The sequence below is a fragment of the Miscanthus floridulus genome, chromosome 1 (assembly GCF_019320115.1).
Source record: "Miscanthus floridulus cultivar M001 chromosome 1, ASM1932011v1, whole genome shotgun sequence".
In the NCBI taxonomy this organism is placed as follows: Eukaryota; Viridiplantae; Streptophyta; class Magnoliopsida; order Poales; family Poaceae; genus Miscanthus; species Miscanthus floridulus.
In genome coordinates this window covers 7,378,260-7,448,333 of record NC_089580.1, presented here as the reverse complement: position 1 = coordinate 7,448,333, position 70,074 = coordinate 7,378,260, and the positions used below count along the sequence as shown (strand labels likewise).

The 70,074-nt window shown below is 47.5% G+C and overlaps 5 protein-coding genes across 5 annotated transcripts in view; 3 read left to right on the top strand and 2 right to left on the bottom strand.

Moving 5' to 3' along the window:
- LOC136451650 (uncharacterized) overlaps nt 1–644 on the top strand; it is a 1,915-nt gene extending 1,271 nt beyond the window's left edge. The window contains exons 3-4 of the mRNA XM_066452341.1: nt 1–452; nt 570–644. The exon at nt 1–452 is cut by the window's left edge and continues 343 nt beyond it. Of these exons, the coding sequence (XP_066308438.1) occupies nt 1–452; nt 570–644 (527 nt within the window). The remainder of the gene's footprint in view (nt 453–569) is intronic.
- Nucleotides 645–5,569: 4,925 nt separating this feature from the next.
- On the bottom strand, nt 5,570–5,872 carry LOC136451639 (uncharacterized). The gene has a single exon (XM_066452331.1). It carries the CDS (start codon nt 5,870–5,872, stop codon nt 5,570–5,572), a length of 303 nt encoding a protein of 100 aa, XP_066308428.1.
- Nucleotides 5,873–11,691: 5,819 nt separating this feature from the next.
- LOC136472011 (inositol-phosphate phosphatase-like) lies at nt 11,692–14,826 on the top strand. The gene is made up of 10 exons (XM_066469760.1): nt 11,692–11,913; nt 11,993–12,043; nt 12,199–12,386; nt 12,489–12,573; nt 13,147–13,201; nt 13,306–13,349; nt 14,066–14,134; nt 14,222–14,322; nt 14,406–14,462; nt 14,563–14,826. The coding sequence occupies exons 1-10, from the start codon at nt 11,779–11,781 to the stop codon at nt 14,657–14,659; spliced, it is 882 nt and encodes a 293-aa protein (XP_066325857.1). The 5' UTR covers nt 11,692–11,778; the 3' UTR covers nt 14,660–14,826.
- A 15,662-nt stretch (nt 14,827–30,488) lies between these two features.
- On the top strand, nt 30,489–32,214 carry LOC136536982 (uncharacterized). Its single transcript, XM_066529116.1, has 4 exons — nt 30,489–30,814; nt 30,915–31,043; nt 31,293–31,477; nt 31,575–32,214. The coding sequence occupies exons 1-4, from the start codon at nt 30,530–30,532 to the stop codon at nt 31,975–31,977; spliced, it is 1,002 nt and encodes a 333-aa protein (XP_066385213.1). The 5' UTR covers nt 30,489–30,529; the 3' UTR covers nt 31,978–32,214.
- A 125-nt stretch (nt 32,215–32,339) lies between these two features.
- On the bottom strand, nt 32,340–38,484 carry LOC136536894 (kinesin-like protein KIN-12C). The gene is made up of 15 exons (XM_066529058.1): nt 37,851–38,484; nt 37,603–37,746; nt 37,425–37,508; nt 37,212–37,337; nt 37,064–37,123; nt 36,907–36,960; nt 36,727–36,819; nt 35,914–36,009; nt 35,593–35,738; nt 35,186–35,332; nt 34,980–35,109; nt 33,964–34,893; nt 33,789–33,887; nt 32,953–33,711; nt 32,340–32,858 (listed from the first exon to the last, which is right to left on the bottom strand). The coding sequence occupies exons 1-15, from the start codon at nt 38,100–38,102 to the stop codon at nt 32,610–32,612; spliced, it is 3,369 nt and encodes a 1,122-aa protein (XP_066385155.1). The 5' UTR covers nt 38,103–38,484; the 3' UTR covers nt 32,340–32,609.
- Between the last annotated feature and the right edge of the window lie 31,590 nt (nt 38,485–70,074).

Here is a 70,074-nt window from a genome sequence, read left to right as displayed (position 1 = left end):
TGGCGGAGGCCGGAGCCCCCGGGACCACCGAGGCCGAGGCGGTGGAGGCCAGCGTGAGCGCGGCAAAGCTAGTGGCCCAGGAAGCGGAGACGGAGGTGGGGCAAGCTTCAATACCGCCCTTAGTTCAAGGCCCGCCGCCGTTGCAGGAGAGCGCCCGGGAAGTGGAGGTCCATTCGATCTCCTCCGACGATGCTTCCCAGGGGAAGGAGGTGGCGGATGCCGAGGCGGCTAGCACCGTGGAGCAGCCAGCTTTAACCTCTGGTGAGGGAAGCTCGGCCCTCGTGTGGGTACAACCCGAGCCCTGTGGGTGGGATCACCCGCGTGTCTTATGGCGGAGCCAGGACGACCCTGAGGCGGAGCCTCTGTTCGCCCTCAAGGACGTGGCCATGGGGGGCGTTGGACACCTTCGAGCAATACCGCCATCTAGCGGAGCGGTCGCTACGGACAATGCTGTCCGTCGTGGCTGACGATCTGCCCGGGGTCGCCCAGGTATGCACCTTCTTTTCTCATGCGGTGTCGTCTTTTTCCCGAGTTTTCTCGCAGCGCTTGACATCTGTTCTACCTATCAGGAGCTCAAGTCCCGGTCCCTCGGGAAGTTGTTGTTCCTCCGGCAGGAGAGGGACGTCTGGGACCAGCTTCGGTAGCAGAAGGACTTGCTCACCAATGCCAACAAGCTTCTGTCGGCATGGAGCGTGGAGGTGGAAGACCTCCGCCTTCGATGTGCCGATATGAAGGCCAAGGCGGCCACGGCTCGGGAGCAGGCCGCCCCTTTGGCGGCACGGATCAAGGAGTTGGAGGAGGAGCTGACTCGGGTGGCCGACGATCGGGACACCTTTAGGTCTCGGGCTGAAGAAGCGACGGCCTCTGCTAAGGCCCTCGCTGGGCAGCTGGGGGCAGAGCAGGGCGCGCACCTGCTGACGAAAGGCGTCCTGGCAGAGGCCCTCAAGGTGGCCGAGGCCTCCCGGACCGAGGCTCTGATCTAGAAGGGAAAGGCCAAGGGTGAGTCCTGTTCCCCTTATTTTATTTGCTTTTCTTGTGTTTGACCCCTAACTCCCTGGTGTGATGCAGAGCTAGAGAAAGAGGCTTCCAGGGCGGCCGAGGCTTCTCAGGTTGAGGTCCAGTGCTAGAAAGAGAAAGCCAAGGCCTCTCGGGTCGAGGTCCAGCATGGGAAAGAGAAAGCTGAGGGTGAGTCCCATAGGGCTTCGCCCCTGTTTGGCTTATTTTCTTTTGTGCTTAACCCCATCCTGCTTGTTTTGGCGCAGGTTTGGAGACAGAGGTCACCTGGGCAGCTGAGGCCTCTGTCACAGTGTAGGCGGTGCTCAAGGCCAAGATTAGGGAGCACAACGCGCTGCAGAGCGCTGCCTGTACCGTCTGTGAGGCCCTGGAGGTTGAGGGGGTTGAGTCGGGCAGCTCCCTTAGGAGCCGCTTGACCGCGTTGAGCGGCCAAGTGCACGAGCGACTCTAGGGAGCGCTGCACACGGGCATCAAGCGTGCCCTGGCCGTCGTCTCCTTGCACTATGCTAGCATCGACCTCGAGGCCATTAGTGATGGCTATATCTTGGCTAAGGATGACGAGGAGGCCGATGAGGAGGTCACGAAGCTAATGGAGACGGCTGAGGGCCCCGGCACGACGCTGGCCAAGCTGTTCTAAGAGGAGGTGGTGCCTCCCACGCCATCCGCCGACGCTGGCGACCCTGAGCCTTGACCTGGGCCAAAGGGGCCATGTAAATAAATTAGGATTGTACCATAACGCTTGTGGCCATCGAGGCCTTTTCTAAAGTACTTATGCATCTACGCTTCTTAATCGTTTTTTATTGTATTTCCGAGCCTCTGCCCTCTGTCTCGTCTCTGAACATATCTCTTGCAAAAAACTTCCTCAGAGCCTAAGCTGTCCCTCGGGCAAAAGGTGGTGAGGGAGTGCCGTAGCTCGGAGGCGTAGGCCATCTCACGACTCGGCCAGCCTTTTGGCCTTGAGACAGTCTTTTGGTCCTTAGGTTTTTTACAATCGATTTGTTAGAGCACGCTAGAGAGTTTGGCGTAGAATTTTTTTTCGAAAAACGACTAAAAAATAGTGTGTGGGACTTAGGGGGGGAGTCCCCCCTTGTAGCCCCCGAGGGAGGCTCGGTTCTACAGAGGCAGAGCCATGTCTCGTTCGAGCCCCGCAGGGGGCACCTCTGTAGAGGCATAGCCAAGTCTCCCTTATGGTGTTATCGTAACGCTAAGGCCCACGATGGGCTCGTGGGGTTTCTCAAAAAATTAGAACAACTAAAGAACGCTTCTTTATTGTATTTCGAGAAACAATGTATACAATGCTTAGAATTTTAAGGGTAAAAGCGACGTAGCTATTCTATGTTCCAAGCGTTGGTGAGGATTTCACCCTTCTTGTTGGCTAGCTTGTAGGTCTCAGGCTTCAGCACTTGGGCGACGATGTACGGCCCTTCCCATGGCGGGGTCAGCTTGTGGCGGCCCATGTTGTTCTGCCTCAGTCTCAGCACCAGGTCGCCCACCTTCAGGTCTCGACTTCGAATGCGCCGGGCTTGATAGCGTCGTTGGGCTTGCTGGTACTTGGCCGAATGCAGTAGCGCAACGTCTCGGGCTTCCTCCAGTTGGTCGAGGGCATCTTCACGGGCAGTGCGGTTGCTTTGCTCGTTGTAGGCCTGTCGTCTCGGGGAGCCATACTCTAGGTTAGTGGGGAGGATGGCCTCAGCTCCATAGACCAGGAAGAACGGTGTGAACCCCGTGGCTCGGCTCGAGGTGTTCCTCAGGCTCCAGATGATCGACGGGAGTTTGGCAAGCCATTTCTTGCCAAATTTCTTCAACCGGTTGTATATTCTTGGCTTGAGGCCCTGTAGGATCATGCTGTTGGCACAATCTACTTGGCCGTTCATCCTAGGGTGTCCTATGGCTGACCAGGCCACATGGATGTGGTGGTCATCGCAGAACGTCAGGAACTTTGTGGCCGGTAAACTACATCCCATTGTTGGTGATGATGGTGTTCGGAACCCTGAACCTGTGGATGATATCAGTGAAGAACAGCACCGCTTGCTTGGACTTGATTCGATTGATCGGACGAGCCTCGATCCACTTGGAGAACTTATCGATTGCTACCAGCAGATGGGTGTAGCCCCCAGGGGCCTTCTGTAGAGGCCCAACCATGTCGAGCACCCACACGGCGAACGGCCATGTGATGGGGATGGTTTGAAGGGCTTGGGCCGGGAGATGCGTCTATCATGCATAGTACTGGCATCCCTCGCAGCAGTGTACGAGCTTGGTGGCGTCAGCAACTGCCGTTGGCCAGTAGAACCCTTGGCGGAAGGCGTTTCCGACGAGCGTCCGAGGCGCTGCATGGTGCCCGTAGGCTCCTGCATGCAAGTCCCAAAGTAGGGCTTGACCTACCTCGGTGGTGATGCATCGTTGGAGGACACTAGATGGGCTTCGCCTGTACAACTCGTCGTTGCTGAGGATGTAAGTCTTGGCTCGCCGAGCAAGCCGTTGGGCTTCGGTCCTGTCTGCGGGAAGCTCTCCTCGAATGAGGCAATCGAGGAGTGGGACCTGCCAGTCCATGCCCTGGTTGGCCTTAGGAGGCTCCGCGTTGACTTCCATGACCTCGGGCTCGGCCGAAGGGGTCTCGGTGATAGAGGGGGCCTCGGGCCCTACGGTGGGCTCGATCGGTGGGCCCTCTTCCGTCGCCGAGGCATAGTCGATGGAAGGCTTGTGGAGGTCTCTGGCGAAGATGTTCAGGGGGACCAGGGCCCGTGCTGATGCCATCTTTGCCAGTTCATCCGCGGCCTCGTTGAATTTATGCGCGATGTGGTTGAGTTTGAGACTGTCGAACTTGTCTTCAAGGCGACGTACCAGCTTACAATACGCCTTCATTTTGGGGTCATGGCAGTTCGACTCCTTCATCAGTTGATCAACAACGAGCTATGAATCACCCCGCACGTCGAGGCGCCATACTCCAAGTTCGATGGCGATCTATAAGCCACTGACGAGGGCTTCATATTCGGCTACATTGTTGGAGGCATGAAGTTGAGCCAAATCATGTAGCGCATGTGCACTCCGAGGGGTGAGATGAAGAGCAGACCCATGCCTGCCCCGGTCTTCATCAGGGACCCATCGAAGTACATGGTCCAGCATTCTGCCTGGACTTGAGCAGGTGGTAGTTGGGTGTCGATCCACTCAGCCACAAAGTCAGCCAAGACCTAGGATTTAATTGCTTTCCGAGGCGCAAAAGACAGGGCTTCCCCTATGAGTTTGATGGCCCACTTGGCTATCCTACCCGAGGCCTCTCGGTTATGGATTATCTCTCCCAGGGGGAAAGATGACACCACGGTCATCGGGTGGGACTCGAAGTAGTGACGCAGCTTGCGTCGAGCCAAGACTATGGCGTAGATTAGTTTCTGGATGTGGGGGTAGCGTGTCTTAGTCTCAGAGAGCACTTCGCTGATGAAGTAAATAGGTCGTTGGATGGGTAGGGCATGCCCTTCTTCCTGCCTCTCAACCACCACGGCCACGCTGACCACCTGGGTCATTGCGGCGATGTAGAGTAAGAGGGCCTCATCCTTGGTTAGCGGTACCAGGATGGGAGGATTGGTGAGTAATGCCTTGAGCTTAGCGAGGGCTTCCTCGGCCTCGGGGGGTCCAAGAAAAGCGTTCGGATTTTCTCAAGAGGCGGTACAGAGGCAAGCCTTTTTCGCTAAGGCACGAGATGAAGTGGCTCAGGGCCACAAGGCATCCCATAACCCTTTGTACTCCCTTGAGGTCTTGGATTGGTCCTATGTTGGTCATGGCCGAGACCTTCTCCGGGTTGGCCTCGATGCCGCGCTCCTAGACTATGAATCCCAAGAGGATGCCTCGGGGGACCCCGAAAACACACTTCTCGGGGTTGAGCTTGATGCCCTTTTCTCTAAGGCATCTGAAGGATATTTCCAAGTCACCGACGAGGTCACTAGCCTTCCTGGACTTGACCACGATGTCGTCCATGTAGGCCTTGATGGTTCGACCGATGTGCTCACCAAAGACATGGGTCATGCACCGCTGGTATGTGGCCCCTGCGTTTCTAAGGCCGGACGGCATAGTCAGATAGCAGTACATGCCAAATGGTGTGATGAAAGAAGTCACGAGCTGGTCGGATTCTTTCATCTTGATTTGATGGTAACCGGAATACGCATCAAGGAAGGACAGGGTTTCGCATCCCGCAGTGGAGTCAATGATTTGATCGATTCGAGGTAATGGGAAAGGGACTTTTGGGCATGCTTTATTCAAACCAGTGTAGTCCACACACATTCTCCACTTCCCATTTTTCTTCTTAACTAATACAGGATTAGCTAACCACTCTAGATGGGACACTTCCTTGATGAACCTGGCCACCAAAAGTTTCTGCACCTCCTCGCCGATGGCCCTGCGCTTTTCCTCGTCGAATCGGCGCAGGCGCTGCTTCACCAGTCTGGAGCCAGCCCGGATGTCCAAGGCGTGCTTGCGCGACCTCCCTCGGTATGCCCAGCATGTCCGAGGGACTCTACGTGAATACATCGACATTCGCGCGAAGAAAGTCGACGAGCACGACCTCCTATTTGATGTCGAGGGTGGCGCTGATCCTCAGCGCCCGATCGTCGGGGCCGTTGGGGTCAACCGGGACAAGCTTGACGGCTTCCATGGGCTCGAAAGTCCCGGCACGACGCTTGGAATCAGGTGCCTCGCTGCCAAGTCGGTCGAGGTTGACGATGAGGGTCTCAGCCTCCATGAGAGCCTTGGCGTACTCGATGCATTCGACGTCGCAGTCATATGCATGCTCGTACGTGGACTCAACAATGATGACGCCGTTGTGGCCCGGCATCTTGAGCTTGAGGTAGGTGTAGTTGGGGACCGCCATGAACTTGGCGTAGCACGACCGCCCTAGGATGGCGTGGTAGGTTCCTTTGAACCCAACCACCTCGAAGGTGAGGACCTCCTTGCGGTAGTTGGAGGGAGTGCCGAAGCAGATGGGCAGGTCGATGCGCCCAAGGGGTCGCGTGCGTTTCCCTAGCACAATGCCATGGAAAGGCGCGGCGTCACCCCGGAGCTGTGACTGGTCGAGCTCTAGGAGCTCTAGGGTGTTGACGTAGAGGATGTTGAGGCCACTGCCCCCGTCCATCAACACCTTGGTAAGCCAGGTGTTGCCGATGATTGGGTCGACGACAAGTGGGTACTGCCTGGGGTTCGAAACATAATCGGGGTGGTCATCCTGATCAAAGGTGATCGCCTCCCGAGACCTGTTGAGGTACCGAGGAGTGGCCGCCTTAACCGAGAAGACCTCCCGGCGTTTCCTTTTTCGCTGGTGCACCGTGAAGCACGCTGAAGGCCCGCCGAAGATCATGAAGGCGTTGTGCACCTTGGGGAACCCGTCGTCCTTGTCGTTGTCCCTATCGCCAGCGTCCCTCATCTTGGCATCATCGCTGGGGAGCCCGAGCTTGGCGTAGTAACGCCGGAGCATGGTACACTCTTCGAGGGTGTGCTTCACTGGGCCCTGGTGGTAAGGGTAGGGTTTCTTAAGCATATCGTCGAAGAGCCCGGGGCCTCTAGGACCTCAGGGATTCTTGTGCCCTACGGCCGTGACTAGGCCGGCCTCGAGGACCTCTTGCTTCCCTGGGCGACCCTTTTTCTTTTTCTTGGGGAGGTGGGGAGCCGAGGCCCCGGGGGCCTCGTCCCTCCTCTTTTCCTTGGCGTCGTTGTCGAGGAAGATGGCTCCGATAGCCTCTTCACCCGAGGCGAAGTTGGTAGTGATGTCGAGGAGCGCGGCAGCCGAGGTCGGCACGTTCCGGCCTAACTCCCGGACCAGGTCCCGGTAGGTGGTGCCGGAGAGGAAAGCCTGGACAATTTCCGAGTCGCTGACGCTTGGCAACTCGGTGCATTGCTTGGAGAAGCGCCGGATGAAGTCTCGGAGAGACTCGTCTGGCCTGTGGCGACAACTCTTGAGGTCCCAGGAGTTCCCAGGGCGCACGTATGTGCCCTGAAAATTCCCGACAAAGACCCTTACCAAGTCACGCCAGTTGTGAATCTGCGAGGGAGGGAGGTGTTCGAGCCAGGCTCGCGCCAAGTCTGATAGGAACAACTGGAGGTTGCGGATGATGAGCAGGTCATCGTCCGCGCCGCCTAGCTGACAAGCCAGGTGGTAATCGGCCAGCCAAAGTTCGGGATTGGTCTCGCCGCTGTACTTTGTGAGGTTGGCCGATTGCCGAAACCAGGCCGGAAAATGAGCAATGTGGATAGCTCTGCTAAAGACTCGAGGGCCAGGCGGCTCAGGAGAAGGACTGCGGTCCTCCCCACTATCATAGCGGCCACCTCGGTGCGGATGGTAGCCTCAGGTGGGCCCCTCGTTGTCGTGGCGCCGTCGCCTGCTAACCACATCGTGGTCACCTTGTGCCTCGCGTCGGTCGCCGAGGCAGTCATGCACCGAGGGGACCCTGTTGGCCGTTGGTGCCCGAGCGGGCTCGGAACGAACTGAGGCCTCCCTAACCTACCGAGGCGGTGCCATGGGAAGTTCCGAGGCGCCCCCACGCCGTCGAGAGGCGGAACTTTTGGCCTGCTGCACCGCGGCGGTCTCGAGGAGGTCCCGGAGCTTGCCGCGGGCCCATCGCCCCTCCGAGGTAGAGTGCTCGGGCATCATTCGGAGCAGCATCGCCGCTGCCGCGACATTCTGGCTAGCACGATGGAAGATAGGGGGTTGATTGTCCCCTTCGTCGTTGTTGATGCGACGGTGGACGTCGCAGGCCCTCCGCCGGGCCGCTCCGCCATCACCACGACCCCGCTGCTCTTGCTTGAGAGTGTCTCGGAGCTACTGCAGAAGGAGTCGGTCTTGTTCGACCTTGGCCTGAAGCTCATGGAGCTACTCCAGGTCCAGACGTCGAAGTTCCTCGGGGGCAAGGTCTTTGTTCTACGCTACTCGAGGCTCGACGCGTGGAAGTGCGGCGCCACCCACCCCCTCGGGGGGCGGGGGTGAGAACCTACCCCTTCGTCCTCGTCGCCCGTGCTTGGCATCCCGAGCTCGACGTGGAAGCACTCACGAGAGGGGTCGTAAGTACCTTTGTCATCAGAGTCAGAGTAGCCAAAGCAGTAGTCGCTCACGGCCAGGAAGCGGTGCATGGCTTTAGGGTCGCGAAGCCCGGAGAAGTCCGCTCCGGCCCACGCCTCGTCCTCCTCCGAGGAGTCAGCGTGGGTGTGGGTCAAGGTCATGGTGTCGAGGTCAAGTGCGAAGCGTTGGTGGCGTCCTGAGGGCTCCGCGTGAGTGGAAGCGTAGGCGGAAGCATAGGTGGCGGCGACATTTCTCAACCCGAAGGGGTACAGGGATGGTGCCATTGCCGGGCTTCGCTCCACCAAAGTCAACCCCTCAGGAGGTGGCAGGGCAGAGCTTGATGATAGGGCATCGCTGCGCGCCACCGGTGCCTTTCCCTTGTCTAGGCTCAGGCTAGACAGGTCCCCAACCAGGGACCTTGTGCCAACAGCTGGGCATGGGATACCGACGGAGCGTGGCGCGTCACCCTAAGCTTGCGCGGGGTCGGGGTGGTCCTGCCCGTGCCGCGCCTAGCGAGCATGATGAGAGCGGCGGCCTAGGCACCGCCTGCGCCTAGGCTGCTGGGGCGTGACATCGTCGACGGTCGGTGGGACTCTGGGTGAGAGGAGTACCATATCGTACTCATGTCCTAGAGACATGAACTCTAGGCTCCCGAACCAGATTATCATGCCAAGACACAGTTGTCGCACGGGGTCTACCATCTAAAACTTGGCGGGATGACGAAGATGACACGCAGTAGAGCCCCTACCTGGCGTGCCAACTATCGGTGTTTTGGACCGGCAGGCCCTCAACCAACTAGTGAAAATGTACTGCGTGCCCCTAATCCTGGATGGTGATGCAAAGAGACACGAGGTTTATACTGGTTCAGGCAATAGGTGCCCTACGTCCAGTCTGAGAGATCGATCTTGTATTCCTTGCACCGAGGTGCTTGTAGTAGGGGGTTACAAGCAGGGCGAGAGAGGGAGCTGGCCCTAGGTCTCTGCGTGGAGCGGTGTGGATTGCTTGAGATGTTGATCTCAGGCAGCAGGGAAGCGTGCGTGTTACAGAGTGTAGATCGTGTGTTCGTCTGAGCGTCTAAGTCTACCTTCTGTCTGCCTATGCCTCTATGTGTCTCGTGAGTGTTGTCTGTGTTTTTTCCCGTCTGTCTGTGCCTGTCCTAGAAACGGCCCCGTCTCTCCCTTTTATAGTTGAAGGGGGGACAGGGGTGATACATGTGTTTGCTACGCGGCGTCCTGTGAGCGGAGGTGTCGTTTCCGAGCCCTGTAGCTTGTCACTGTGGCAGCATGGTCGACAGAGCGATCTTTTGTCCTTGATGCACTGGAGCGACGCGCCGGTCACACCTGATCCTGTGCGACGTGGGAGCTCCAGTGATAGCTTGACGCAGGGCATGGCGGACGACGTGCCGGTCACTGTGTGTCGGTAGCGTAAAGAGCCGAGGCTCGGTTGGTGCCGAAGCCGAGCCATCGTGGGGGGCTCAGCGGGCACGAATCCCGAGGCTGCCGAGACCCTAAAGTGGATTGCCGAGGCTCGGAAGGAGCGGTAGGTCCTGTACACTGATTCTAAGGCTACAGTGACCCGAACTTGACTCCCCACGCCGCGTTGTTCCTGGAGCAGGGGTTAGGTAGCACAGTGTAGTGCGGGCGTCAGTCGTGGGCACAGTACCGAGTACAGCGGCCGGTAACCCCTGCCCCGTCCCGTCCCGGACGGCATGGTGTTGATGCGACTCCTATTTCGTTGGTCACTCCGCTGTGTCGAGCCATCGTTCGGCTGACATCGCGGGAGTGGTTGGTCGCATTAGTTGGACGTGACGTTCTGTCAGGGAAGTCGGTCGAGGCGGAGGCGACGGGGTTGTTGCCGAGCCGGCCTCGAGCGAGGCAGAGAATTGGCACCTCGTCCGAGGCTTTACGTGCGGGGCCTCGAGCGAGACGGAGAATCGGTTCCCCGTCCGAGGCCTTACGTGCGGGGCCTCGAGCGAGACGGAGAATCAGTTCCCCGTCCGAGGCCTTACGCGCGAGGCCTCGAGCGAGGCGGAGAATCGGTAGCCTCAGACAAGGTGGGGGTTAGCCAGTAGTTGTCTCTTGGCTTTGATTTTGACAGGGTCTAAGCGATTTTTTCGGTTTTTGCTTAGGGGACCCCTTTTTATGGTACCCGACACATAGTTAATAGTTAACTAGGTGAGAGGATATGTTTAGATCCTTAGTAATAAGTATGCTAACGTCTTAGCTTTACCTACTATCCGGTTAACAATTAGTTATTACCCCCCTTCATTTCAAATTATAAGACGTTTTGGTTTTTTTAGATATATAACTTTTGCTAATGCGGTAAGGCAATGTATCCAGAAAAATCAATACATCTAGTTTAATACAGAGGAAGTAGTTGAGTCTTTTTTTTTCAAATAACATGGCTAATAGTTAATTAGATGGATCCTCCTAAGACTATGGGCCTGTTTGGAAACTAAGTTTAGTCCATATTTTGGGTGCCACATTGAAGACCTAAATATTACTAATTATGGTCTAACAAAAATTAATAGAGGCTAAACTCTTTTTTTAGCCCGGTGATACAAGCAGCCCTGTACCGGGTATAGGCTTGTGAAGGAATTGTCTTGTGATACGTCAAGATGGCAATGGGTACAAACCCGCTGGGTTTTGCTAGCCCAAACCCATGCCTATGAACATAAAATCTATCCGCTAAAAAACCCCTGACCCATCACGGGTTTAATTTTGTGCCCAAACCCATGCCCATCGGGTCACGGGTACCCATCGGGTCGCCCATGGGCACATCCACGTAGCAACAAAAAAAAAAGAACATGAAAATCATGTCTCGACCGTTACCGTAATTACCAACCGTGTAACAAAAGTATTCAAAAAAATCCATCGAACCGAAAAAAGGAAAATAATTTTGAATATTTCTGGACCCTATTGTCAATCCCATATTTATATTTTTATGTGAATTCCCACCAATAGTACCATTTTTAGCTACTGCATTGTTGAACTAGCAACCAGTGCCTTCCCTATCTATACTATAGTATAAAGAGCATGCAACCTCATATCTCCGATCTCTCTCACAAACCACTGTTACCGGCACAGTCAACTGTCATATGAACAGTAACGGTTTTTTTATAAACAGTACAGGGTCCGCAGATTAACAGTAACGGGTTTTTAATAAACAGTAGTGGGTTTATGAACACTGCTTTACCGGATTTTATGAACAGTGCCGGGTTACTATGAACAGTATTTCACCCATTAACGAAGAACAACAGCCTATTTTCTTTTTTTTTTACGCCTCAATACAAATCTTTTTTCTCCACTATTGCCCGCGCATAGCGCGGGGTTCCCTGCTAGTTTTATAAGTGTTGCAACTTCTGTCACCCACATGGACATATCATCTTATATATGTATCTGAATGTAGTAGTTTAGTTGAAAATTTTAGGATATACGGTGGATTGATATGAGTTGCTTTACTACGATGGTTCGGGTTTTAAAAACCCATGGGTTGACGGCTTTGGGCACTCCATCTCCAGACCCGTGCCCACAATCCCGCTGAGTCTGAATTTTTTACCATTAACAAATCCATAGATAGAGAAATTGACCCATATTCTCACTCAAATAGAGTAAAAACCCGTAGGGTTTTGTTTTTTGGGTACCGTTGCCATGATACGGCCCAACCGAAGTCCTCACGTCTAGCACAGCACGCCTGCTTTCCACTATACCCAGGAAGGCTGAAGCGAGATGCCAGAATTGCTGCTGGGTGCTGGCCGTAGCGGGCGAACTCACCAAAATCACGGGCGCGAGAGATCGGAGCACGGCATGTCGGAGGAGCAGTTCCTCGCCGTGGCGGTGGAAGCCGCCAAGAGCGCCGGCGAGGTTCTCCTCCTGCAATCCCTGCCTTTTCTTACCCTTCTTCTGGACCCGTCTCCTCACTGGTTGCTGATTTCCTGAGCAGGTCATTCGCAAGGGATTTTACCAGACCAAGAACGTCGAGCACAAAGGCCAGGTATTCTCTCCGTTCCCTTGGTACTCATCCATCTGGTGATTTTGGTTCCCCATGTCGGTGTTGATGCATGCACCACACCATTGCGCTGCGTCCCATCGATTGGATTGGATTGGGATTTGGTACTCACGGTGCTGCGCATTGTTCGCCGGTGGCAGGTGGATTTGGTGACGGAGACGGATAAGGCCTGCGAGGACCTAGTCTTCAACCACCTACGAAAGCACTTCCTGGACCACAAGTTCATCGGGGAGGAGACGTCCGCGGCGCTCGGGGCCACCGCCGACCTCACCGACGACCCCACCTGGATCGTCGACCCCCTGGACGGGACCACTAATTTCGTCCATGGGTACAATGGCATCCTACCCTGCACTGCACTTTTGTGTTCAAATCTGCCTTCTAATTATGTTTGCTCTTCTCATCCCAAGATTGTGCGGATCTCTTTTTGCAGTTTCCCATTTGTATGCGTCTCGATTGGCCTCACCATCGGGAAAATTCCCACTGTCGGTGTCGTCTTCAACCCCATCATGAACGAGGTATTATAACTGATTCAGCATCCAGCATAATGTTCACATATGTAGTGTTGCAATGAGTGGGAGTAAGCTATATAATCTGTCCCCTAATTCTAACTGTCTGATATATTTTGCCACTGAATTTTGTAAAGATGTTAGTCTAATCTCAAGCTGCTTGTTCCATTTAGCCCATCATGAACGAGGTATTAAATGATTCAGCATCCAGCATAATGTTCACATATGTGGTGTTGCATTGAGTGGAAGAACACCATATAATCTGTCCCCTAATTCTAACTGTCTGATATATTTTGCCACTGAATTTTGTAAGATGCAAACCAACCAACCTGTGCAAACTTGGAAACTATCAATCAGGACCACTAGATGCTGATCCAATGGATGGGGTGAGGGGGCTTAAGCGCAAAAAAAGGCCGGCGGGTGGGGGCTTAAGCGCAAAAAAATCCCACCTCTCACCTCATCCATTGGATCAGCATCTAGTGGTCCTGATTGGTAGTTTCCAAGTTTGCACAGGTTGGTTGGTTTGCACCTGATACGTTGCCATTTTGTAAAGATTAATCTCAAGCTGTTTGTTCCGTTTAGCTTTTTACGGCGGTTCGTGGAAAAGGGGCTTTCCTGAATGGCTCTCCAATTAAAGGTATACCCTGATTTAGCGACAATCAATTGAACATGTTGCTCCCTGCACACTTTTCTCCTCAAGCTGCTAATGCTAGTTTGAATATGTGCATCTTTCTTATGCAGCATCATCTCAAGATGAGTTAGTGAAGGCTCTTCTGGTAACAGAGGTAACTGGTGCTCTCAAGAATTAAGTTAAACCATGCAGTTTACACATTGGACAACATATTTCTTGAGTCAAGTTTGTTTCACTAGAGGATGATAGCATACGCAGGAACCCTATTGCTGCTTCTTCCTCGTAAAATTTCAATAATCTCATAACAATCTAGTTTGAAAAGAACTGATACCAAATCAGTAGGAACTATCATCTAAATAATTGGGCATGCAACCTGCATTTTGTTTCCTGATTCTTAGTCAAACATCCTTCTAAAAGGTTGAATTAGAGGACTAACTAGCTGGGTGCAAACATGTTACATGGATAAGAAATGCATCATTGAAGAAACTTAATTATTGTATGCTCTTTTATTTCATCACCTGGCATACTTTTTTTTTTCCATATCTTCACCTGTCATGCTTTATTTTGATACCTGTGACTTGATTTTGGTTTGGAGGGCACTGCTCCCATGTAACTGCATGTAATGCATCTTCTAAACTGTGGATGACAATGTACATCCTAGGACCTCTTGTGTGATCCTTTTATTTCGTCTCGTGCCATTCTTGAATACTTTGATAGCTGTGACTTGATTTTTGGCTTGAATGGCAAATGCTCCTGTGTAACTGCATGTAGTACATCTTCTTGACTGTGGATGGCAATTTACATCTTAGAACCTCTTACTCAAAAGAACCTACTGGAAATACTGAACTGATAATTATACTGATTGATCAGGTTGGAACCAAAAGAGACAAGGCCACTTTGGATGATACAACCAACAGAATCAACAAGCTACTATACAAGGTAAATTCTGTAAAGTAACATCAGTTGCCTCGAATATAAATACAGTTTAACGTATCAACATTCTTAACCGCAGTTCCTTTTTTCCAGATTCGATCCATACGGATGTGTGGCTCATTGGCTTTAAACATGTGTGGAGTTGCCTGTGGTAGACTTGATTTGTGTTACGAGATGGGATTTGGTGGCCCCTGGTACGGTTTAACCAAATTAATAACAGTGGTATGAAATAATACCAAGTCCATGTGCTCATCTCAAATTGCTAATTTTCCTCCAGGGATGTTGCTGCTGGAGCTGTGATTCTTCAGGAAGCTGGGGGGCTTGTTTTTGACCCGTAAGTCAGCGAGTTTGTCCAAGCAGCTTTTGCGACCGTAATTTGATTGAGTGTCTCTGACGGCCTGTTCCTCTATTTCTTCTGATTGACTGATTCGCAGAAGCGGTGGAGAGTTTGATTTGATGTCGCGAAGAATGGCGGGATCAAACAGCTTGCTGAAGGATAAGTTCGTCGAGGAACTGGGGGACACCAATTGAAACAAATGCTACCATTATTCCTGGAGCAGAACAAGACAATAAGATTGCCTTGCCGCATGGTGATTAACATATTGTTTCGGCAAATTTTTTCCATGTAATTCTACACAAGGAACACTGTCTTGCACAACTATGTTGGACGCAAAACATTTTATTGAGTTCTGTGATTACATGGGAATGCATAGATTGAAGCAACGGTTCCAACTTTATGGCAATATATCATATGTTTGGATGGAAGTGGTTTAGCCCAATTTCATGTGATGGAAGGGGGGAAAAACTAATTCTGTAGGACAATGTGTCAAATTGCTGTCTATATATGAATTTGTTGATAATACCACTCTCCTTTTATTTAACAATATATGCGTTGCGGTGGCATATTTTAGGCAGTGGAGGATTTTTTTTAAGCAATACCACTCTCCTTTTATTTAACGATAATGCTACAAACAGGACGTTCGATGCCAGCGACTCCCTTCGGACAGACACGTGGCGTGACGACGACGACAACAACAACAACAACAAAGCCTTTAAGTCCCAAACAAGTTGGGGTAGACTAGAGTTGAAACCCAACAGAAGCAATCAAGGTTCAGGCACGTGAATAGCTGTCTTCCAAGCACTCCTATCTAAGGCTAAGTCTTTGGGTATATTCCATCCTTTCAAGTCTCCTTTTATTGCCTCTACCCAAGTCAACTTCGGTCTTCCTCTGCCTCTCTTCACGTTACTATCCTGACTTAGGATTCCACTACGCACCGGTGCATCTGGAGGTCTCCGTTGCACATGTCCAAACCATCTCAACCGGTGTTGGACAAGCTTTTCTTCAATTGGCGCTACCCCTAATCTCTCACGTATATCATCGTTCCGAACTCGATCCCTTCTTGTATGACCGCAAATCCAACGCAACATACGCATTTCCGCGACACTTAGCTGTTGAATATGTCGTCTTTTCGTAGGCCAACATTCTGCACCATACAACATAGCAGGTCTAATCGCCGTCCTATAAAACTTGCCTTTTAGCTTCTGTGGTACCCTTTTGTCACATAGGACACCAGACGCTTGCCGCCACTTCATCCACCCTGCTTTGATTCTATGGCTAACATCTTCATCAATATCCCCGTCCCTTTGTAGCATTGATCCTAAATATCGAAAGGTATCCTTCCTAGGCACTACTTGACCTTCTAAACTAACATCTTCCTCCTCCCGAGTAGTAGTGCCGAAGTCACACCTCATATACTCAGTTTTAGTTCTACTAAGTCTAAAACCTTTGGACTCCAAAGTCTCCCGTCATAACTCCAGTTTCTGATTCACTCCTGTCCGGCTTTCATCAACTAGCACTACATCGTCCGCGAAAAGCATACACCAAGGGATGTCCCCTTGTATGTCCCTTGTGACCTCATCCATCACTAAAGCAAACAAATAAGGGCTCAAAGCTGACCCTTGATGTAGTCCTATCCTAATCGGGAAGTCATCCGTGTCTCCATCACTTGTTCGAACTCTAGTCACAACATTGCTGTACATGTCCTTAATGAGCCCGACGTACTTCGTTGGGACTTTATGTTTGTCCAAAGCCCACCACATAACATTCCTTGGTATTTTATCATAAGCCTTCTCCAAGTCAATAAAAACCATGTGGTGTCCTTCTTCTTCTCCCTATACCGCTCCATAACTTGTCTTATTAAGAAAATGGCTTCCATGGTTGACCTTCCGGGCATGAAACCAAATTGGTTCATAGAGACCCGCGTTATTGCTCTCAAGCGATGCTCGATAACTCTCTCCCATAGCTTCATAGTATGGCTCATCAACTTAATTCCCCGATAATTTGTACAACTTTGAATATCCCCTTTATTCTTGTAGATCGGTACCAATATACTTCTCCTCCACTCATCAGGCATCTTGTTCGATCGAAAAATATGGTTGAACAGCTTAGTTAACCATACTACAGCTATGTCCCCGAGGCATCTCCACACTTCGATTGGGATACCATCCGGTCCCATCGCCTTACCTCCTTTCATCCTTTTCAACGCATCTCTGACCTCAGATTCTTGGATTCTCCGCACAAAGCGCCTATTGGTGTCATCAAAAGAGTCATCCAACTGAAAGGTTGTGTCCATATTCTCACCATTGAACAATTTGTCAAAATACTCTTGCCATCGATGTCGGATCTCATCCTCCTTTACCAAGAGATGCTCCCTTTCATCCTTAATGCACTTAACTTGGTTCAAGTCCCGTGTCTTTCTCTCACGAACCCTAGCCATCCTATAAATGTCATTCTCTCCTTCCTTCGTACTCAAATGTTGGTAAAGATCCTCGTACGCTCTACCCTTTGCCACACTTACAGCTCGCTTTGCAGTCTTCTTTGCTACCTTGTACTTCTCTATGTTGTCCACACTCCTGTCTTGGTACAAGCGTCTATAGCATTCTTTCTTCTCCTTAATAGCCCTTTGGACTTCCTCGTTCCACCACCAAATATCTTTAGCCTCACGTCCCCTTCCTTTGGTTACTCCACACACCTCTGAGGCTACCTTCCGAATGTTGGTTGCCATCTTGTCCCACATATTGTTTATGTCGTCTTCCTCCTTCCAAGAGCCCTCTTTGATAACCCTTTCCCTAAATACCTCTGACGTCTCCCCTTTCAGTTTCCACCACTTTGTTCTTTCAATCTTAGCTTGTTTATCCCTACGGGCACGCACCTGAAAACGAAAATCTGCCACCAAAAGCTTATGTTGAGAAACAACACACTCCCCTGGTATCACCTTGCAATCCAAGCATGCTCGTTTGTCCTTTCTTCTTGCGAGGACAAAGTCAATCTGGCTACAGTGTTGTCCGCTACTGAAGGTCACTAGATGAGATTCTCTCTTTCTAAAGAAAGTGTTGGCTATCATCAGGTCAAAAGCTACCGCGAAGTCCATAACTTCCTCCCCCTCCTGATTCCTACTACCATACCCAAAACCTCCATGAACTGCCTCGAAACCTGCGCTTGTAGTACCTACATGCCCATTAAGATCTCCTCCTATAAAAAGCTTCTCACTACTAGGTATAGCTCTAACCAGGCCATCTAAGTCTTCCCAGAACTGTCTCTTAGCACTCTCGTCGAGGCCTACTTGGGGGGCATACGCACTAATTACGTGGCGTGACGTCAAAGAAAAAAAATAGCGGGCTATAGCGGCTGGACAGGCTTGACGCTAACAACAACAACAACATAACATTTTAGTCCCAAGCAAGTTGGGGTAAGCTAAAGTTGAAACCCACCAAGAGCCACAAGTCACGGTTCAGGCACTTCAATAGCTGCTTTCCAAGTACGCATATTCAAACATAGATCTCTAGGTATATTCCAAGCTTTTAAATATCTTTTTATTGCCTCTCTCCATGTCAATTTCGGTCTTCCTCTACCTCTCCTCGTATTATTAACTTGACTTAGGACTCCACAATGCACTGGTGCCTCTGCAGGTCTCCTTTGGACATGATCAAACCACCTCAACCGATGTTGGACAAGCTTTTCTTTAATTGGTGCTACCTCTAGGCGATCACGTATATCATCGTTCCGAACTCGATCTATTTTTGTATAACCGCAAATCCATTGCAACATACTCATTTCTGCAACACTCAGTTGTTGAACATGTCGAATCTTTGTAGGCCAATATTCTGCTCCATACAACATAGCCGGTCTAATCAACGTTCTATAGAACTTGCCTTTTAGCTTTTGTGGTACCCTCTTGTCACAGAGAATGCCAGAAGCTTGTCGCCACCTGATCCACCCTGCTTTGATTCTACGGCTAACGTCCGCATCAATATCTCCATCCCTCTGTAGCATTGATCCCAGATACCGAAAGGTATCCTTCTTAGGCACTACTTGATCTTCCAAACTCACATCTCCCTCCTCCTGTACAACTCCGCCAAAGTCGCATCTCATGTATTCGGTTTTAGTTCTGTTCAATCTAAAACCTTTAGACTCAAGGGTCTGCCGCCATAACTCTAGTTTCCTATTTACTCCCGCCTGGCTTTTATCCACTAACACTACATCATCAGCGAACAACATACACCAAGGGATATCCCCTTATATGTTCCCGGTAACCTCATCCATTACCAAGGTAAAGAGATACGGGCTTAAGACTGACCCTTGATGAAGTCCAATTTTAATCGGGAAGTAATCTGTGTTACCATCGTTTATTCGAGCACTAGTCACAACATTGTTGTACATGTCCTTGATGAGGGTCACGTACTTTGATGGAACTTTATGTTTGTCCAAAGACCACTACATAACATTTCTTGGTATCTTATCATAAGCCTTCTCCAAGTCAATGAAAACCAAGTGGAGGTCCTTTTGCTCTCTAAACCGCTCCATAACCTGTCTTATTAAGAAGATTGCTTCTGTGGTTGACCTTTCGGGCATGAAATCAAATTGGTTTGTTGATATCTGCGTCGTTCCTCGCAGGCGCTGCTCGATGACTCTCTCCCATAACTTCATAGTGTGGCTCATCAATTTAATTCCCTGATAATTAGTACAACTTTGGATATCTCCCTTGTTCTTGTAGATTGGTACCAATATGCTTCTTCTCCACTCTTCAGGCATCTTATTTGATTGAAAGATATTATTGAACATCTTGGTTAGCCATACTATAGCTATATCCACGAGACATCTCCACACCTTGATTGGGATACCATCAAGGCCCATCGCTTTGCCCCCTTTCATCCTTTTCAAGGCTTCTCTGACCTCTGATTCTTGAATCCTCCGCACAAAGCGCCTGTTAATGTCATCAAACGAATCGTCCAGCTGAACGGTGGTGTTCTCGTTCTCACCATTGAACAATTTATCAAAATACTCTTGTCATCTATGTCTATCTCATCCTCCTTCACCAAGAGCTGCTCCCTCTCATCCTTTATGCACTTGACTTGGTTGAAGTCCCTTGTCCTCCTATCGCGAGCCCTAGCCATCCTATAAATATCCTTCTCTCCTTCCTTCGTACTCAAACGTCGGTAAAGGTCCTCATAGGTCTGCCCCTTTGCCTCACTCACCACTCATTTTGTAGTCTTCTTTGCCACATTGTACTTCTCTATGTTGTTTGCACACCTGTCATGATACAAGCGCTTATAGCACTCCTTTTCCTTACTAGCCTTTTGCACATCTTCATTCCACCACCAAGTGTCTTTCGAGTCGCATCTGCTCCCTTTGGTCACTCCAAGCACCTCTGAAGCAACCTTTCGAACGCATGTTGTCATCTTCTCCCACATGCTGTTTGCATCGCCTTCATCATTCCAAGGGCCCTCTTCAATGACCTTTTCCTTAAAGACCTTTGATGCCTCCTTCTAATTTCCACCACTTCGTTCTAGCAACCCTAGCTTATTTGTTCCCACGAGCTTGCACCAGAAAGCGAAAGTCAACCACCACCAGCTTATGTTGAGCGACCACACATTCTACAGGTATCACCTTACAGTCCACGCATGTTCATTTATCCCTCCTTCTTGTAAGGACAAAGTCGATTTGACTAGAGTACTGGCCGCTACTAAAGGTCACTAAATGTGATTGACTCTTACGGAAGAAAGTGTTAGCTATCATCAGATCAAAAGCTATAGCGAAGTATAAGACTTCCTAAAAGGTCCTTGTTGGTTTTGGTAATTGAGTGACAACCTAGGTGGACTAATTGTGTTTATGTGAGATACACAGGTGATTAGTCCACAGGTACATGTGTATGAGCAACATATGCCATGGAGGTGAAAATGGCTTGGAGATGTTGCAAAGCTCACACATGTGATGATGAAGGAGCTTATTGCACATGAGACATGACATTGAGTCATGTGATCAAGGTGGAGAAGATCAAGACAAGACTTGGCTTGATGGACCGGTTGCAAGCGTGAAGGGCAAGTCAAAGGCTTTGGAGTGATGGGCCGCGTGGCGGTGAAGCTTGAGCAAGACTTGGCGCCGATGGACGATAGCAACGGTGAAGAGCAAGTAGAGTCAAGATCGATGAACCAATATGATCATGTGATGATATGAAGTGGATCATATCATTGTTGATCGTGTTGGTGCATGTGTTGCATCGACATTGAAGGAGATGGAATGGAATACGCAAGGCAAAGGTATAACCTAGGGCATTTCATTTCACCGGTCATAGGCGTGTAGAGAAGTTTATGACCGGGTTTAGGATAGATGGCCGTACTATCAAGAGGGGCAAACTTGTTTGCATATCGGTCATCTAGTGCCACTCGAGTGATCTAACTTTGCATTGTCGCTAGGATCGAGTGGCGTGGCAAGTTGAGTGGCTAACATCCTTTGGGAAATGATTGTGAAAATGCTAACACACATACACATGATGGTGTACACTTGGTGGTGTTGGCACATTTACAAAGGAGGTGGTGTTTGCAGGGGTGAGATGGGTTTTGGGTCCCTCAACGGGATTCGGCGCTTTCGGGAAAATGGTATGCCTATTTTCTATTACGCCGGATGCAAATTCTTGGTGGTTGGCTCTTTGGAGCAAGGATGAAGAAGTTAGAAGTGAGAACGAGTTAGTCGCGAAGATGCTGGCGTCGGTCAACTGACCGGACGCTGGATCTGAATGCACCGAACGCTGGCAGGCTGCGTCCGATCAGGCTGACGTACGATGACGCAGAAGCTGGAGTGTGACCGGACGCTGGCTGCGTCCGATCAAGTGTGACCGGACGCGTCTGGTCGAGGTCGGTACCTTACTAGAAACGACCGGACGCTAGGGGTTCAGCGTCCGGTCAGTTGAAGCTGCTGCGTCCGGTCAGGTCAAGTGACCGTTGGAATCTGGACACGTGGCCGTCTGCGGGCGACCAGACGCTGAGGTCCAGCGTCCGGTCAACTCGACCGGAGCGTCTGGTCGGCCTGACCGTTGCCCAGTGAAGAGGTAACGGCTAGTTTAGCCCTTGGGGCTATAAATAGAAGTGGCCTTCGGCCATGGCTGGTGAGGAGCACCTTGGGGGACTTTGTGTCCATGCTTGAGAGTGCTTAGGAGCCCTCCATCTCACACATACTTGATAGCGATCATCCGATTGTGTGAGTGAGCGATTCTAGTGCGATTGCATCGTGAGGTTGCATCAAGTGGCACTAGGTGATCGAGTTGCAAGCCGGTGGTGCTTGTTACTCTTGGAGGTTGCCACCTCCTAGACGGCTTGGTGGTGGTCTCCGTTGAAGCCCGCAAGAAGCTTGTGCGGGGCTCCGGAGAAGAGCTTGTGAGGGGCATTGTGCTCGCCCCGCGGGAGCCGCGAAGAGCAACTCTAGTAAAGCGTGTCATTGAGCTACCCTCACTCAAGGGGTAGGTTCTTGCGGCGCCCGACGTGCGGGCTTAGCGGGTGATGCTAATTAGCCGCTGAACCACTAAGTGAGCGGTCGACACAACGGGGACTAGCGTGTTGGCAAACATGTGAACCTCGGGAGAAAAATCATCGTGTCAACCTTGTTCTTCCCGTTGGTTTGCATCCCCGTTACACAAGCTTACAATTACTTTTATACATATTAAGCTTGTGTAGTTGCTCTTATAATTAGATAGCTTGTGTAGCTTGCTAATTACCTTCTTGCTTGTGTAGCATAGAAGTAGCTCCCTTGCGTGGCTAATTTGGTTTTAGTAACCTTATTAGTCACATTGCTTAGTTTGTGTAGCTAAGTATTTGCGCTCTCTAATTAGGCATTGGTTGCCTTGTTATTGAGCTTTGCTAGTGAGCTTAGTTGGCTTTGTGCTTTAGCTTACTAGCATGTGTAGGAGCTCCCTTGTTGCTTAAAGTACTAGTGGCATAGGTTTGTGTGACCTTGCTCCTAGAATTGGTTAGGAGAGCTCTAGCTAGCCCGACACCTTTGTTGCATAATTGTTATCTTTGCAAGGTGCTAGTGAACATATATAGTGGGGTATAGTCTTGGCTAGACCGATAGTTTTAATTCCGCATTTGTATCGGTTAGCCGACGCGATTAAGTTTTAGAAAAGACTATTCACCCCCCCTCTAGTCGCCATCTCGACCCTTCACTTCCTCTCCCTCCCAGTTCCTACTACCATATCCAAAACCCCCATGAACCACCTCGAAATCTGCACTTGATGTACCTATATGGCCATTAAGATCACCTCCTATAAAGAGCTTCTCCCTACTAGGGACAGCTCTAACCGAGCGATCTAAGTCTTCCTAGAAAAGCCGCTTAGCACTCTCATCATGGCCTACTTGGAGGGCATACGCACTAATTACGTTTAAGACCATATCACTAATGACAAGTTTAACTAAGATGATCCTATTCCCTTGCCTTCTCACCTCCACTACACCATCCTTGAGGCTCTTATCAATCAAAACTCCTAATCTATTTTTATTTGAAGTTGTCCCTATGTACCAGAGCTTGAAGCCGGTATTGTCCACTTTTTTTCCCGTCTGCCCCTTCCATTTAGTCTCTTGGACGCATAAGATATTTACACGCCTCCTAACCGCTGTGTCCACTAACTCTCTTAACTTACCTATAAGGGACCCTACATTCCAGCTACCTAAACGGATCCTAGTTGGCTCAACTAGCTTCTTTACCCTTCGCACCCCCCGAGGTAGGTGTGAAGACCCTTGCTCATTTTGCACCACACTCGGGCGCCGATGTGGCGCGCCACTAAGGATGCGACGATCCGATCCTTGCTCACTTGACACCGTGTCCAGATCGTGACACGGCGTGTCACGGGGGTGACAACCCGGCCCTTGCTCATTTAACACCATACCCGGGTTCTGACATGGCGTGTCGCTAAGGGGGTTACGCCCCAACGGGATTCTTTTGGGTTTCATCTCCATTAAAGTGGCTAACTTTTTACATTGGCTCGTCACGCCTAACACAACCCTCCTCCTTTACCAGGGCTTGGGACATGCTATGTTGGGAGATTTTTTTTAATTTTAACCCTTTTTTGAATATAATTTTAAATCTAACACTGTCGTTTTTTTTAAACTAACACTTTTGGCCGCGCCTATTGCCCTAGCGCGACCAAATGCTTGTGCCGTGCCATGCATGGTGGCGCGGCACAGGGCTGACGTGGCGTGGGCCGGCCGGGGGGCCGCTGACGTGGCGGGTCTTGCCGTGCCACCGACCATGGCGCGGCAGTGCCGCGCCCTGATCTGTGGCGCGGTAGGGCCAGATATATACCGCGCACGAGCCCGCTCGCCCACACGCACCCCTGCCCGCCCGCCCGATGCCCGAACGCCACCGCCACCAGCCGTCAGCCGCCGCCAGCGCCCTGCCTGTGGCCGCACGTGCCCACGCCCGCCCGTCCACGCCGCGCACGCACCCGCCCGGCCTCGCCTCGCCCCGCCCGCGCCCGCACGGCCCGGCCTCGGCCGCTCACCCACGCCGCGCTCGGCCACTCCCGCCATGCAGCGCCCTAGCCGGCCGCGCCACGAACGGCGGCGCGTTAAGGCCGCCCGCTCCTAAGGTACCTCCCTCTCGATTTCATATTTTTTTTATTTTGTAGTATAGTTAGTATTTTTTGTATCTACTATTAGTGTCTTTGACCAAATTTATATAATAGCGTACTAATATTTATGATACATAATATGTACTATTACATTAAGCATGGAGTATACTTTCGTAATAAACTTATTAGGAGATAGAAATATTGATACCGTTTTTTTAGTTTTGATCAAACTTAAACATATTTGACTACTCGAGAAGCAAGATGTGTATTTATTTTGAGACGGAGAGATTACTTGTAATTTTAGAACCAAAGTTTTATATGGATTGATTATGTATTTATTATCTAGTATAGTTAGGATTTTGGGTTTAGAGATTTAGGCTAGTTAGGTTAGTGAATTTGTTTGTGAACTTACTAATGTTAACTTGAATTTAGTTAATTTGAATACTCTAACGCTTTGTTTATCAATTTGTAACAAGATGGCCCTTCCCACGCAGCACCCGTTGTGCCCCATTCTAGAGGTGGAGTACGATGACCAGCATCGAGCACATATCTTGAGTGACAACGACGCAGAGGTGTCCTTGCCTCCTTTGAGGCCCCGCACTCATACCAGGGCGCATCAGTGGGATGAGCATTATACGCCGTACATACGGCGTGCCGGCTTCCTCGAGCTTGTCCGTGTTGTCAACCACGGTCTTCCGCCCCTTGACCCAGCACTACTTACTACAGCTATAGACAGGTGCGAGTACATTCTTTGTACGTAAACTTTCTTGTAACAAATTGGAGGCAACTAACAGTCGTTCTATTCTTATAACAGGTGGAGGCCTGAGACCCACATGTTCCACCTACCTTATGGCGAGATGACCTTGACGTTGCAGGACGTGAAGGCTATTTTAGGCCTTCGGTTGGGGGGACTTCCAGTGACAGGGATAGTTGACAACGTTCACTGGAGGGAGCTGGTGGCTCAGTTTACTGGTTTTCTTCCATCGGACGACGATGCTTCCAAGAAAATAAGTGAGTAATTCAAGCATATTTAATACTTGCATTGCTTTATAGCTGGCATCGGGTCTCATTTTCTTTGATCAATTACAGGAAAAGTTCTAGTGTTTCGTCGTCCTAGATCGCAGAGCGCTTTGAGTACTTGGACCCACAAGCTGAGGAGGCACAGATCGACAGGTTCGCTCGAGTGTGGCTCTGACACTTTCTTGGTGCTTTCCTCTTCCCAGACGCCTCGAGCAACACCATCAGCTGGATCTTCCTTGACATACTTCGCTAGCCGTGGGAGAACATAGCGGGGTACAGCTGGGGAAGCGTAGTCCTAGCATGGACGTATCAACAGCTATGCGTTGCCTGCCGTCGCACCTCAGGACATGCGAACCTTGGGGGTTGCTCCTACCTACTTCAAGTTTGGTGTTGGGAACGATTGCCCATTGGAAGGCCCCTTAATAATGGTTTACCGGTAAGTACTTCGGTTCATTATATTCTTCCAGGCAGTTAGATATGATGAGATTATTTGTTGCTAATTCATTATCGTGTTCAATGCAGCAATGGAACGGGCATGATACACTCCCTACAGCTCTATATATCTGGACGGAAGCACAGTTAGTTAGAGGGAATGTGTGGCGCAAGTACAGGGAGTATACGAACGGTCTCGACGTCCTGACACAGCACCAGGTTATGCTCTCTATACTATCGTAGCAGTGTCTTCTTCGATGTACACTATATCACAACCTAACACAATTACGGAATTTCAGGTGTTTTGGTGTCCTTGGGATTCTCCAAAGCTCCAGGACTATCTGAGTCCTGTCACTAGGGACGAATCACACGAGTATCGCTGCGATGTCCCTGTTATTTTCTTCCATGTGGTCGAGATTCACTTGCCCATCTGGGTCTACAGACAGTTTGGAAGAATGACAGGCTGCCCACCACCGCTTTACTCCACTAATCAAGTATTATACGGGTGCGTTATCGATTAATAACAATGCTACAATTCAGAGGTGTGTTTGGTACAACTAATATCGTTTTGTTGCAGGTTTGACCGCAGGAAGAGGTACAAGACCAAGGATTGATGCGTGACACACAACTCGTACATCCATTTGTGGCACACCAGGGTACCACATGCGGTCCTTGCGGGTCCTCCACACGACCAGCGTACCTTCGATGAGTACCTGCGGTGGCTTCATAGGTCTACGAGGACACATATCAAGCCTCCGTACACTGACGTGGCGATTGACGAGGACTCGGAGGAAGATGTCATCGAAGATGTGTACGACGTTACCACTAGGAAGGATACACAACTACAGAGAGCCCCGCTTCAAAGATACGTGGTAAGATACTTGAATGGTACAATTTGTTATCCTTTTGGTATTAAGTATGTGTACTAAAACTATCCAACCACGTTTCTGTACCCAGGCGACACAATTGTCAAGGCTGTCCAACAAAGCAGCGTTCCGGCTTCACGAGTCTAGAGGGCAGGGGCCAGGCGTTCTCGTGGCTTTTGTGGAGGTAAACATAAACTGTCTGTTTCGAAAATATTTCTTTATTGTATATGCGTTTGGCTAATGAACTAACTTTAACGTCTATTTATGCAGAAGGTGAAGAAGAGCCGCAGAAAGCTAGCTCAGAAGTTGAGCTGCATGGACACTCCTTATGAGGAACTGCCACTCCCCGCGCGGTCGGGTGGCACGTCTTTAGCCTCTTTGAGGACACCAGTCGGCTCTTCTCAGCCAATGACGCAGGGTGCCACTTCCGCGGTGCGTACACCACCACATCATAGCGCTGGGAAGGACCCTACAACCGAGGACGAGGAGGAGGACGATGACGACGACGATGAACCCCCGGGCTTCTGCGGACAGCACGGCCAGTGGGACGAATGGCCGCAGGACGAGATCGGCATGTGTCAGCTAGGTGGTGCCCCGTTTGGCACCCAAGGAGCCTCACAGGTACTAACAAAGATAGTTTGTTTCAATACGTAGGCTCCATGAACTAACGATCATAAAGAATTATAAGTAATCATGCATATCATATACCTGCAGGGTACGAGCCGTACGCACCGTCGACGCGACCATACCGACGTTGGCTACACTCCCAATGTGTTGCCAACATATCCAAAGAGACAGAGGCATCCGAGGGATCCTTACACTCCTGGGTCTTAGTTTGTTTAGGTCAAACGAATATTGGCATCCGAAACTTGCGGGGTTATTTGGTTATATTATGTCAAACTTATGTCAAAACAATGAATATGTTATGTGGCAGCTTGTCAACTTGCTTCTTATTCGTTTCATTGAGTCGCGGCAGCACTGCCGGCGATATTAAGTACCATGCGTTCGGGAACCGGCAGTCCCGACGTATCTGGACACCGGTGGCAATTTTTCGTAATTGATTAGTTAAAATGGTGTATAACCGTATTATGAAAGACGAAAAACTAATCATTGGCTTATCAAATTCTCTATTCGTCCGTGAAAAAAACTCAACAAAATACGGGCGCGACGCGTTTCGATTCTACCATCCAGGTAGCCCGGGCCGGCGGCAGGCGTAGCGGCCAGGTGGTGTGGCTGCTCGTGCGGTATGTTTGGTCCAGCCGCGCCACGCAACAGGGCGCGGCACTGCCGCGCCAGGGTCGGTGGCACGGCAAGACCCGCCACGTCAGCGCCCCCCCCCGGCCGGCCCACGCCACGTTAGCCCTGTGCCGCGCCACCATGCATGGCGTGGCACAGGCATTTGGCCGCGCCAGGGTAATAGGCGCGGCCAAAAGTGTTAGTTTAAAAAAACCCGACAGTGTTAGATTTAAAATTATATTAAAAAAGGGTTAAAATTTTAAAAAAATTCTGCTAGGACACCAAAGGCGCCCCACCATAGGCGGAGTTAAGCTATTCGTATTTTTGTCGCTATGACAACTTTCACCGCTATTATGTGCTATAGCGCGGCTAAGTTGCATAGCCTAGCGTTTTAAATAGCGGCGCTATTCCAGAAGGGCCATATGAGTGAAATTCTGGCAGCCTGCTAAGCCCACTGACAGGATGAGTGACCTCGTGTATGTAAAATTTAACTCCAGGCTGAAGCATAAAAGAAAGAATAAGGCAAAGGACCCAATTGAGAAGCAAGTTGTGGATATTCTAGAAGATGATGACAATGAATTTATCAATGGAGCTGCACTTGTAGCAGATGATGAACAAGAAGAACGAAAAGACCCCCAAGCTGAAGGTGAGAAAGTTTAGGAACAAGAGGTTGCACCAGCAGAACCAGAACATTGTAAAAGGAAGAGAGTTCCCTGCCCTAGGATTAAGAAGAGGATAAAGAAGATTACATACATTAATGATGGCAAACAATATGTGCCTGAGATTGTAGCTGCTTCACCTTGTGATATAGAAAATGATGATGATCATGATGCCATCGTGCATCGCCAGTCTGCAAGTGACAAGTCTTCTCAGTCTGGCTCTCAGAACTCCATCTCAGACTAGATTATCAGTTATCATTTTCTACTAATTTGGTATTTTGGACAATTAAGCTTTCATGAACCATGTTGTAATGTCATATTGGTATTTAGTAATGTTACCTAGACTGATGGAAACATATTTGTGTTCATCGAAATTCAAATTTGCCATGTTTTTTTCATCAATTACTGGTGTTTTTCATGTATTTTCTATAAAAACGCTATCTGTCATAGCGCCGCTATAGCTGCTGAAAAAAAGTTGCCGCTATTTTAAACTTTATGTGACGTGCACCACAACTTTGACTCCCTCCGTCTTTTATTCTCATTCGGACACCGCTCGCTCACTCCGCTCGGCCTTCTCCCACCGCGCCCTGACCCTACGCCGCTCGATCGCTCCTCGCTCCCACGCTGTCACGCGCCCCACCTGCGTCGCTCGCTCCTCTCCCCCGCCCGTCGCGTGCCCCACCCGCACCTCGCTCCTCGTTTTGGCCATGCGCCGCGCAACCCACCCCCTCTTGTAGCACGCGCTGCTCGCCAGGCTGAGCCAAGGGCGGTGCTGGTGGTGATCGTGCGCTGCCGCTCGCTGCTGGCTACGACCCTGACGGCTGGAATCGACCGGCCTAGGCTTTCACTCCTCTATGTTGCAAAAATATATTTCAGGTGTTTCAGTCATTTCAAAGATATGTTGCAGTTGTTTCTTATGGATGTTGCAAAAGTATATCGATGATGTCTTACATGTTGCATATGTTGCAAGTGTTTCAGAGGTATGTTGCAAGCGTTTGTTCAAAATATTTCATCTGTTTTAGACGTATGTTGCAAGCGTTTTGATCTGAATGTTTGCATATGTTGCACCAACATGTTCCATATGTTTCATCTGTTTCAGACGTATGTTGCAAGTGTATGTTCTAAATGTTTCATCTGTTTCAGTCGTATGTTGCAATTGTTTTATTTGAGTGTTGCAAAAGTAGATCTTAATATAGGGTTGTTTAGCGAGGAAGAGAGAGCTAGTGTGGAAGCCATGGCGACGTCGGTTGTAAGTTGGCGGCAGCGCTCCACCAGCGTCCGCGCTGGCACACGCGGCCCGTCCCTGTATGACATGCTGCCTCCGCTAGCCCCACCGTAGGTCCTGGAGCAAAAGCTTGTGGCATCTCCAAGCGGCAGAGATACAGACCCTGACTATGGAGGTTACGCGGGCACAACGAGGTTGAGACCCCTTGGGGGCATGGCGAGCAGGCAGGCTCCCCTGTTACGCAAGTGCGATAGACGCTCTGTTACGCGTGGGACGAGACAGGGTGCGGCGGAGCTGCGTCGAGACGTAGGCTTGGAGCCGGACGTCTGGGCGCTAGTTATTCCTTTTATTTATCTAGAAGACCTCTAAGAGTTGTGGGACTCAAAAACCAAATTTGTCGACCTATGTTAGCATGGATAGCACTACGAGCGATGTTATGAGCATCGATATTGGACTCCCTCTTCTCATGCACAAACTCAACGCTTCTGAAGGCTGCCTTTCTCATGCTGATCTCCTGAAAGATTTTCCCATAAACTCCAAGGTTGCTTTGTAGAATATTCCTCGTAAACTCCAAGTCTGCCTTGTGGAATATTCTTCACGAAGGCAGTGGAGTGTTTGTTCGCTTTGAGTTTGGCACCATAGCAATGGGCCGTAGTTATCTTGATGCGCCACTACACCTAAAATTCAATATTCGCGGTCGATTTGGCAGTGGAGAGCCGCCATTGGGGCAGCAATGTGCCTATGTGCCGCCATTGGGCCATTAGGCCATTGGGGCAGCAATGTGCCAGACATCCTATTCGCTTGATCGTATTAGTCATGCTTATCAGTCATAATACAGTATTTTTCTCTCACAACAAAACAACATCAGTCACGCGCCCGCGCATATGTCTGTCGCTGCCTGCTGTCTGGACTTTGGAGCTGGACTCCTGGACTGAGGTATCCAGGCTAGGACACTCACCATTTCACCACCCATCGCTCTATTTGCTTAACAAACAGTTTTTTTTTTCTCAGGACAAATTAGCCCACGCTGCTTTCAGCCGTAGCTTATCAAACCAACGGGGCACATGTCCATGGAAGCGGCGGCGGCGAGCTCGGTTGGGGCCGAAATCGGACCCCAGCTCCGTCCCTCTCTCGGGTTCAGGCACAGCCAGCGCCGCGCCCTTCCTTGTTGTTGGCGCCCGCGTCCGCCCCTGCCGGCCTCGCTTAGCCTCTGCGGCGGCGGGGGAGCCCGTCCCCGCGGCGCCATCGCCGCCGCGACCGGCGACCAGCGGCGGCGGCAGCTGGGAGAGCTCAAGGCGGAGGCGGAAGCCGGCTCGGCCTTGGGTCCTCCGAGGAGCAGCCCCCGCGAGGTGACCCCTTGCTATCCCCGGCCCGGCCCGTCGCTCGTCGTCGTTCCTGCCAGTCCCAGCTCCGTGGCCTCACTCTTGGGCTCCTGGTTTGCCTGTGCAGGTGAGGGAGGAGATGGCGCGGTGCTTCGACCTCGTCCGCCGCCTTGGCAGGGGCGCCGTCTACCTCGGCTCCTCCAGGGTCCCGCCCACGCACCCGCACTTCCTCCAAACCACCGAGCTCGCCAGAGAGGCAAGCACTACTACTATTAGCAATCTACTAGCATTCACAACATGTTGCTAGTTGCAGCAGGCATATTCTTGGCCTAACTAACATAGTTCCTTGAAGAGTTAGACTGTTAGAGAATGCCGTAAACGATTTATTCAGACATGAGCCATTGCATCGAATTCGACTGCAAGTAGCTGTAGAGTGTAGTGTAGACATGAGAGCCATTGGCAGATCTTTATGCATTTGGTCAGCTACCTGTATTTGCATCAACAGATAGCTCGGCTGCTCGACTGCACCACATGGACCGGAGCTGGCCCTGGGCTCATGGATGCTGCCATCAAAGGCGCCCTTGAGGCAGATAAGCCGGTTGGCGGCTTGAAGATTGCAAAGGAGGCAGGTGAATGGACAAGCTCAGGCTTCCATCCTTACCTGCCACCAGAGACCTACCTCACATGCAGGTACCTGAATTTTCCTGAGGATGCAAAAATAAGATTCACCTAGTGGATGCACAACTTATGAGACATGGCGATCACTATGCGCTAAGCTGAATTTCAGGTTCTTCTCAGCGAGGAAGCATGGGCTAGTCGATGCTGCGGTGCGGAGCAGCCCTACTGACAGAACGGCTGTGGTTGCACTGCCAGGAGGGGTTGGGACACTGGACGAGTTGTTTGAGATCATGGCGCTGATTCAACTGGAGAGGATCGGGTCAGCACTCCCGGTCCCGTTCTTGCTTCTCAACTACGATTCTTATTACTCCAAGCTGCTGGACTTTCTGAATGACTGCCAGGAGTGGGGCACGGTTGCTCCGGGGGAAGTGGCGTCACTTTGGAAGGTTTGTGATGGGAATCATGAAGCTTTGGAGTACCTTGCAGAGTTCTACAATGTTCCTGCTGCCCAAAGAAGTTACCAAATATCGCCACAGGTGAAGCAGCACCGAACTTCGTATGCAGCAAGCTGATGAGTGATGAGGGAAGGTGGAAGCTTTTTGCTAGATTTATCTTTGTTTCTTTGGTCCGTTTCATCCTCATTTGGTCAGAACACATTGTCATTTAGCAAGTTCTTCAAGTGGATCACATAAAACAAAACAACCTTTTAACCCTTGGAAGCAATGTTCTGAGAACAGTCTGTACATCTGAATTTTAGGTTTTGATTGACAACGGTGGTGATGAGTACAAGAGTTATGTTCAAGCTAAAATGAGATGCGATTACTGTATTTGTTTGACCATTGCAGCAATATTTGCAATACAAGTTTAATCAAGAGTTCAAGACCCACAATAAAACAGAAAAAACAGAAATATTTGCAATACAAGTTTAATCACAGAGGCTCAAGACATATCTGCAAACTCAGACAAATACATTTTAATACAACTTACTACAGTATAAACGGAAATTTTGCTCAGACAGATGGCAGATGAATCAGTTACATGCTCTTGTCCATATTATAATTAAACGTCATGTAGAAAGAAAAGAAAAAGGTCCAAGAAATCCCCATTTCCCAATTGTCAACCAGGCTCAGTTGACGAGTCTCAACTCCCAAGCAATCCAATCAGGTCCATTCACTCGTAGGCAGATGCAAAGGCATAACTCCATTCACTCGTAGGCAGATGCAAAGGCCGCCCGCCAAGACTGATCGTCATCGTGCGTCAATGGAGCATCGCACGAGTACTCCGGCGTCCTCTCGTTCTCGTGGTGGTAGAAGGCACCCAAAGCCGACTCGGGCAGCCGGCTCTCCGCAAGGTGCACCTTCATCGTCTCCAGCTCCATCTCGTGCTTCTTCCTCAGCTTCTCCAGCTGCTTCTTCAGCTTCTCGTTCTCTTGCAACAACGCGGCAGTCCTCTCCTGCAAAACAGCGGAAGCACACAATTCAGTTGTCTTTTACCTTGTACGATAACTAGACAAGAACACCAATGACTAGTTTGAAGTTTGAACTGACCTTTTCTAGTGTAGATGCTTCCTCAGCTTCTCTCAATCTGACGAGCAGTTCTCCAGCAGCATGAACAGCTTCAGCAGTGTCTCGTAGCTGAATGCGGAGCCTTCTGTTCTGTTCTTTCAGCTGAGCCCTCTCCTTTTCTCGGTCGATTCTCACCGTGGAAAGCTCTGCGGCAAGGGCAGCAGCAAAGGCCGTCCCACAGCCCTTCCTGCCTGCTTTGGCAGCCGCCCTCTTCACCTCAGAGATCGCTTCCATCACTCGGCGGTGCTTCTCGAGAAGATCATTATACAGCTCCTGGAGCTCAACATAATGCTCAACCATCCTAGCGTGGCCGTACATCGCTCGTTGAAGAGCGTCATCCAGCTCTGCCGTGCACTTCTTCTCATTGCAGAGCTCCATCTCGGTCTTCTCTGCATGCATCCTGTTTGATTCTAGATCGACCCTCAGCTCTTCAGTGAGTGAGATCCACTTGCTCTCAGACTCCATCCATTTCTGCCTTTCTTTGTCAAGTTCATACTCCTGGTCTGTGCTGCCGTTCCTTAACTGATCAAGAAGGCTATCAGTTGTTGATACAGTAGTCTGGTTTTTGAGTTGCTCCTTCAGACTCTCGATTTCAGCAAGAAGTGCCTCCCTCTCACTCACGTTGAGTGACACCTTACTATCATGACATTGTTCAGCAACCTTGCCTTCGCTAGTTAGTTCTGCAGGTGCCATACCATTTGAATCTGGGCCATCTTCTGACCTGTTCTTATATTGGTCAATCTGCAACACAACAGATGAAAATGTAAATGAAACGGAAATAACTGTCTGAAGTATATTTGATTCATCTCTGTACATACCAAAGTGCTCAGCTCCTTGATCTTTGCTGCTTGTTCTTCACATAAAGCTTCAAGCTCAGTTTCTCTCTTGGAAGCAATTTCCTTGGTTATGTTGCCATCCTGGTCAATTTAAATGGTTAAGTAGATGATACGAATCAAATAAAAATAGTCCAATCATATAGCTTGAAAGACAAACCTTAATTGAAGCGCTAGCTGATTCATTAGATGTGGCACCCAAGGCTAACACAATCTGTTTGTCTGAGTTTACATTTTCTGTCTGATTTTCATTTGTGTTCATTGGCTTCTTGCAGGATGAACAAAGATTGCTTCCTTGGTCCTCAGGTAGAGCCTGAGCAACTGAACTGAACTTTGCTGTTGACTGACGAGGATTCACCGCAAAATGGTCAAATGAAAGGCCAATAAATGATTTTCGTGGGGCTGGATCCTGTTGATGATACTCTATAATGTGCAAGCCACGTTGGAGACTTGCAGCCAGTGAGTCAGTGGGGCTAAGCTTGCTTGATTGTAGAGAGGACCGAACTGCACTATTTCTACGCACTTCGACATTTCTATCAGCTGGGCTGTCAGATACTCTAAGCTTGCTTGGTGATAGCCCCGGTGAAGTGATGCTCTTTCTTGCCTTGTTGTGGATCTTTGGAGAAGAGCACAATGTAGGATCCTGAATAGGTGACAACCGTGGGGAGGCACTAATTGATAGACTAGATTTTCTGTCAGAACCGAGGTCTTCAATAGCATTTGTGTTGTTAGATACTTCTTTGTGCTCTTCCTGTTGTGGACCTTCAAAATCATCTATGATAACTTGATCATCTTCTCCACTTCTTCCCATAGAACAAGGAGTGTTTTCATCTCCACTCTCCGCATCCATGAAGTCATCAAAGGTATCTTCAGATGAAGAGTGAAGCTTGCTAATTTGATCACGCAGTTCTTGCACATCTTTTTCATCAACATCCATTTCTTCCTCTGAATCAACTTCTATGTGAGGCAAGATAAGAGAGCGGTTGAGGCTCACTCGCAAAGTATGCAAGCTTTCACGGGCACTTTGTGCACTGAAGTATCCAGCCTTGCAAGTTGTGGTGTCTCCAGACTTTGTTCTTATGAGTTCATCCTGCAAGAAATTAAATAATTAGCAAGTCTGTGTAGATTGTAGGTAATGTAGGTAATTCTACATGCTTATGAGCTCTGAGGTAATACCTTTAACTGACGTATCTGATCGCTCAAACCATTAACATCATCTTCTGATATCTCATTTATCACAGGTTTGTTTGGCATTAGCTTTGCTCGCTCACCAAATCTTAGTGTACTTAAGGTTCCAGATCTGCATCTGCAGTTCCCAATGTACTGATCAACACAAGAATATGTAATAAAAGGCATAAAAGGAACACAAGAACAGAAAATACCTGTGCTCTGAAGAAATTGAACACAAAAATATAACCCTGGAGTTGCCACCTAGTGTATCCTTCAGCACATGTGTCAAACGGGATTGCTCATATGGTAAATCAACTTTATGGGACTCTGGAGTTTCTGAAAGAACGTTGACTAGTTTCCTGAAATGACAGCATGCACTTGTGAGGCTTTGGATTTTCTAAATATTTTGTTCACAGAGGAGTATCTCAATCATACATTTTTTTCCTTAAAAAAAGGGCAATTTGGCATATTGCATTCAGAGGCCCATAGGACATCAAGACAGGGAAACTAATCTAGGTGCACCAAGAAAAATAAAGGAAATGATGAACTGCGGTCTTGGTATAACTGAATCAAGCTGATAGCGAAAAAATATCAAAGAAGCAATTACAGATTTACATACCCAAGCCTTGAAAGAGACTTCTTAAGATGTCTTTCCTCCTTTGTGGAATGCTTTGCTGCACCATCAAGTTCATCAGTGTCAGGACCAGCAAGGTCAACAAAGGTAATTCTGCTAGTTCTTGAACTGCTAAACCCATTTGATGAACCCTGTGAAGAGAGCAAATCCAAAAGATAAATCATCAGATGTACATCCTATAAACATCTGATATATTTATTATTTCAAGACAGAATATGAAGGTGAAATCCTGAGATTTAGAAAGGCTGACAGTTATTACAATATGCAACAAAGAACCTAGAGCCAGCCAAAAAAAAGAGCATGTACCTTGCTCCATGCTTCAATAATGCAGGTGAATATCACATGAGAGCGGGAACTTTTCAAGTTCATACTGGTGGTACCAACTTTTCTGTTTGACAGTCCCTGTAAAGAAAAATAAACTCGGTTATCATGAGAACACTAATCCAAAGAACTATCCTACTAATCAAGAGAAGCATCCTTACAAAACAGACTAATCAACAATAGCCACAATAACACTACGACTATGGTAAACAAAACACTGATGCATAGCTGCTGCTGTAGTTACAGAAATTTTAGAGATACGCATGCATTAAATACGAATCAAGCGAGTCTTGATATCAAAGCAAGCTTTTATATTCCGGATGGTGTTGCATGCTGGTTACACCAGCGTGATATCTTGGTTTCATTCCACAACAGTATAGAGATGATCAGATGAAAAGATTACAGTTCGAAAATAATAGAAGAGAAGCTAAATGACAAACTTTTGTGTTACTCTTATTGGTGAAATTTGTTCCTATAAGAACATAATCATAACTTGAAATTGTAATATTGGATTTATTCTATTCTCCAACTATAGCCTTGACGGAAGCATAAAAATGTTTATCTAGAACACATGATGAGCGATCAAAAGCCTGCTCCAGATAAATATATAACTTTAGAAAAATTAATCAACCCCTCCAATAATTTAGAAAGTTCGTTAATCTTTTCTATGTTGCCAACTTGCAAATTCAGTAGCAAAAATTGCCAGATAAACCTGCAAATTCACTGTTCATGCCTGACCAGAGCATCCACTGTCCAGGAACATAGAGAGAACAACATGAATTGGAAGTTATCTTATACCTTCATCAAGATCTGATTGATATCCTCTACTGTTGACACGTACTCATCAGTCAAGTTCTCAACATGGATACCATTGCCAGCATTCTCTTTTATCTAAAAAAAGAGTGAAGTTGGATGTGATATCTGCATAAACCAATAGCAACTGCAATTTCAGGATAATTTTCTTGTCGAATAATGTACCTGCAGGTCACGCTGAGATGGTTCCAACAGATCATTGATCTGCTCGTTATGTACCTGCAACAAGTTGGAAAAGCAAATCATATGTCATTTCTGATTTCGGCTCTAGAAACCATTTCCAAGACACGGTTCAGTTGAAAACAACCAAATAACTGCACACCTCGAGGAACGAGCAACGGCATTGGTAGCTCGTCTGCTTCTCAGGAGAACTCTCTCGCATCTACACAGGGAAGGAGCAACGTCAAGTCAACAAGATCACTCACAATTTATTTACCAAAAACTAAAGGACAGGTGAAGAACCTCCTTACTCTTTGGATTCGAGAGAACAGGTTCTGGAAAACCCGAGGAACGACGCCCCGGTCAGCATGGTCAGAGCCACTGTCAACCATGGCGCCGAGAGGGCCCCACATGGTGTACGTCTTCCCGGTGCCACTCTAGTAGCATCGGACACATACAAGCATCAGCAACAGGAACCGAGGAGCAGAGAACACGAGACGGAGTGCTTGGATTAGTAGTAGTACCTGGCCATAGCAGACGAGGGATGTATTGAATCCGGCCAGGGCGTTCTCGATCATGGGCAATCCCACCAGATCGAACGCATCGGCCTGCAAACAATCACCAATTCGCAGAATTCGTTCAGAGTCGCGCACGATTGGGCATGCTACTCGGTGTAAATGGGTTTTAAGCTTGCTTGTATACCTGAGAGGCCCTGTCTTCGAGGACGCCATCCACTGGGAAGGACCGGTCGCCGACAGCGACCGAGTCTGGGGCGGTCTTGCGGACGAACCACAGATCCTTGCCGTCCACCGGGCGGCTCACCGTCGGCCGCACCCTCACCACCACCTGCGCGCATCCCCACACATCACGAACAAGCTCGCAACCCTCCTCAGATCCCAAATTACCCTGGTAGGAAGCCGGATCGGGTGAATCCATGCATGGCACAGTACCTTGACGGAGTGCGCGGTGGTAGCGGCCGTGGAGTGATCCTCCCCGTTGGTGGCCGCCGGCGGAGCCGCAGCCGCAGCCGCTGGCTGCTTGGGGCGTGGCGAGGAGGCGCCCTTGGCGGGCGACGCCGGCGGCGAGGAGGCGAGGTTGGGGTGGAGGTTCTCCTGGTCGGCGGCGCGCGGGGATGCGGCGCCGGCGAAGGCGGAGAGCGAGCGCGACGCCTGCCGCTTCAGGTTCCGCCGCAGCATCTCCATGGCCTCCTACTGCTGCTGTGTATTACTCCGGCGAGACGCCGATCGGCTAGCAGAATCAAGGGAATCGAGAGCGGGGAGGAGAGGGGAAGGGAGGAGGAGACGAGGAGGGACGCTTCTCGCAATCTCGCTTGCTTGTAAAAGATGAGAGATGCGGGGCGGATGCGCGTGACTGTCCCGTCCGTTGGAATTTAATTCGAAAACTTTTGAAACGGGGGAGGCGGCGGGGGTGGAAAACGATAGCCTAGCGGTTGGCTCGATCCGACCGGCTGATTCGTGATGGACGGTCGGGCGCTGGGCCACATGGGCTCGTGGGAGGTCTCGTACGCTGCCCCGTGGGGTTACCGGACCGCAACTAGCCGTTGGGGAGCGGTGTCCGTGCCAAAGGCCAGAACCCTGCGTCGGATGCGTCGTGGAAAGCTGGCGGGCCAGATCATCTGTGGATGAATTACCTAGGCAGCTAGGCTCGATCATTGTCAAAGATTTCCCGGACTCAAGCAAGCTTGACTGCCCGAGGGCGCGTTTGGCCGGGCTCCCGCCGGCCCTGGCTTCCATACTGTAGCGCAATTGTAGCGCGCAGGAGTTGGAGCCGGAGGAGCAAAAAAAAACGAGCTTCTCCGGCTCCGGCGCTGTCAGTGAGAGGGGAAAGGAGAAGAGAGAAAAACAGCTCCGGTGAACAGTGTCACTGCAGGGAATGAACAGGGGAGGAGTAAGAGGAACCGGAGCTGCTCGGAGCCGCTCAGAGCCCGGCCAAACGGGCTCTGAATATACAGGCTCAAGCATTCTTGAAAAATTCAGAAACTTAAGAAATATAATCAACGGAACAATCTCTATGAATGATCAGCTTTAAAATATAAAACCACATGGGACAAGTTTAGACTACGAAGGTAAGCCAATTAGTGATTTTTTTTTCTTCTAAAGTTGACTTGCATAGTGGATATCACTAAAGTCGGCTTGTATGAATGGTTTCTGGTTTAACTAATGCATCTACATACTTTCACGCGATTAATGGACAAGATTTTACGTTATTTTATTGAAAAAATTGTGGTGGTTTTTATTTTGATGATGTTTTGATGTACAACTAGTCTTGACCATTTAAGTGTTGTTTTTGAGGTTTTGCGTGTTGCACGCTTATTTGGTAACCTCGAGATGTGCACGTTTTGCATCGAACGAGTATCCTTTCTGGACTATCGTGACTCCGTAGGAGATTGAGGTAGATAAAGTCAAGGTGCACGTTATTTAGAGTTGGCGAATGCCCTTGCGTACTCATATCTTACACAGGGGTATGGACATTGACACACGTTGTCCAGTCTGTTGGCGTTTTGATGAAGATGGAGGGCATTGCTTTCTAAGAATGCAAAATGGTGAAGAAATGTTGGAGAGCAATGTCCATAGAACATATCTGAGCTGAGCTTTTAGAGTTGACCTCAACAAAGAATATGGTGTTGAATATTCTATCTCTAGAGCAAGAAACAAGGGCAAAAGTGACAAACCTCCTTTGGGCATGGTGGGATGCACGCAATAAAGCAAATGTTGGAGAACAAGTGGAGTCGATAGAGGAGGTTGTATATAGAGCTATGTCCATGAATCTAGTTTGCTCTATGCTGTGGCGAGACAAAAATAGATAAACCTATGAAACAAAGCGTACGATGGTGTCCGCCTAAATTAGAGTTTGTGAAATTAATCTTGATGGTGCTTTTCTCCAAGGGAGAAAGAGTGGAGCATGGGGTTTTGTAGTGAGGGACCATGAAGGTTCAGTGGTGCTGGCAGGCGCATGAAAATTGTATAAAGTACATGACGCTCTATGTACAGAAGCCCATGCTTGTTTAAAGCAATCACCTTTGTGAAATTAATCTTGATGGTGCTTTTCTCCAAGGGAGAAAGAGTGGAGCATGGGGTTTTGTAGTGAGGGACCATGAAGGTTCAATGGTGCTGGCAGGCGCATGAAAATTGTATAAAGTACATGATGCTCTATGTACAGAAGCCCATGCTTGTTTAAAGCAATCACCGCGACAACAGATATGATGCAAATTTAACTGGAATCAGACTCCCTAGTTTTGGTGAAGGCTCTCAGATCTTCTAAATATGATCATTCAGCTGGAGGCTCTCTGTTCAGAGAGTCTAAATTTCTTTTAGATACATAGTTTGATTCTTTTGAGTTGTGTTATGTTCCACATTCTTGTAACAATTGTTCACATGAGTTAGCTTGCACGCGTTTGTCTTAGGATCCGGATCTATCCTTTTTATGGGTAGATCCCCTCCCAGAGTTTGTAAATACTTTAGTGATCTATGGTTTCCACGAATCCAGTGTGACGTAATAAAGTTATGAGTCTTTGATTTCAAAAAAAAAGAATGCCCACAATGGTCTCATAAGTGCAAAATTTTCATGGACTTACTGGATTTTATCATTGATTTGTGAAAGGTTTCAACATCATCGTCTGCACGTTCGTTCTACCATGTTGTGCCCTTGCCGAGGAACCTTGCACACCCACGGTGGTGTAGCTAGCATGTATATCGGTGTTTTGTAAACCAGACTAGTAACTTGAATGCTTTGAAGTTCTTACAATGGGGGTGCAAGAAAGGTGGAAGAGATGGAAGGTCCTATGCTAGGCAAAAGGCTGCCCGAAGAGTAGCTTCAGAAGCCCTACTACAATGGTGAATGAATAGAATAGTAGAGGATGTGAATCGTGTCCCGAGATGGGTGCCCTGGCTGCCCTTATATAGAGTTCAGGGCCAGGGTTTATACAAAGAGGAGGTTCTCCCGATCGAAGGGTCGAGAGCCTGAGAGAGGGCCTAGCTAACTTGGCTTACAAGCTACGCTATCTTCTAGTGCACGTCTAGTCGTGGCTATCGTCATGGCCTTCTGGCCCCATTGCGGTAGAATGTGACGTGGCGCTACTGTGCCGGCCGTGGCGGCACGGTAGCCTCAATGGTGGTTCATCAGCCGTCCTGTACAACGCGGTGTCCGTCGTGGCCTTCGTCATCGTCTCCTGGTTCCTAGGGGCATCGTACCCGAAGTAGGTAGCCGCCCCGGGTCGTCGTTTGCTCGGTCGCTTCACGGGGCCAAGGGTGAAAGCTCTAGTTTAGTTTTGGTGAATTGATGAAACCCTAAGTGCTAACCTAGTTTATCGAAGTGATCATGAGATAGGTAGCACATTCCAAGTGGTGAAGCAAATGAAGATCATGACATGATGATGGCGATGCCATGGTGATGATCAAGTGCTTGGACTTGAAAAGAAGAAAGAGAAAAATAAAAGGCTCAAGGCAAATGTATAAGTGGTAGGAGCCAATTTGTTTTTGGTGATCGAGACACTTAGTGAGTGTGATCACATTTAGGATCGATAGCCATACTATTAAGAGGGGTGAAACTCATATCGAAATGCGGTTATCAAAGTGCCACTAGATGCTCTAACTCATTGCATATGCATTTAGGATCTAGTGGAGTGCTAACACCCTTGAAAATATTTGTGAAAATATGCTAACACATGTGCACAAGGTGATACACTTGGTGGTTGGCATATTTGAGCAAGGGTTAGAAACTTCACCGGCAGAGTGTCCGCCCGTAGAGTGCGGACAGTCTGATGGTGCCACCGGTGCTCTATACATAAAAGATGGAGGTCACTGTAAGTGACCGGACGTTGGTCTCGGTAGGACCGGCGCGTCCAGTCAGTGGTAGCAGTGAGCGTGTGGTTTCAGTCTCATGACCGAACGCTGGCGCAAGAAATGACCAGACGCTCAGGGCCTGAGTCTGGTCAGTATGATGTATGATGACATATGCAGCGCACAGGGGAGACGTTGAGTGACCGGATGCTGGGTGAGTCCGGTCGAGCATGACCAGATGCGTCCAATCATGATTTTTTGCTTCTGGTACCTTACTGGAAACGATCGGACGCTGGTGTTGGTGCGTCCGGTCACTTTCGAGCAGCGTGTCCGGTCATCACTTGACTGTTGAGATCGGGCGATCAGCGTTTGAAGCCGATGACACATGGCAAGCATCGGGTGACCAGACACTGGGGTCCTACGTCCGGTCGATCTGACCGGAGCGTCCGGTCACCCCGAGTTGTGCCCAGTGAAGGGGTACAATGGCTCTATTTCGTTGGGGCTTCTATTTAAGCCCCATGGTCGGCTCAAGCTCACTCTCTTGGCCATTTGTATTGACATAGAAACCTTTTGAGCTTAGCCAAAGCCCTCCCACTCATCTCCATCATAGATTCAACATTTTTGTGAGATTGGGAGAGAATCCAAGTGCATTGCTTGAGTGTTTGCATCTAGAGGCACTTGGTGTTCACGTTTTACTACAGGATTCGCTTGTTACTCTTAGTGGTTGCCACCACCTAGATGGCTTGGAGCAACAAGGATCGTCGAGCGGAGATTGGTGATTGTCTCTGGCTCCGATCGTGGTGATTGTGAGGGGTTCTTGACCTTTCTCCGGCGGAGAGCCAAAAGGTACTCTAGTGGATTGCTCATGGCTTGTGTGATCCTCATCTTATGTTGGTTGTGTGGCACCCTATTGAGGGTTTGGCATGTGATGCCAATTAGCGCGTGAACCTCCAAGTGAGTGAATCGCCACAACGAGGACTAGCTTGTCGGCAAGCAAGTTGAAAGCTCTAGTTTGGTTTTGGTTAATTGATGAAACCCTAAGTGCTAACCTAGTTTATCAAAATGATTATGAGATAGGTAGCGCTACTCCAAGTAATGAAGCAATGGTGAAGATCATAATTACGTTGATGGCATGGTGATGATCAAATGCTTGAACTTGGAAAAGAAGAAAGAGAAAAACAAAAAGCTCAAGGCAAAGGTATAAATAGTAGGAGCCATTTTGTTTTAGTGATCGAGACACTTAGTGAGTGTGATCACATTTAGGATCGGTAGCCGTACTATTAAGAGGGGTGAAACTCGTAGTGAAATGTGGTTATCAAAGTGCCACTAGATGCTCTAACTAATTGTATATGCATTTAGGATCTAGTGGTGTGCTAACACCCTTGAAAATATTTGTGAAAATATGCTAACACATGTGCACAAGGTGATACACTTGGTGGTTGGCACATTTGCGCAAGGATAAAGAAGATAGAGGTGAAAAGGAGTTAGTCTCACTGGTCATACAGTGACCAGACGCTGGGTCACTCAGCGACCGGACGCTGGAAGGCAGCATCTAGTCTTGCTGTCTAGCAGCACACAAAAGCGTCACCGAGTGACCAGACGCTGGTTGTGTCCGGTCAAGGGTGACCGGACGCGTCCAGTCGAGAAAAGTCATCTCTGGATGCTTACTGGAAACGACCGGACGCTGGGGTTCAGCGTCCGGTCACTTTGAGCTGCTATGTCCGCTCATCACTTGACCATTGAGATCGGGCGATCGACTTTTGAAGAGAGGGGACATGTGGCACGCATCGCGTGACCGAACGCTGAGGTCCAGCGTCCGGTCAATATGACCGGAGCGTCCGGTCACCCCGCGTTGTGCCTAGTGAAGGGGTACAACGGCTCTATTTCATGGGGGCTTCTATTTAAGCCCCATGGCTGGCTCAAGCTCACTCTCTTGGTCGTTTGCATTGACATAGCAACCTTGTGAGCTTAGCTAAAGCCCTCCCACTCATCTCCATCATTGATCCATCATCATTGTGAGATTAGGAGAAAATCCAAGTGCATTGCTTGAGTGATTGCATCTAGAGGCACTTAGTGTTCGTGTTTTGCTACGGGATTTGCTTGTTGCTCTTGGTGGTTGCCACCACCTAGATGGCTTGGAGCAGCGGAGGAGGATTGGCACGAGTTGGTGATTGTTCGTGGCCATCTCCGGTGATTGTGAGGGGATTAGTACCTTCCCCGGCGAAGCACCGAAAGGTAACTCTAGTGGATTGCCCGTGTCATTGAGTTACCTCACTTGTGGGTAGGTTTTTGTGGTGTCCAATTGTGTGGACGAGGTTCGTACAACACCTCTTAGCCGCTGAACCACCAAGTGTTGGTCGACACAATGGGGACGTAGCGTGTTGGCAAGCACGTGAACCTCGGGAGAAAATTGGTTGTCTCTTGCCCTTTGGTATTCTCCTGGTGATTGATAAAGTATTCATCTTGTGATTGGTTCACTCCTCTACGCGGCGGTATAATCATCTCACTTACTCATTTACATTAACGCAAACTAGCTATATCAAGCTCTTTAGTGTAGCTAGAATTGAGAACTTGCTTTATGGATTAAGTTCATCTATTGTGAGAGCTCTTAGTGAGTAGTGACCTAGTGGATTGTGTGCCTAGTTATCATAACAACTAGAATTATTGGATAGGTGGCTTGCAACCCTTGTAGAGCTAGAGCAAGTTTGCATTTTGCTATTTGTTATACTAATCAAATTGCTCTAGTTGATTTGTAGTTTTTAAATAGGCTATTCACCCCCCCTCTAGCCATATTAAGACCTTTCACAAGTGAACCTCGATAAAAAATCATTGTGTCATCATTTGATTTCAAGGTGATTGGTCTTCATTGGTATTCATTCTTGTGATTGATTGGCTCCTTCCTCGACATGGCGGTATAACCATCTTGCTCACTCTCTTTATATTACCACAAACTAGTTGTCAAGCTCTTTAGTGTAGCTAGTTGTGAGAGCTTGTTAGTTTGATAGTGTGGCTCTTTAGTTAGCATTTGAGAGCGCACTTAGTGTAGTAACGTTGCTATTGTGTGGATAGAAACTATATAAACTAGAATTGTGGTAGGTGGCTTGCAATTTTAGTAGGCTAGCGCAACATTTGCTTCGCCTCATAATTGTCTAACCAGTTTGCTAAGTGTTGTTGTAGAGATTTTTAATAGGCTATTTACCCCCCTCTAGCCATTAGGACCTTTCAAGTGGTATCAGAGCCGAGGTCACCGTGATTTGAGGCTTAACAACCTTCGGTGTAAAAAAATGGCTCAAATCAACAACACCAAGAAGCCACCCCAATTTGATGGCATAAATTATCCATATTGGAAATCAAAGATGACCACACATATCAAGTCAATCAATAGAAGAGTGTAGAAGGTGGTAAAAACCAAAATTGAGATTGATGATATGAAGAATCCCACCGCGGCCGAAGATGTGCTTCTCCAAAACAATGACATCGCTCTAAGTGCCATTCATGATGCAATTGATGAGAGAACATTTGAGCAAATCAAGAATATTGAGATGGCTCATGAGGCTTGAAAGAAGTTGGAAGAATCATTTGAGGGCACTCAAGCCATGAAGGGTGCAAAGGCATACATTCTTAAGGAAAAGTTTACAAGCTTCAAGATGAAGGAGGATGAGAGTGTGCCGGAGATGTTTCATAGGCTTCAAGTGCTTGTCAATGATCTAAAAGCACTTGGAGAAGAGGTGAAGGACAAGGACTTCTCCCACAAGTTCTTGAGATGCTTACCTTCAAGATTTGGCACATTGGTCACTATTCTTGTAAGGAGTGGTTTGGACACCATGACACCAAACCAAGTGTTGGGAGATATAATGACCGATGATACATATAGAGATGATGATGAGAAGGAAGAAAAGAAGGAGAAGAAAGATGAGAAGATGGATGAGAAGAAGAAGAGTGTGGCATTGAAGGCCACATCATCTAAAGGCAAGGCAAAGCAAGATACATCAAGTGAAGATGATGGCTCATGGGATGATGATGATGATGAGAAGATGGCTCTCTTTATCAAGAGATTTGGCAAGTTCATGATGAAGAAGGGCTACCGTGCTAGAAGAAAGAAGTCTTCATCCAAGAACAAGGAAGAGTCAAGAAGGTGCTTCAATTGTGGAAGCAAAGATCATCTTGTTGCTCAATGCCCATACAATAGCGACAAAGATGATGACAAGAAGAACAAGAAGAAGGACAAGAAGGAAAAGAAAGAGAAGAAGGACAAGATGACCTTCAAGAAGAAGAAGAAGGGTGGGTCATATGTGGTCACTTGGGATAGTGATGCTTCCTCAAGTGATGATGATAGTGATGATGACAAGACCACCAAGAAGAAGGCACTTGCAAGCATTGCTATCAATGAGAAGCCTTCTCTCTTTGACACTCCATCATGCTTCATGGCTAAGGCCACTAAGGTACAAATTTGTCATGATGGAAGTGATGAGGAACATGATAATGAAAATGAAAATGAAAGTGATAGTGATGATGATGAACCTACTAAGGATGAACTATTTGACATGCTAGAAGATGCTAAAGAACACTTTGGCATTAAGAGAAGGGAATGCAAAAGCTTACGTAAGGAACTAAAAGCCCTTAAGTAAGCCTTTGATGAGCTCAATGCATCTCATGATAGGCTAGAGGAAGCCCATGAGAAGCTTGGCAAGGCTCACAAAAAGCTTGAAAAGGCTCATTCCTCTTTGCTTGATGAGTAAAATAAAAAGAAGCATGTTGAGACTTGCAATGTAGGCTTAACTTGTGATATAATTGATGAATTATTATCTATGCCTATCATTGTTCCTCCTGCTAACCCTTCTTGTAGTACTTCTACTTCCACCTCATCTAGTAGTGATGGTCTCACTTGTGATGCCTCACTAATGGTTGAGAACGAGAACCTCAAGAAGGAGGTCAATAAGCTCACTCACACCTTGGCTAAGGCCTATGGTGGTGAGGACCGCTTGCTTATGTGCTTGGGTAGCCAAAGAGCTTCTCTCTATAAAGAGGGATTGGGCTATACCTCTAAGAAAGGCAAGGCGACCTTTGCTCCTTACAAGACTAGTTTTGTGAAGAATAATGGTCGATTTTACACTAGTTGCAAGCAAGTTGGTCATGTAGAGCAAAAGTGCATGAAAAAGAAGCCACAAGCTAATGTATCCTCCATTAAGCTTGATTCTTTCTATGTACTTACAAAGGGTGCAAATGGTATAAAGGCTAAGTTCATTGGTAAACCATGGATGGGCTCAAAGAAGAAAGCCATTTGGGTACCAAAGAGCTTAGTGACTAACCTTCAAGGACCCAAGCAAGTTTGGGTACCTAAAAAGAATTGATCTTCTTTTGTAGGTCAATTATAAAGCCGGAGGAAGGCATTGGGTTCTTGATAGTGGGTGCACTCAACACATGATTAGTGATGCAAGAATGTTCAACTCAATCAACACCAATGGCAATGATGGTTATGATAGTATCACATTTGGTGACAATGGCAAAGGCAAGGTCAAAGGGCTTAGTAAGATTGCAATATCCAATGACATGAGGATTTCTAATGTGTTGCTAGTAGAGAGCTTGAACTTCAACTTGCTATCCGTGGCTCAATTGTGTGATCTTGGATTCAAATGTATATTTGGGGTAGATGATGTAGAGATCATAAGTGTAGATAGATCTAACTTGATCTTCAAAGGCTTTAGATATGAGAATCTATACTTGGTTGATTTCAATGCTAGTGAAGCTAGATTATCTACATGTTTGTTCACTAAGTCTAGCATGAGATGGTTATGGCATAGAAGGCTTGGTCATGTTGGAATGAAACAATTGAATAGATTGGTTAAGCATGATTTAGTTAGAGGCTTGAAAGATGTTGTGTTTGAAAAGGATAAGCTTTGTAGCTCTTGTCAAGCTGGCAAACAAGTTGGAAACACCCATCCTAAGAAAAGCATGATGAGCACTAGTAAAGTATTTGAGTTATTGCACATGGACTTGTTTGGGCCAACACAATACACTAGCATTGGTGGTAACAAATATGGCTTTCTAATAGTGGATGATTATACTAGATACACATGGGTATTCTTTCTAGTTGACAAAAGTGATGTGTTTGCAACATTCAAATCATTTGTCAAAGGCATTCACAATGAGTTTGAAATAACCATCAAGAGAGTTAGAAGTGACAATGGTAGTGAGTTCAAGAACACTAGAATTGATGAATTGTGTGATGAATTTGGAATTAGACATCAATTCTCAGCCAAGTACACTCCACAATCAAATGGCCTTGTTGAGAGGAAGAATAGAACACTCATTGATATGGCAAGGTCTATGCTTAGTAAGTATAATGTGAGTCAATCTTTTTGGGCCGAAGCTATCAACATGGCTTGCTATTGTAGCAACCGCCTCTATTGTCACCCATTGAAAGAGAAGACACCATATGAGCTCTTGAATGGTAGAAAGCCCAACATTACATATTTTCGGGTCTTTGGTTGCAAATGCTATATCTTAAAGAAAGGCACTAGACTGGGCAAGTTTGACAAGAAATGTAATGAAGGATTCCTACTTGGTTATTCCACTTCAAGCAAAGCATATAGAGTTTGGAATTTGGATAGTAGTACTCTTGAGGAAGTTCATGATGTTGAATTTGATGAAACCAAGGGTTCATAAGAAGAGAATGAGAACTTGGAAGATGTTAGAGGCATTCAACTTTCAAATGCCATGAAGAACATAGATGTTGGTGAATTGAGGCCTAGGCAAGTGAATGATGATGAAGATGATCAAGTGCAAGTGCTCTCTAACTCAAATGTGCAAGATGATACAAATCAAGCTAGTACAAGTGGCTCTCATGAAAATGAACAAGATCAAGTGGCTAGTACATCATCTCAACCCAATGATCAAGCAAGTGCAAGCAATCAAGTTTCAATGCTCCAACCAACCAATATTGCAAGGGATCATCCATTGGACACTATCATTGGTGATATTTCAAGAGGTGTGCAAACTAGATCAAGATTGGCTTCATTTTGTGAGCACTTCTCATTTGTGTCATCCATTGAACCAAAGAAGATAGATGAAGCATTGAAGGATGTTGATTGGGTGAATGCTATGCATGAAGAATTGAATAATTTCAAAAGAAATCAAGTATGGGAATTAGTAGAGAGGCCAAAGGGACACAATGTGATTGGAACCAAATGGGTTTTTAGAAACAAGCAAGATCAAGATGGGATAGTAGTAAGGAACAAAGCAAGATTGCTAGATTGGAAGCAATTAGAATCTTGCTAGCTTATGATTGGTCTTCATTGGTATTCATTCTTATGATTGATTGGCTCCTTCCTATTTATGCTGATTAAGGACCGTCCGTTGCTGTGGATGGTAGTCAGGTCACAGACTTATTATCCTAAGCATATACTTGCTTATGGGAGCAGGAAGGCTCGTTACGCTCTTATTGTGGGTTCTGGCTCTTTTCAGACTGACTGATTGGAATCGGGGAAAGGTGGAGGTCTAAGCACCATACTGAGTCTGGGTTTCAAGTGTGGGGGATTGGAGTCCAAGTTTGGATGGGGACCTAGACCCCTCGATAGGAGTGGAATGGGTTGGTCTTGTTTATGCCTGGGGTACAAACAAGGCATGTGTTTTGGGGTACCCAGCTAGGATACATTGGTTTGTGAATCGCCATTTCTATGAGACAGTATGACTTGACTATGGTCTAGCACCGTAGTAAGAACTAGAAGATGAAAGATGGAAAAATGGTTCTGATGGCTCAACCCTTGCTTGAAAGTAGAACAGGTGCTTTCCTAGAATAGTTAGTTAATGAAGTAATTATGACTACTAATAAAACTTGACTGTAAGGATGAACTATTAGTAATGCTTTTCGCAAACAAAAGAAAACATCAAACCCATATTGCCTATCATACTCCTTGGAGTCGGGAAGCTATTCCCACTAGTCGGGTAAGTCTTGCGAGTACATTATGTACTCAGGGTTTATTTTACCCCTATTATAGGTGCAGCTTGAGGAGTAGCTCTTGTGTGGAGTGTTCTTTTGGAGGGCACAGACGGGTCATCGTATTGTTTTCGATAGATGTTTATTTTCATTACGCTGTTTAATTATCACACTCCGTACTCTGATATTGTAATAAATGATTTCCAAGAACTCTGGCTGTATGAAATGAACTAAGTATTGTAAGCTCATACTCATTATTGGATTCTGGATGTAAAACGTGGATTGTTTTGAGTTCTCCCTTGGGGTGTGCTCGACGGAACTGTTCGATGTAGCTAACTTTTGGGGTGCTTAGTATCTAGTGGAAGACAAGCGCCTCCGAAAGCGTGTTATTTCAGGTGGTTCTACCACACATAGGTTTTGGGCCCACACGTATTCCAAGTTCTTCCATCTTTCTAGTTTACAAAGGCATTTATTAACTAAAGCTTCTACGGAATATCAACAAAACAGAGCAAGAGTATGTGTTGACGGTCACTAACATCAATTATAAATCATCAACATAACCTACATATATACTTAAATCCATCACCAAACATAGGTCTAGGGGTTTAAACTAATAAATTCCATGAGTTTTGATGAATCTGTGTTTTCAGCAGGGTTTAATCTGAAAACCGTCAAAGTGGACCCAAATGTTAGATTTAATCGCAATTATCCACGATGAAAACAACCCTAGAAGACTGCCAGGTGGGGTCGGCCGACCCCACCTACAGGCTGGTTGGCCTGTGGGCCCCACCTGTTAGCCTCCCCTTCGAATGTTGGTTCTCCACCGCCTCCTAGATTGTATCTATGCCATTCTTTCAAGTCGGTTTGATCCGAGGGTCCAGAATTAATGCTCCGACCTATATATACCAGCCCCTACTCTCCTCCCTGGAGCCATCCTAAAACCCTAATTCATATCTCTCATTCAGATCAACACACACCAGGAGGATTAGGTCTAGAGCTCTCCAATGTAGTAGATTAGTAGCTCGGGAGTGAGGGTCGAGTTGAGCTCTTGCTCAGGTTCCAGATCCAGTCTCGGAAGCTCGGTAAAGCCATTGTATCTTCACTTATTTATGTTATGAGACTTGTTATCATTATATCATTCTTATCTACATGGTTATACTTACTTTGACTATACATCTTGCTTAGTTAAGATTATCTTTATTTTTGTGTGCGGGTTCATAGAGCGCTTAGCCTGCTATAGTTTATCGATTGGGCTAAGTAGCCGAGCCTCATATAAGCATGGTGCTTATATGATGCTCTGCATGTGAGTACACCCTGTTCTCTAGTTGTGTGGTAGCAGCGGGTGGTGACAGTCCCGTCTATTCTTTGTAGTCCACGCCGAATTGAACAGGTTCTTAAATTGTAGGACCGTAGTCGCATCAGTAGAGTTATCTATTATGGATGCTCTACTGTCTAAGCGGCGTCCTAAAGTGCACAAGAGAATAGTTAGTTTTAACTATAGTTGGATGTATATATACTTTGACCGTATAATAAGAATATCATAGGAATCTACCTCAACCTCTGTTCTCCTGAGTTAACTAGTTTACATTATCTTAGTGATCTATCCCCTAAGTGTCATTATATATAAATTCCTATTATTACATTTACCCCTTGCTCTAGCTATGCTAGTATGTTGACTGATAGATATTCCTTTATTACTCAATAAGTCTTTACTTCATTGTTTCCCTGTGGTAAAATATAAATAACAATATCTGGAATACTCTCGGAAAATGCTATAATGGTATTCTGTGCGCTTGCAAAATCCTTCATATTCTATTTGTGTTAATAAATACCAACAGTATGCAAATAAGCGCCTAACTAGTAACTACAGCTTATACGGAAGTCATTAATCCAATAAAGCACATGTTAGCTACACTCAACTATAGGAAATATGTAACCCCATCGCTATCTACATATCCTTGGTTCAGCCTCAACAGTAGAGCACACATCATAAAAGGAATTTGGGTACCTCTTCCTCCGTGTCCGTGTTTAGATCCGGTCTTGTCATCGTGGTCACGGAGCTGGTGCGGCTGGCGTTAACGAAGGGGTAAAAGATCTAGCTCCGGCTAAGGTTCAGATCTGGTCGATCATGGCAGGTGCCGAGGTAGGGGATCTAGATCTGGCTTGTACCATCATTGAGGCTAGGGTTCGGAATGTATGAGAGAGGGTGTGGCTAGAGAGTGGAGAGGGTGTCGAGCTGCTATGCCGATGGCGCCTAGGGTCCAGAGCGAGGTGGCAGAGGGGGCGGCTAGAGAATGGAGATGGAGGCGGAGACGGCGACTCTTTGTGCTTTTATGTGGCCATCACATTACCACGAATGCCCTTATCTAAAATCGATGGCGTGGTAAACCTATTTTCCACGCAGAGGGCAAAAGAAAGACCTCTAATTTTTAGTGCATGTTGGCGGGACTACTCGGCGCGGTGCTCGACAGAGACTGAAATTTATTCTATGTTTTAATAGGAAATGATTATGACAAAATGTTACTTACCTAATATCTGTCTTATAATTTTTTCTCCTATGCACCTGTTTATATATCTGATGAGTTAGTTGTTGCCTTTTTGTTTTTTTCATAATAATATAAATAAATATAAAACTAAAAGAGGATGATAATAAATAATTAAAAGATGTATGAATTGGACACCTAAAAATTACCAAAAAATAAAAAATAAACCTACTCGTTGTAGCTTGTTGCGCTGCATCTGCCGATTATTTTTTATTTGTGTGACTGCATTTGCAGCTGTTTGAACTAAGGCCTATAATTTGAAAGCAAGGGGAAGGTAGGCCTAGGGATGAAAAACCCTCCATAAATAACTAAATGGGTTATTGATATCCCCATGGATTTCCCAACCTGGAAAAAGTCATGGATCCTCCTCCTCGCTAGTGCTCTAGCGATTTGCTAGATGAGTCGCAGTACTCCGGATCATCCTCCTCCTCGCTGGAGTCACAGTCAGTGCTGTACTTTGCCATCGCTCGAGTACGTTCAAATTGCTCGTCGCTGTTACTACTCGAATCGCCAGTGTAGTAGTCGGGTTGACGCATTTTCCTGCTTTGACAACGAGAAAGTCCGTAGCTCTGTGTATTTAATGCGCCAGACTTTCTTGTCATCAGAACAGGAAAACACGTCCACCCCTCAACTAGTACTCTGACTGCTCATATTCTGAATCTATTTTATTAGTAATTAGTAATGCTATGGAGAATCACGTCTTCTAATGTTTGTTAGCTTTTGCGTCGAGTATAAATATCCTTCCTGGTCTCTTTTACTTTTCACTTGCAAGTTGCTAGCCAAGGAAAGGAGGTAGTGTTACAACTTCATTGCAGCTGTTGCCCATAGAACTATAGTGATCGTCCTTGTTGAGGTGAGTTTTAGTTTCTTTATCATTTTATTCTAGTCAGGATCAAGATCTCAATCGAGGCTAAGATATGGACTAGACAATATTCTGTTGCTTTGTACTGGTTCTTGCTTGTTCAAGGTGTAGTGTTTTTTCATGTGTTTTTTTTCTAATGATTTTTCCTTGTGTTTTTTTGTTCTGTATATCGAGAGATGTCGTCGTACCACAACACCCATGTTTACACCACCAGCAAGCTTGCACTTTGGTGGCTAGGAGAGTTGCCAGGTATTGTAGAAGGGGTGCTTGTTGCTCAGGGATATCATGTTCATCAATAGCCCCAACTGATCGTTGTTAAAGCTGTAGTTCATTATATGCTTGGTAAAGATTGCTTCGTTACAGTTGTCGAAGACAATGATAGTGGCGAGATTTTTGTCCGTGTTAGGAATTTCGAGCAAATGAAAATACTTAGTAGTGTTACTATGTTTGTGGGAGGAGACTCTGTCATCTTCACTCATGTTAATCGACTGAATGCAATTTTTCAACCGTCTGACATGAGTCCCCTTGAAAAGATGAGATGTTTTAGACATTAGAGATTAGAGAAATACTACGTAATGTACTTTTGTATATAAAGGAATGAAGTTATTATGTTGGTCCAACTATATTTATCTTTATTTCTTTCATACTTCATATACTTCGGTTGATTCTTATTACATTGAGTTTTTTTATTTGGTCACATTTGACAATTCTGACTCCTCAATTTGGGACGGAGGGAGTAGTTGAATTTAGATTTGGGCTGATCGCAACCCTCATAGGACGAATGCACAACCATTGAAATGTTTGTGCACCCTATAGATAGAACGATCATCTAAAATTTTCACTAGCCGAACACTAGTGGAGCAATAAGGTTTATCACAGAAGGTCCGGTGGTTTGAAATCATGACTACCTGGGTAGTATTGATGATCGACGTGCAGCGTCCGTTTTCATCTTGTAGGCTCCTGGATTCCCGTGCAGATGCACGCGCGGGTGGCATCAGTAGGTAGTTCTAGCAGGGACATCGCCTCACTACCCGTCGCATTGATGTGATGGGGCAAAGCCGAACCACCCACCCACACAAACGTGTCAGTGGTCGTGGGTCATGGGGTGGTTCCACGGGTTATCTGCTGCCTTCTATGATCATCCATCTACCTTCCCACCCCAGATCTCCTCCTTCCATCCCAAAGCTTTTGCCCTCCACCCTACTACGCCCTTTGCACCACCGACACCTCCTACGAGGACCATGACCATGTAGTAGACGAAGTCATCCATTGACCACAAGGTGTTCGACGAGCTGCAACTAAACACAGTGATCCCGGAGGCCGCTAATGTCATCGGGTGGAGAGTCCCGCCGAGAACCGAAGTGGAGCCAAGGCCGGAGGAGAATGATGTCATCTCTTTTGCCCATTTCCACTCTTTTGGGTTTGGGGTGTCGACGCACCCCTTACTCCGGTGGTTGCTGTACTACTACGGGCTACGCCTCCATGACTTGACCCTAGAGGGGATCCTCCACCTCTCTGTCTTCATCATACTGTGTGAGGGCTTCCTAGGAGTCCTTGCCCACTATGAGCTATGGCGGTCATTATTCTGGGTGGTTCGCTCAGCGCTCGGGGGGTCCATCCTCCTCGAATGGGGGGTGACTTGATCCAACTTTGTCCCGAATTGGAGGACAGGTACCTGAGCCTTGACCACTACCCTTCCATGGACTTGGGGTGGCAAAAGTCATGGCTCTACATCCCCAATGAGAGCCCGCCGTTGCCGTCTTATTCTCCTGACCGGCTGTGTGGTGACCTCCCAGAGTCATGGGAGGAACTACCGACCCTAGAGGCCTACATGCACCATGTGCCCAACTTGTTGGATGCGATCAAGGACCTGGAGCCAAGTTCTTTGTCCGTGGTTGTGCTCGGAAAGCGGCCTCGAGAACCATCTACCGGTGGGGGCAGCCACCAGTGATGATTCTGTCCCATGCTGCTCCAGACAGTCTAGTGAGTCGTTTGCCTTCTCAATCAGATCACTCTCCCCCTTATTCTGTGGGCTTGAACTTGGCTTGCATTGTACAGAGAGACGTCCCATCGCCGCACGCCGTCGCCAATCCCATCTGACCCTAGACAGTCTTCTGGTGATGCATCATCAGACCACGAATTCCCGTCTGACCCTAGACAGTCTTCTGGTGATGCATCATCAGACCATGAAGAATACTTTAAGTTAAAGAAGGCTTACCTCAAGGTCATAGACTTGTACATAGGGGCCAGTCTGGACACTGACAAGCTACGCGATGAGCTGAAGGCCACACACGCTGCACTTGGTGTCGCCCAATAAGAAGCCACCCAGGCGAAGGTCCAGAACCTGCTTGTCGACACTACTACCTCCTATGACGTTGCCTTCCTAGTGTAGACAGCAAACGATCCGATCACTGCACTGGAGGGGCGCCTTCGAGCCCTGCCAGCCCGCATTTGGGCCATGGCGTCTGAAGCCATCTGACAAGGGGCTACCACAGCACTTGTCGCTGCCTAGCTTGAGTTTGGCATAGTGGTGAAAGTTTGGGTGGTGCAGCAGGCTTTTCCACCGGCACCAGAACACGAAGATTATATTGATGATCTGTTCAAGCGCGTTGAGCCGGCCGCCAACGCCGTCTTAGCGAAGGTGGACGTTGATGAGATCCTACACGACCGCCTTGACCGTTGATCTATGGGACGTATCAGTAGTACAAGTCATGACTAGGTTTGGTCTGTGGGACGACCGTATGTGAAGTCTTAATTATTTGCATGTATGTCTATGTTAACTTTTGTTGAACTTCATATTAGGTCTGTTAAACTCTATTGAGCATGGTGTAGCTCAATTCCTTTGGTTATTTGGTAATTTGTTTCTAGCCCCTGTTGGTTGCTTTTGCCTACAGATTTGTTGAACTTGAAAGAGCCATGCAGCGAGGAGTTCATCTGTACAAGTCTCGCCTCGATGTAATGTAGAATGGATGAGCCATAGAAGTTGACTTTTACTACGAACATAAGAAAATCTGCCCGCTGTGTATTTGGTCTTGTAGGACATTATAAAGTGTCATAGCAATTAGTCTGCCCCTCGACTATTGTGACTGCTTGGATTGGAGTGAAATAAGTATATAGAAAAGGCCTATCACAACCGCACCAGGCATTCAAGTGCCAAGCGTGTAATGGTGGTCAAAAGCTCTTTTCTCGATTTACTTCTTGTGTCTAGCTTTCCTGCTGCGTTCACTTTACTCTCGTCAGTCGTGCAAGGTCTATATGAAAGGAGCATCCCCCTTCTCCTCCAAGAGTGCAGATGATCATACATAGCCGAGGGAGTGCAGACGATAAGAACCTATGAAACCATGTAGCCATCTCTAGCTAGCTACTGCCCCTCGGCTGCTACGAGCCTGCGACTGCTTGGATTGGACTACACTATGCCACTGTATACTTCATCGGATGATAGAAGGTCCGACCCATCTAAAATATTCACCACTCAGAAGCCTGCTCTAGCCCTGGTGTCCCTATGTGTAAAAAGCCTGACCTCATTCCCATTGTTTGGCTCCCCCCTTGCATTGCACAAAAGTTGTTACGAGTTCCCACGCCAGTTCGCAAAGAGTATTTCAAGAACTCCTATTGTAGCCTCGGCTCGGCGGCCTCCCCCGCCTCCTCCTCAATCAACCTATGCCATAGCTCGATCCACACCAGCAATCATGTCACTGATGGTGCTCTGTACTGAGGTGCAAATTGTTATCGTCGAACACCTCGCTGCGACCTCAGAGCAGTCCATGGACGACCTCCGTAGCCTATGGGTGACTTGCTCATCCATGCGTCGTATCTGTAGTGACCCCACCATCAATCAGCGTCTGGCACTAGATCAGTTCAGGCGCGGGAGGTTGTGGGACAACCCCATCGACTACGAAGCCCTCCTTGCTAGCCTGACCCAAGTAGGCAGCCCAAAGGCTTGCTTCCTCATCGAGATACAAACCGTATTTATTTAAAAGCACAGCCCCCGCCCATACCTCGATGATCTTGCCCATGTCGCTAATGGTGGGCACAATCTGGCGGCCTATTTGGTCACCCTATTGCTCTATAGGCACAATGGTGATGCCAACGACAATGACACCGCGAGGCAGTACATAAGACAGGTCGAGGGCGAGGAAGTATCACGGGCGGTGAAAGGTCCTTGTTTGGTTTTGGTAATTGAGTGACAACTTAGGTGGACTAATTGTGTTTATGTGAGATACACAGGTGATTAGTCCACAGGTACATGTGTGTGAGCAACATATGCCATGAAGGTGAAAATGGCTTGGAGATGTTGCAAAGCTCACACATGTGATGTTGAAGGAGCTCATTGCACATAAGACATGACATTGAGTCATGTGATCAAGGTGGAGAAGATCAAGACAAGACTTGGCTTGATGGACCGGTTGCAAGCGTGAAGGGCAAGTCGAAGGCTTTGGAGTGATGGACCATGTGGTGGTGAAGCTTGAGCAAGACTTGGTGCCGATGGATGAAGGCAACGATGAAAAGCAAGTGATGTCAGGATCGATGAACCAATATGATCACGTGATGATATGAAGTGGATCATATCATTGTTGATCGTGTTGGTGCATGTGTTGCATCAACGTTGGAGGAGATGGAATGGAATGCGCAAGGCAAAGGTATAACCTAGGGCATTTCATTTCACCGGTCATAGGTGTGTAGAGAAGTTGATGACCGGGTTTAGGATAGATGGCCATACTATCAAGAGGAGCAAACTTGTTTGCATATCGGTCATCTAGTGCCACTCGAGTGGTCTAACTTTGCATCGTCGCTAGGATCGAGTGGCGTGGCAAGTTGAGTGGCTAACATCCTTTGGGAAATGATTGTGAAAATGCTAACACACATACACATGATGGTGTACACTTGGTGGTGTTAGCACATTTACAAAGGAGGTGGTGTTTGCAGGGTTGAGATGGGTTTGGGTCCCTCTCTCCCTCCCGCCGAGCTTGCAACCTCACGATGCAATCGCACTAGAATCGCTCACTCACATAATCGAATGATCACTATCAAGTATGTGTGAGATGGAGGGCTCCCAAGCACTCACAAGCATGGACACTAAGTCCCCTTAGGTGCTCAACACCAGCAATGGCCGAGGTCCACTTCTATTTATAGCCCCAAAGGCTAAACTAGCTGTTACCCCTTCACTGGGCGTTTTTCGGGCCGACCGGACACTCCGGTCGTGTTGACCAGACGCTGGACCTCAGCATCCGGTCGCCCGCAGACGGCCACGTGTCCCGATCCCAACGGTCACTCGACCTGACCGGACGCAGCAACTTCAACTGACCGGACACTGAGCCACCAGCGTCCGGTCGTTTCCAGTAAGCTCCCCGAGGCGTATTTCTTCGACCAGACGCGTCCGATCCACCTTGATCGGACGCAGCCCAGCGTCCGGTCATACTCCAGCTTCTGCGTCACCGTACGTTAGCCTGACCGGACGCAGCCTTTTAGCGTTCGGTCGCTGAGTGACCCAGCGTCCGGTCAGTAGACCGACGCCAGCATCATTTTGACCAACTCCATTTCAACTCTAACTTCTTCACCCTTGCTCAAACGTGCTAACCACCAAGAATTTGCATCCGGCGCAATAGAAAATAGGCATTCCATTTTCCCGAAAGCGCCGAATCCCGCCGAGCTCGGATCCATTTTCGCAAGCTCGGCGGGATTCGGCGCTTTCGGGAAAATGGAATGCCTATTTTCTATTGCGCCGGATGCAAATTCTTGGTGGTTAGCACGTTTGAGCAAGGGTGAAGAAGTTAGAGTTGAAATGGAGTTTGTCGAAATGATGCTGGCGTCGGTCTACTGACCGGACGCTGGGTCACTCAGCGACTGAATGCTGAAAGGCTGCGTCCGGTCAGGCTGACGTACGGTGACGCAGAAGCTGGAGTATGACCGGACGCTGGGCTGCGTCCGATCAAGGTGGACCGGATGCGTCCAGTTGAAGAAATACGCCTCGGGGAGCTTACTAGAAACGATCGGACGCTGGTGGCTCAGCGTCCGATCAGTTGAAGTTGCTGCGTCCGGTCAGGTCGAGTGACCATTGGGATCAGGACATGTGGCCGCCTGCGGGCGACCGGACGCTGAGGTCCAGCGTCTGGTCAACACGACCGGAGCATCCGGTCGACCCGAAAAACGCCCAGTGAAGGGGTAACGGCTAGTTTAGCCTTTGGGGCTATAAATAGAAGTGGCCCTCGGCCATGGCTGGTGTTGAGCACCTAAGGGGACTTAGTGTCCATGCTTGTGAGTGCTTGGGAGCCCTCCATCTCACACATACTTATAGTGATCATTCGATTGTGTGAGTGAGCGATTCTAGTGCGATTGCATTGTGAGGTTGCATCGAGTGGCACTAGGTGATCGAGTTGCAAGCCGGTGGTGCTTGTTACTCTTGGAGGTTGCCACCTCCTAGATGACTTGGTGGTGGTCTCTGTCAAAGCCCGTAAGAAGCTTATGCGGCACTCCAGAGAAGTGCTTATGAGGGGTACTTGTGCTCACCCCGCGGGAGCCACGAAGAGCAACTCTAGTAAAGCGTGTCATTGAGCTACCCTCACTCAAGGGGTAGGTTCTTGCGGCGCCCGACGTGCGGGCTTAGCGGGTGATGCTAATTAGCCGCCAAACCACCAAGTGAGCGGTCGACACAACGGGGACTAGCGTGTTGGTCTTCCCGTTGGTTTGCTTCCCATTACACAAGCTTGCATTTACTTTTACATACATTAAGCTTGTGTAGTTGCTCTTGTAATTAGATAGCTTATGTAGCTTGCTAATTACCTTCTTGCTTGTGTAGCATAGAAGTAGCTCCCTTGCATGGCTAATTTGGTTTTTGTAACCTTGTTAGTCACATTGCTTAGTTCGTGTAGCTAAGTATTTGCGCTCTCTAATTAGGCATTGGTTGCCTTGTTATTGAGCATTGCTAGTAAGCTTAGTTAGCTTTGTGCTTTTGCTTACTAGCATGTGTAGGAGCTCCCCATTGCTTAAAGTACTAGTGGCATATGTTTGTTTGACCTTGCTCCTAGAATTGGTTAGGAGAGCTCTAGCTTGTCCGGCACCTTTGTTGCATAATTGTTATCTTTGCAAGGTGCTAGTGAACATATATAGTGGGGTATAGTCTTGGCTAGACCGATAGTTTTAATTCCGCATTTGTATCGGTTAGCCGACGTGATTAAGTTTTAGAAAAGACTATTCACCCCCCTCTAGTCGCCATCTCGACCTTATAGGCGGCGACAGCGAACCAATGAGTAGGTGGCTAAGCAACAAGGGGTGTGTGCTGTGCCGCCTCCTGGCCATCGAGGTGGTCCTCCAAACGACGTGGGGCGAGTTGTCGCTACCACCACCGGCACAGGTGCGCGGTGATCTTCCATGCGCAGGCGGCGTCTATGGCTATGCAGACGGATGGGAAAGAAGGGCTCTGTATTGCAGCAAGGACTATAGGCTTTGCCAAGAAATTCATTTTTTTTGAATGGGAAATTGGAATAAGAAACTAGTAATTCACTCTCTTTGAATGTAGTGTATTCTGGCATTTGAAATTTGTCCTCAAATATAGTGTATTCAGCAGCTTTTGATTTCCTGTTGCTTTTGATTTTCTATTGTTTTGTTTCAATTATATTTGTTTTCTTTAGGGATTCAACGAAAGTACTAGTACGAAACAGGTTTCCCTGTATAACGTGAGATGTGTCCGGCCCAGTCAGATTTACAATGCTCAGACTTTCTTATGTCTGCAGTAAACTTTGAATAGCTATGTGGCTCCTCCGTTAGGCATTAGATTGACAAGAGACTTGATTGGATGAATTCCATTATGCATATTTACCATACTACAGATAAAAAAGAGAACCAGAAAGAAACCAGCAGGCAAAACCGACCAACTAGGGCTAGAAAACGGCTACCAAATGACCAAAGGACCTGATCTACACCACACTCAACAGAGTTTAACCCACGCAATCGGTATGTCTATGTTAACTTTTGTTGAACTTTGTATTAGGTGGGTTAAACTTTGTCTAGCCCCTGTTGGTTGCTTTTGCATGCAATTCTCTTTCTGGTTATCTTTCTGATCTGTAGTATACTAACGGTGTTTGCCCTTTCTGATAGGAGGACGTGGACGTATAGATGTTGAAATTTTTTGGAGCCTAAGACAGTCTGACCCTAGGAAATATAGACGATCCGAATCACTGCGAGTCGATGAACAATGAAATACAGTGATGGCAACTATCAGGGGCCATCCAACTAGTCCATAGAAACCAAAAATTTGTTCACGATACAAATAGGTATGGCCTAATAAAACAACTAATTGGCTAATTTTAAGCCATGGCTAACTAGTCGCAGTTCATCCAAACAGGGCCTAAGACAGTCCGGTACTTAGAAATCTTGACAGGCTGAATAATAGTATTGATGAAACAACAAAATACATATCGTGTCAACTCTTGCGCCAAGTTCACCGCCTCCATCCGCCGTTTGTCTTGCGCACCTCCACCTTAAGCTTAGCTTCATTGTCCTCTAGCTCCTCTTCATGTTCCTCGTCGTCATCATTGCTGCAGGTGGCCTCGCAGATCATGCTAAAAAAGGTAGGTGTCGCCGACGTTGAGATTGTGGTCAGCGTAGAAGGCGCCCCACCCATACTTGAATGACACTCACAAGACTTTGTTCGTGTGGGTCCTCTCCAAGCCCTCGAACCAGGACTGCCCAGCCATCTATAGCTCGACCATGCGTCGCTGCTTGTAGTCATGCGCTTGCTCGAAATCCACTAGCACGTTCTTTGCCTCGCACAAAAAAGACTGATGACAAAGAGGACAATGGTAACTTATGACATCGTTGGTATGTTCTACGTCTCACGTGAGTCCTCTCTAGGTACTTTGCTTTGAGGTGGTACTTCTTTAGGATCACTACAAAACTCCTCGGCTTCGCAATGGGTAGGGAGAGCTGACTACCGCCAGCCTCGAAGTCATGCGGGTACTGCTTGCGGCAGGTGGTAAGGTCGAAGACCTTGACGTTAATCTGTGACCGGCCATCATACCGCAATACAAGAGAGAACCCGTCTTGGAGGTCAAGGGCATGGGTGAAGTGCTTTCATCCCTAGTGGAGGTACAAGTGACCACCATCGGGGAACACCTCCACCTTCCACCGGGCTAGGCTTTGCTCATCGTCCAGACAAAGCTCGAGTTTTCGGTGACCTCCGATGGCCTGGGCCATTACAGTCAATAGTTTCTGCATGCACAACGATCAACATAGCCAGATAGAGGGACAAGTTTAGTCCCAAAGGCAAACCCCAGCAGATTGGATTCAGCACACAGAAAATGAGCACTTACCAATGTTTCTGCATACAATCCAGAAAGAAGGATCTTCATGCACTCTAGGTCACTCTAGCTCGGTCCTACCATGTCTTCTTGCAGCCCCGCCATGCCAACTAGGAAACTTGACAGTCTTAAGGAATCCTTGCTGGTATGTATCTATTCTCATTCTCCTCTCATGGTGGTGGTGGGGGGGGCTTTCTTTTTCTATGTTTCTGGTGTTGTCACAAATGCAAGGAGTGCACACACTGTTGGGGCATCAATGGAGGAGCTAACATGTAGTAAAAACCAACGTCGAGACTGACGCCGTCTCATCGGCGTAAATGGAGGAGACATGCTCTATTTTCATTAGTGTACGCTTGGGAACGTCAATACTCCTGCATCTCTGATCAAACACGCCTTCTGTAGTATGACTGGTTGAGGTTCCTGAGGGAGTACGACAACAATCGAGGTGAAGCACACCGGTTGGAAAAAAAATCTTTATCTTGCCTTGCCCTAGAGTCCCTATGATGGTCCGAGCATTGTAAATCTGACTGAGCCGAACACGCCTTCAGTCTGCCCCTCGACTGCTGTGACTGCTTGGATTGGAATAAAAAAGTATATAAAAGACCTATCACAACCGCACCAGACATTCAAGTCTCAAGCCTGTCAAAAGCTCCTTTTCTTGAATCACTTCTTGTGTCCATCTTTCCTGACGCATTCGCTTTACTATCATATTTTACTGCACTCGCAAGAAAGTCTAAATATGGCACATTTGATCTCATCGGACACTATATAGTACAGAGCTATGAGTAAAACTATTGCCTATGGAGTGCAGTCGGTCACAACACTTGTATTAGTAGTAGTTGTAGTCAAGAGTGGCTTTGATCTATGTTGAACCCAACTCATCTTATTTTCATGTATTTGATAAGATTTGTTGAACTTGCAAGAACCATACATCAAGGATGATTTTTATTCAGAAACTTTATACTTTATAGGATCACACAAGGTTCGACCGTCTAAAATCTTGACTACCCAGATGACGTGCTCCTGCTTTTCTGTGCAGGCGCGTGCACATGGGTGGTGTCAATAGCCTGTTGCAGCAGGGACGTCACCTCCCAACCCATCGCATTGACGCCCCATCTCCCACCCACGCAAATGTCTCGGTCATGGGGTGATCGATGGCCCCAAACTATAACAACAGAGACAAGGGGCGAGAGGGAAGGTTATACCTACTGCCTTCTCTCTCTAGAGCTCCAGATTCAATCCCAAAGCTTTTTCCTTCCACCCTACTATGCCGCCGACACCTCTTGCCAGGACTATGGCAGAGCAGATGAGGTCGTCTGTCGATGTGGAGTCCTCGGAGGCCTTCAATGCTGGCAATCCTCCATCGACAAACAGATCTCTCGTCAGCCTGCTCTCTAACCCATAGTTCCCCCTTTCGAGGTGGATCATCACCGCACTTCATGTTGTTTATCTTCATTTAACCAGAGTATGCGAGCAATGCTGACACTAGTATTTGTGTTCATGCTGTTTAATTTAACTAGTATTTGAAATTTGCCTAGTATCTCAATAGGTGTTCATGGGCATGATGGCGTCCCGAGCCTTGTTCGCCCCGGTGCCCGGTTCTTCGTCCGCGTTCATGTTTGGAAAGCGGCCCCATGAGGCATCCCCCAATGGAGGCAGCCACTTGTCATTTCATGCCATGCTGCGCTGGTCAGCTCGGTAAAAGTCATTTGCCTTCTCAATCAGATCGCTCTCCCCTTATCCTATATGGGCTTGAAGTTGGCTTGCATTATGCAGTGCTTCCTCCATGGCGATGCCATCCTAGGTCATGGGGCTTTCCCCTAGTGGTGTCGGAGAGTCATCCCGTCGTCGCTTGCCATCGCTAAGCCCGTATGTCCCAGCACAACCCTTTGGTTCTGAAGTGAGCGAATAGTTAGAAGAGCGTGAATCCTTAGACAACGTAGAGTACCAACAATTATTGAAGGATTACCGTGAGGTCCAAGTGGATTTGTCATCGACCAGGCTAAACGTTGAGACATTGCACGGTGAGCTAGACGCCGCGTGCGATGCACTTCAAGCTTCCAAGAATCTTGTTTGGTACTAAGCACGTGGATTGACACCCTACAGTTGTCTGTGCTAGCCGCCTATAACATGGCCTTCCCTGTTGGAAGAGTGGATAATCTATTGGCCGTAGAGGAGCACCTCTGAGCCCTGCCGGCCCAAATTCAAGCCGTGGTGATCAAAGCCGTTCGTTAGGGGGCTGCCACGGCATTGGCTACTACAATGAACTTCAAAGTGGCAGAGCAGGGGTTTCCGCCGTGTTCGACGGACAATGACATCGCCGATCTGATCGAGAGTTTTGAGCCAGCAGCCAACGTCGTCTTACCGAAGGTGGACGTGGACAAGATCCTACATGCCAACCTCAACCCTTGATCCATGGGACATGTCAGTAGTATTAGTTGTCATGAATAAGTTTGATCTATGGGACACCCTTGCAAAATATGTGAACTCTGATTTGCATGTTGGTGTTAACTTTTGTTGAACTTTGTATTAGGCCTTGTTTGGATGCATGTGTATCCACATCAATCCACAAGTGTTGGACTGGAATGGAATGGAATTTAGTTTAATTCCACTCCAATCCACTTCAACATATGTGGATCGAGAAGAAAACATACGCATCCAAACAAGGCCTTAGGTGGGTTAAACTCTGTTGAGCATGGTGTAGATCCGGTCCTTTGGTCATTGTGTAGCTAGATTGTAGCCCCTGTTGGTTGTTTTTCGCTGTAGATTTCTTTATAGTTGTCTTTGATCTAATCTATAATATGTTAAACATTCATGAGTGCCTTTGATCTCTGTTGAAGCCAACTCGTGTCTTTGATAAAATTTGTTGAACTTGAAAGAACCATGCAGCGAGGAGTTCATCTGAAAAGTCTATAATATTGTTTTTCTTTTGCTTTTCTGTTGTTTTGTTTCAATTTTATTTGTTTCCTTTAGGGATTCAACGAAAGTACTCATACGAAACAGGTTTCCATGTATAACGTGAGATGTGTCCAGCCTAGTTAGATTTATGATGCTGGGACTTTCTTACATGCACAGTAAATTTGAATACCTATGTGGCTCCCTAAAGGAAACAAATCTGAAGAAGGTACATGTGACAACCATTACAATTTTAGCACTAGGAGCAAGTCTCGCACTTACAATCTGTTGAGCATGGTGTAGCTCTGGTCGTTTGGTTTCTGTTTGTTTTTTTGTTGCCTTGGTGTCTTTGTCAATTTTTGTTGAACTTGCAAGAACCTTGCAGCGAGGAGCAAGTCTTGCCTCAGTGTAATGCAGAGCAGAGGAGCCATTGATGTTGAAATGTTATTGCACACATAAGAAAGTCTAACCACAAGTCTCGCCTTGGTCTAATGCAGAGCAGAGGAGCCATTGGTGTTGAAATGTTATTGCACACATAAGAAAGTCCGATCTCTATACATTTGAATGCATCTGATAGTATCCTCTGTAGTTTTCCTCATCTTCCTATGATGCTTGTTACTGTGTCATTTATGATTTTAAGTTTGGCTAACTTAATAGTACCATAGCCTAGTGGTACAATTTGGTGGGTGCATTGTAGTGCTTTTGAAGTGTCATTTTTTGTATTTTGGAGTGCCCTCATCAGCATACCCCATGTACCCATGACATTAGAAATCAATATAAGGATTGTACTATAGCTAAATTAATGGATGAAATGGCGACAGGAGCTGTGACACCACCGTAACACATGTGCGCACCAAATAAATAATTCAATTTGCAAACAAAACAAAGATGGCACACTAGTTTAGCTGAAATAATGACAACATCCATCATTGAGGAAATTAACATGTCCATAGACAAGCAAACAACATTGGTCCATTTAAAATACATGATAGAGAGATACATCAAATGCAGCTTTATTTGCTGCTCTGCTAATGAATCTAAGAATAAGGGAACATAAGGAAGATAGTATGGTCTGCAGATGAACTCTTTTTTAATGGTATGTCTACCATACCGAAAGACACAGATAGGGATGACATGAACTTTTTTGCGGTCCATGTTATATGCGATGATTGTTCCATCCTCCCTAGCAAAGAAAATCAAGTTCCATTCTGGGTGAACTGTGATCACTATGTCCTCGTCATCAAAATCTAGGTAACCAAATCTAATATTAATCCTTCCAAACAGGATCCGCGTGGTGACCGTATGCTTTAATGTCCAATTATCAAAACCATAGTCTTCAAGGATCTAGATTAAAAGCTTGGAATCATTGGGACCATCAACAATACATAAACACAAGTGACCCTGAGCTTGATGCATGGAGTGGTGAAGATCATCTGGCCTATCAATTTTCCTCCATGTGTTTCCCTCCATATCCACAGCAAATATCATAGAGTACCTCCTAGAGTGCCCCATAATGTGTAGACAACCGTTAAGAAACACACTTGGTTGTCTGTAAAATGTCACATCAGTATGCTCACCCCATTCAGATTCCTTATAGATCCATGCTACAGTTTGAGATGAGTAGATCTCCACACCTACGCACACAGTGTTGACATCAACATATTCAATCACATGGAAGTGTGAGGAGGCTGTTGGATCGAATGCCAAGCGAGCCTCACCAACAGCATAGGATGAGGCCATTACAGCAATATGAGAGAGCTACACTGCCAATGTTGAAGGGCAAAAATTCCAAGGAGAGGGGTCGTACACCATGGATGATGCTGGTGAAGTTTTGATTGCTGTTCTCACTGTCGTAGAAGAAGCCGGCCACAGTCTGGTGCAGCTTCTTATGGTTGTTGGGGTCTGAGATGAGGTTTCTCCAAAACTGATAGACACATTTGCAGTAGAACAAGGAGTGGGCGGGGAGGTGGCGGAGGATCTCGAGAATGACATCCTCTGTGAGGCTAGCCAATGTGTTCCTCTTGTTGGAGGCCTCCTCCATTTCGTCAGTGTGTAGTATGATGAGAGCTTCCTCGGTAATGAGATCACTGAAGAGAAAAATAATCCAACAAAAATCCATCAGTGAAGTCCACAACTCATACCAAAGTGCAACTTGAACAACCATTAACAATTTTCATGGTACGACCTCATGTAAATTTAGAGTAGCACCACATAGATATATATAACTCAAACTATAGTAGCAGTTAATGGAGCTATAACCATTACAATTTTAGCAGTTAATTGAGCTTCCTTAGTTTTCACAAGTAGAACGTCAGTGAACAAGTGGTAGTGATCATTATTGGCATCAGTAGCAAAATGTGTAGCTTAAACATTATTGGCCTCAGTGATGTGAATGATGAACACAAAGCATTGATTTGCTTTCGATGCCTTCCTCTTGTTTGGAACCAAATGGATAACTTGGTTGTCAACAAGGAGAAGACACAGAAAACAAACATATGAGTTGCATCCTAATATATCCAATAGCCATGTAGACACCATTGGCATATAAATGTGGCCTCAGATATGTTACAAGTTCAAAATACCATAAGGACTCATCGGTGGCACTGGAGCATACGAAACAGAAATGTAGAATCAAGCAAGCACTGGACAGAAAAAATAGTTTAAGGCAGAAGCGAAGGGCATGTATGTTTGCCTAGACAGATAGGTATAATCAAGCAAGCACTTGATAATTAACATGCCTAGTTGCACATAGGCATTTATAGTAAGAACACTGAACATATGCAGAAAACCAAGACACTAGAAGAAAATCAACCGGTGCCACCTCCTAGTTCTTTTCATCAGCATTGGCCTAACTAGATCTGCAATGCTACAATGTTTCTTGTATACCCCATGTTCAAGTAAGGACTAAAACAGTGAAGGCAGGAAAAAAAGAGAAAGAAGACATGCGGATCAGATCTGCCGCCTCTGCCGTGACACACGACGGACACGGATGCCAATGCCACCGTTGTAACACCCTAAAAATTTATTATAATTTAGTTAATAAATTTGAGTATTTAATTAATTTTTATGCATTTTAAACTAGGTTAAATAATAATTTTTGGCTAATTAAAAATTACCATGAGATTTAGTAACATGATTGCTGCATTCATGCCGAGGCATTTTGGTTTTTGTCTGAGTGTAGGGTTAGAGTTGAGTGGCTTTGAATTCAAATCTGGTTTGAATTTGGAGCAAGTTTGCAAAAACCAGAAAATGAAAAAGGTTGATATTTTCTTTTCCTTTCTAGCACTCCATTCTGGCCACCCCCGTTGGCGGCCTAGCCCCACGCCTTCTTTCCCTCCTCCTGATTCACGCACGTGGCCCAGCAGCGTGGCCTGCTCAGCGGCCCGCTCTAGCGCCTTCGCTTCACCGCACTCATGCGCGCACCCTGGCCTGGCTCGACGCATGCTCGGCCCAGCAGAGGCCTACTCCGCGCCCACACCCACGCACCACTGATTTCCCTCTTCTCTCACTGCGTCACGGGACCCGCACGTCAGTCACTTCCTTCTCTTTCCTTCTTTGCCGTCCGGTGATGGCACTTGCCATCCATGGCCGCCCACCACGCCCCAAGCCAACCAAGGAAGGCATTCGAAATCTGTTGATTTCACAGCTCCACCGTGCCTGCTTCCCTTTTCTACCGTGATCGCTCACCTATAAAACACACCGCCGAGCCCTTTCCCCTCCCCTTTTCCCCATTCACACCCAAGCTCGCATCACCGCCCCCTAATTCGCTGCTCCGGTGCTCACTCGTCGATGAGGTCATACCTAGGAGCTCCGTCATGCCTCGCCGCATCAGTAGGTACCTTCTACTTCACGATTTGGTCATGGGTTTGGCATTCCTGAGCTCACCGACAGTGGTTTCTCTCTCTAGCTCGCCGTCGCCGTCGACCAGACCCTTTGGAGCCCTCTCGGGCGCCACGAACATCTTCCCCGGACTACACACCGGTGAGGGGAGCCCTCCCTTTCTTCTGCACCATTAGATCGCAAGTAAACAGCTCTGATTAGATACCCCTTCAGGGTTATGTAACCGGTCCACCGTGGACCGTGGACTCGGTGCACCACACCCGCGTCAGCATGTCCATCGCACACGTGGTGCACCGAGCCAACCAGAGAGCACCACGTCGTGTCCAGTCAGCGGCCACGTGGTCAAACCACAGTCAACCATGCTCTTTTGTAGTTTAGCCCCCGGGTTTTCAAGGAATCAACCCGTAGTCCAACCTTAGTTCAAAATCATTTCTTTCTAGTCTTGTTTTCTTCTATTTGAGCCCCTGTACTTTTGAGTAATAGTGCGCACCATCCAAAACACGTTAGAGTTCAGTTTTTATTCAAATTTGAGTTTGGTTTATTTACAGAAATGCCATTGTAGTCTTATTTCATGCATAACTTCTGTGTTTTAAGTCCGATTAGGGTGATTCTTTCGCTCATGTATTCGTAGCAGTATGTAGATTAGTTTTATAAGCTTTTCAGTCTATGTTTATACTATTTGGTGTATTGTACTAATAGAAGTATCTTTGTATGCATGTGATGATTGGAATGGATGCTTGATTGGTGAATTGGAAAACATTTAGAGGGTGATCAGTTCAAGGTTGCTGAGGATCAGTTGGGTGACCAGCAGTACCAGGAAGGAAGCTTTAAGGAAGGCAAGTGTAGCAAAGGCCCCTTGTACCTATGAACTCTACAATTCATTTACATGCATGTGTTTAAATTTGAATTACCTTTAAGGACTTTACCTAGATTACTATTTGTACCACATATCCTTGATACCTATGGTTTGCGATGCATTTTGGATAGATGTTGCAGCGCTCAA

Excerpts from the sequence above, each read along its gene's own strand:
- LOC136451639 (XM_066452331.1), bottom strand. The coding sequence starts at position 5,872 with ATGGCGGTCCCCAACTACACCTACCTCAAGCTCAAGATGCCGGGCCAC.
- LOC136472011 (XM_066469760.1), top strand. The coding sequence starts at position 11,779 with ATGCCAGAATTGCTGCTGGGTGCTGGCCGTAGCGGGCGAACTCACCAA. Across the intron at positions 12,387-12,488 it reads ACCACTAATTTCGTCCATGG|TTTCCCATTTGTATGCGTCT; the intron begins GTACAATGGCAT and ends CTCTTTTTGCAG. Across the intron at positions 14,135-14,221 it reads TCAACAAGCTACTATACAAG|ATTCGATCCATACGGATGTG; the intron begins GTAAATTCTGTA and ends CCTTTTTTCCAG.
- LOC136536982 (XM_066529116.1), top strand. The coding sequence starts at position 30,530 with ATGTCCATGGAAGCGGCGGCGGCGAGCTCGGTTGGGGCCGAAATCGGA. Across the intron at positions 31,044-31,292 it reads CCACCGAGCTCGCCAGAGAG|ATAGCTCGGCTGCTCGACTG; the intron begins GCAAGCACTACT and ends TTGCATCAACAG. Across the intron at positions 31,478-31,574 it reads GAGACCTACCTCACATGCAG|GTTCTTCTCAGCGAGGAAGC; the intron begins GTACCTGAATTT and ends GCTGAATTTCAG.
- LOC136536894 (XM_066529058.1), bottom strand. The coding sequence starts at position 38,102 with ATGGAGATGCTGCGGCGGAACCTGAAGCGGCAGGCGTCGCGCTCGCTC. Across the intron at positions 35,739-35,913 it reads TTATTGAAGCATGGAGCAAG|GGTTCATCAAATGGGTTTAG; the intron begins GTACATGCTCTT and ends CTCTCTTCACAG. Across the intron at positions 35,333-35,592 it reads AAGTCTCTTTCAAGGCTTGG|GAAACTAGTCAACGTTCTTT; the intron begins GTATGTAAATCT and ends CTGTCATTTCAG.